Here is a 69,845-nt window from a genome sequence, read left to right on the forward strand (position 1 = left end):
ACAGAAGTGCACGCAATGTAAATAGTCCACAATATAAATGGCTCCTAGATACGCTGGTGCAACAAGGATTGATGTCAGCAAAGGAACAAGCACTTATTTGCCAGAAGTGCTACATGAAGTATCTTCGGAACAAAAATCAGCCTGAACCTGAACCCGAGCAGAACCAGGAAATAGAGGAAGAAGACGACTCCCCGTCCCATATCCTGCCGTTGCTGACCCTTCATGATCTTTTGAATGGATCATCTTCACACAAAAAATGCTGTCTCTGTCTTGTTACCTTTGCAAGAAATGGAACAAAATCATCAGTCTTACCAAAACGTGCAAGACATCACCTGATCTATTCACACAAACTGTGGTGTCCCACCTCATCCCGCGTCTGCTCCATTCACCTTATTGGTAACGACTTAGATCCGTCTACAGAGGTTGTCCTTGATGGTAGAGGTTCCTTGGAATCTCAGTTACCATCAAAATCGTCCGAAATCATTAATGACCTCCTAGAGGTGTCGCACGTCCTTTCACAGAACCAGTCTGCGTTTACAATAAGCTTTTCTTCTCTTGATGACTCGGCATGCATGGCCTGGACAGGTTGGTCCAAAGATCAGTTCCTCGAAATCCACTCGCACTGTTCCCCATATCTTTCATCTGGTATATATACCAAGACTACACACGATGCTCTATTACTGTTCTGGGTAAAACTGAAAACCGACATTTCCTGGAGTCAGTGTTCTTCTCTTTTTGGAATTTCCAAGTCAAGTGTGTCCAAAACTTTCCACTCCATAGTACAGGCATTAGACACATCGATAGTCCCACAATTTCTAGGTCCGGATCACTTGACAAGAGAACAGTTGCTCGGGCACAATACTGTCTTTTCAGAAGCATTTTTTGGAGATAAAGCCACTGCCATATTAGATGGCACCTATATTTATATCCAGAAAAGCTCCGACCACAAGCTCCAGAGAATGTCCTACTGTGGCCAGAAGAAGAGAAACTATCTCAAATTCATGAGCATCGCCTTACCAGATGGCTACATTCTGGACACAGTAGGACCATTCACTGGCAGCGAAAATGATGCTACAATTACAAAAAAAGTCATGGACAAGCTAGTTACTTGGCTACAACCAGACGACAACGTTGTCGTTGACCGAGGTTTTAGAGATGTCCTACCAGTTCTCGAAGCCTCTGGCCTCAATGCTAGCATGCCGTCATACCTGAAACCCGGTCAAAGTCAACATTCTGACGTCCAAGCAAATCTTGACAGAACTATCACCAAATCGAGGTGGATTGTGGAATCCTATCATGGTCGTCTGAAACACTGGACGTTCTTCCGAACGCAATTGGTGTCTAACAGCTTTATCAATGTCATCGAGGCTTTGCTTCGAACCGTCACAGCCTGTCTGAATGGTATTAGAGGACCGATCTACCAGAGATCTCCAGAGAGAGATGCCAAAGATAGGCTAATGGCTGAACGTATGAAGGACCGTTTGACAACACCGAATGGTTTAGCTCAGAGAGTCAAGACAGATCCGGATCTATCTAGACGGGCAAGGTCCGAGTTTGTCAAGATGGATGCATCTTCCGTACTGTTTCCCCGTCTCGATCTTGATTACTTGAGAACCATTACGTGTGGAACGTATCAGATATCTCTGGCTCCTGGTTACATCGCCGAACATTTAAGTGATGACGGAGACTATGAGGTGTGGCTTTACCAGCACTCCCCAGACCTTCTCCGATGTCAAATACATTCTCGACACAAAAGCCAAACGAAATATAACGTTTGGATACGGTTCACCGTTTCACCCGATGTTGAGGCCCCAATAAAGGACTACTACTGCCAGTGCCCAGTTGGAGAGAGAACGATGGGAATGTGTGCGCACATCTCCAGTATCTTGTACTACCTTGGGTATTACAGGACGCTGGAAAACCCTCGACCATTACAACCACAGGTAAAGAAATTCCGACAAAACTTGAAATAGTTTTCCATGCGGCAACGGAGTGCATATGTCGAAAGTATGTTTGGGGCTCGATATGAAAGATCCCCGTTACCATGTGACTAACCAAACTTATAAATATAGGTATTATACAATCGCCCGTAGCTATGAACACTCCCGTAAATGCGAAAACCAACCAAAATCATAAGGAACACGTTTTGTTTGTTGTTCTGTCTATTTGTCAGCCAATGTCTTCAACCACGGGGACTTGTGAAGTAGCCATCTTGGATTTTTTTTATGAAAAAGTGTTTCTCTCACTTTTTTTCATATCTGTGTACATATTCTCAACATACCGAGCAAATACTCTCGTTTTTTTGTTAATTATCTAAAGAAAGTCGAAAATCGGCAATTCAACCATAGGCTAATTCAACCCAACATTTGAAAATGTTCCACCACTTACATTTTGATGATTTTTCCTCTCATCAATAGCATATTACGTACTGTTTAATAGGATAAAAATTGGTTTGCATCCAACGCCCATAAAAGGGTGTATTCTCTAAAAAACACAGTTTTTGTGTCTAAAATGTTATCATCGAAAATGGCATTTTTGAGATTGTTTCTTCCATAAAACAGCCAAATGGCGCGATGGAAACATGATTTTTTGTCACAATCATGCCATGAATGTATTCTTTACGGTGACCATCATTTGATTAGATTTTCATTAATATTTTACATAACATGCACATTTTATCAACACTTAGACATTTTCTGAAAGGTACAACTTTGAGGAACCATAAAAAACAAACCAAGTGACCTAAATCTTTATACTTTATAGATTTTTTACCACAACGGCATGGGCAATGCACCACCTGTGAACAGGAAATTTGAATCAGAGAAGGGTCCGTTTTGGAAACCGGCCCTTTAAACGTGCGTGACTTACAATAAAAACAAACTTGAACTGACATATCTCAGGATAGCTGCCATCTTGTGCTGATGATCAGTTTCAAAATTAACATGTATAATAAAGGACCAAAAGTGACATACACACGAAATTTGAGAATGATCAATTATTTCTTGATAAATAAGAAACTTTAACTGTCCCAGTTAAAGATTGCCGTATGGCAGTTATTATGTTTCGATCATCTCAAAAATTAAACCTGCACAATCAAGACCCTAGAAGAAGTTACTGTAAAAGAGAAAAAATGAGAAATTCGATAAAATACCCTGTTAAGCCAGTCAATTTTACAGTTATGCTGCTGTGAGTTTCTTTTTGGTGTACATCAAAGGATCAAACTACATGGTATAAAAAGTAGACTGAAACATACAGAGCAATCGATTGTGTCATAACATATTCCAGGGGTGCAGAGAACGTAAGGGAGCAAACCCCTAGATTACCGAGGATGGTTTGGCTGCGACCTGTATAGATAGTGTGTACTTGACTATTGTGTGGAGGTCTTTATTTCCTTCGTGCCTTAAATTTTTCATGACATAATCTAGGGATGTAAAGAACCTAAGTGAGCCTAATTCCTGGAGTATCGAGGATGCAGTCAACTTGGCTGGAATGCTTTATTGGTCCTTTGGAACTGGGAAAAATTGGTTGCCATCATATACTAAATATAATCAAAGCCATACTAAACTTAGCTGATGCCATCATATATTAAATATACTCAAAGCCAGACTAAAGCTAGCTGATGACATCATATACTAAACATAATCAAAGCCAGACTAAAGCTAGCCGATGACATATATACTATACATAATCAAAGCCAGACTAAAGCTAGCCGATGACATATATACTATACATAATCAAAGCCATACTAAACTTTAGCTGATGCCATCATATACTTAATACAAGAGGCCCAATGGGCCTGCATCGCTCACCTGGTATAAAACTCACACTTGTAACCTTAAAAGTGATCTAAAATAAAGCTACAGGCAAAATATCAGTATTTATGATTAAAATTCGTTCAAAAGACCCTGTTATTTTTTTTTTAAACATTTCACCCCTGTGATTGAAAGTCGAACAAAGTCATTATGTTGAACACATTGTATAGGCTTTCATCTCAGGATGCAACTTGCAAAGTATCAACATCCTGGGACCCATGGTTATTCATAAGAGGTTGTTTAAAGATTTTAAACAAATTTGACCCCTGTGACCTTGAATATAAGTCAAAGTCATTCACTTTAACAAACATAGTAGTCCTTGATCCCAGCATATGCTACTAACTAAATATCAACATCCTGAGCCTTTTGGTTATTCAGAACAAGTTGTTGAAATATTTTAAACATATTTGCTCCTTGTGACCTTGAATATGATTCAAGGTCATACATTTAAACAAACTTGGTAGCCCTTGATCCTAGTATGCTACTGACTAAATATCATCACCCAGGGCATTTTGGTTATTCAGAAGAAGTTGTTTAAAGTTTTTAACATATTTGACCCCTGTGACCTTGAATATGGGTGAAGGTCATTTATTTGAACAAACTTTGTAGCCCTTTATCTCAGCATGCTACTGGCCAAATATCATTACCCTGGGCATTTTGGTTATTGAGAAGAAGTTGTTTAAAGTTTTTAACATATTTGACCCCTGTGACCTTGAATATGGGTGAAGGTCATTCATTTGAACAAACTTTGTAGCCCTTCATCTCAGCATGCTACTGGCCAAATATCATCACCCTGGGCATTTTGGTTATTCAGAAGAAGTTATTTAAAGTTTTTTTAAGACAATTGACCCCTGTGACCTTGAATATAATTGAAGGTCATTCATTTGAACAAACTTGGTAGCCCTTCACCCTAGCATGCTACTGACCAAATATCATCTTCCTGGGCAGTTTGGTTATTGAGAAGAAGTTGTTGGAAGTAAAATATTGACGCCGGACGCCGGACGGACGCCGGACGGACGGACGGACGCCGGACGCCGCACCACGGCATAAGCTCACTTGGCACTTCGTGCCAGGTGAGCTAATAACTAGAGACAAGTTAAACTAAAGATATATATAGATACAGTTCTAAATACAAACTATGGAAACTGCATAGTACTAAATACAGGGGTCGTATCTAATAATAGATCATGATGTATAGCTAGAAAATCTATTAATACCAGCAACTGACCAACTCATTAAATATGCAATCCTTCCCATTTACCCCAGTAATGACCTCATACCTATAAATACACTAGTCTCTTAAAATGACCACTAACCTATTTATATCTCAATCCCTCAGAATGACCACATGCCTAATAATATAGCCTTTCTAATGCCTGAAAGATGCCACACCAGGGAGACTCTTTGGCTTTACTACTTTCTACTCAGCATCAAACATCAAACTAACCCTCTGAAGTGACTTACCTTTAAATGTGACTACAAATAAGATACATCCTAGTTAATGAGATGTTACCACTAATAGTAATCACTTGTTCATAACTCCTCACACATAATGATTAGCCACACCATTACTTAATTAATTTACGTATTTCTTTTATTGAAATATTAAACCGTAAAGCTATTTATACAAAGGCTCGTCAGTATGCCCACTGGTAGAGTTATAAGTATCCATACCTAGTGTCGTACTACTGTGTCCAGGTTATGACATTTTATGGACCCCTGTCCCACTGTTAGAGTTACAAGTATCCATACCTAGTGTCGTACTACTGTGTCCAGATTATGACATTTTATGGACCCCTGTCCCACTGTTAGAGTTACAAGTATCCATACCTAGTGTCGTACTACTGTGTCCAGATTATGACATTTTATGGACCCCTGTCCCACTGTTAGAGTTACAAGTATCCATACCTAGTGTCGTACTACTGTGTCCAGATTATGACATTTTATGGACCCCTGTCCCACTGTTAGAGTTACAAGTATCCATACCTAGTGTCGTACTACTGTGTCCAGATTATGACATTTTATGGACCCCTGTCCCACTGTTAGAGTTACAAGTATCCATACCTAGTGTCGTACTACTGTGTCCAGATTATGACATTTTATGGACCCCTGTCCCACTGTTAGAGTTACAAGTATCCATACCTAGTGTCGTACTACTGTGTCCAGGTTATGATATTTCAATGAGACATTTTATGGACCCCTGTCCCACTGTTAGAGTTATAAGTATTCATACCTAGTGTCGTACTACTGTGTCCAGGTTATGACATTTTAATGAGACATTTTATGGACCCCTGTCCCATTGTTAGAGTTATAAGTATTCATACCTAGTGTCGTACTACTGTGTCCAGGTTATGACATTTCAATGAGACATTTCATGGACCCCTGTCCCACTGTTAGAGTTACAAGTATCCATACCTAGTGCCGTACTACTGTGTCCAGGTTATGACATTTCAATGAGACATTTTATGGACACCTGTCCCACTGCAGGCAAACTACTAGACAATTCCACCGTATTGTTTCATACACAGAGTGATTGCTCCTTAATTTTACTTTGTATACAAGTATAGAGCGGCAGGGTCCGATGATCAGTGGGTTAGAGCGACAGTGTTGTGATATGAAGTCCCGGGTTCAGTTCCTGTACAGGTCCTATTGCATTTCTTCACTTAAAACTTTTTGACCTTACCTTTATCATGTTTAATAAACGTTCCACATGGTCTTTGTTTTCTTTTCGTAAATGATTGATTAAATCTATAGCTATTCCCGCAAAACTGTGTCCAATGCACTGTTACAGTTTTTGGTAGCGGTTTCATCAACTGTGGCCTATGACCTTGGTTGTTGCATGGACTCAAAACTATAAACAATCAATCACGCATTCAAATATTTGTATCTGCTTTCCTTTGATACTTTCCAATACACCTGCATTTGACACAACACCCAGGTAACAATATGCTCCTATAACGACCGAGACTTGACTAATCTTAATATTCATGCGATATAAATCATAAAAACGACGTCCATGTTTACACTAAATAAGTTGATACAATAGTATTTTTTATTTTCTCTCTTTCACGAATGACGGTTATCTATGCTTTGAATGCATCAATATGGGGCCATATGAAACGTTATAAGATGGCACAAATAGTAGTGTCCTGAAATGGCACGTAAAAGTCGGAAGACACTTGCGTTTTCGAAATCGTCCATTTATTACCTGCTTCAGACATACATCAGTAGGTGTATTTGTTGAAGGTAACGTGATTATCTGACAAAACAATCTATTTCTTAACTTGTTAACCTATCACTGCTGTCTGTTTAGTCCTTAACCGGTCGGATATTCTTTATCGGCATTCTCGACATTTTTCTGGTCATTTTCATCCAAGATTGGGGTGTCAAGAAATTTGATGGTCGTTCCCGGAGCTTCTTGTTCAAATATCAATATCTACAAACAAGATAAATAAATGATGTTTGTCTATTGGGATGTCACTTTTGTGTCGCAAAACTGCATGTCTAAATGTCGACATAAATACAAATGTCGACATACACACAAATGTCGACATACATACAAATGTCGACATACACACAAATGTCGACATACACACAAATGTCGACATACATACAAATGTCTTCAAATGCAAATGCCTGGTTACGGCTATTGGTATGTATATAATTAGTTATAATCCATATCAAGTGTTACAGTGGGGCTACACAGTAAGTGGGTAAGGATAGACACAAGTCACAATTTATCATACCTTTACTGGAATGATATTTCTAACCTTTGACACCGTGGAATAAAATTAATTTTTGTCGTGATATATTTTTTACATTATTTAAATTGATTTTATGGAAGTATTGTATGACCTATTATTATCGAGTAAGAATTACATGATGTCAGTTAGTGATCTATCTGTTTTATTGAGAAAGGGTTTAATGATTTGATTTATCGACAAAGAAAAATATGATTTATTATAGAAGAGTTTTATGATTTATTATAGAAGAGTTTTATGACTTCTTAAGAAAGGATTATGTTTGATTGAGAATGGATTATATTACATAACTTATTGTTTGATGGCAATTAGTGGTTTTAAATTTGTGAGAAATAAATAATTACAATAAGTTGTTTAGGAAGGAATGATGACGATTGATGATTTATTAATGGATTAAAAGATGAAAGATTGTATGATAGATTCACAAAGGACTATATATTTAGTGAGTTAATATCGAGGGATACTAAGTAAAACACTGTACCTGATTGTTTCCTTGTTTTAACAGTGGTGCTGGCACGTAGAGTGTCTGCTGGGGTCCGACACACCAGAACCGGCCAAGGTTTAATCCATTTATGAATACAATGCCCTTTCCCCATCCCTGGATATGAAATAAAAAAAACAAATAAATCAAGATAGCATTAATGAAATTGAACTTTTGCACTTTAAGTTCAATGCATAAATAGAAAAAAATGATAGTTGTGTTTTATTTCAACCAATGATCGAATGCATATTACGTTTCATTTACAAGTATATTTAAAAGACGTAATAAAAGATGACAATAACGGAATTCAGGTTTACCTTTGTACAGAGGAAAGTGTCTTTCGGTACGTCAGCAATGGTTAGTGTGGCCTTGAACAAAGCTGGGAAATTACCGGACGACGGGGAAGTGGCTTCCCATTTGTCACACTGGGATACACTGGACGATACAAATACAATTGCAGGTAAAGATATTTTATTGGAAGCTTAATGGTAGCCATTTCTATTAATAGTAGTACCAAACATCACATACATCAAGATACTAACGACATTTATCTTCGTAAGAGAAAAACATTAAAAGACGTTCTACTCATTCAACAATATGTCATAATATCTTGATATTCATCGATGAAAAGTTTAAAACCTGTTAAGAAATTAAAGCGCTGGAACGGTGACAAAAATGATCAAGGGTCATATGATGACCTTGGCCATGACAAACTGAAACATTAACTCGTCAGTTGAGTTCTTGTATTTGACCTAGCTTTGTATAAAGCTTTGTAAAAAAATATGAAATGAAATCACTAGAGTGATGCAATTGAATTGGTTGACAGTTTACGTTAAATAGCATTCATGACCTTACACTTGACAGGTAGCCAGGGAAATATAATTACAAATAATAAACAACTCTTGTACATACAAGTTAAAAATTCCTTACCTGTTAACGAATTCTTTGTCGAATTCTAGAGGAACAATGTTCCACGATTCCAATTTCTTGCCGTCTATTAATACATCCCCAGACAATCCTACAACACAATAAAGGGTATATAACTACAGCTTATACAGGGCTATACATATAATCATATCACGGAACATCAGGTATAAATAACACCACAGCAATGGACATTTCCTCAGTTTATTCGAAATAATAATAGCACGAGAGAAAATTGAAACGCAGAACCGATACGAAAAGACAAAGACATGAAACACGAAATTACAAAACAAAAGGAAAGACACCATTAAGCAAGAGGGCAGGTGCTCTATAAGAGTAATAATCTCAGGCACCCGTTATGATGATACCTCGTGATAAATCCCGATATAGTAAATCCTGCATAAAGATCACATATCTATAACCGCTATCTAAAGAATATTTTTTCCCCTACATGGGCCAAGTCACTACAAGACCAAAAGTGCCCTCTCTAAACGCTGTAATTACATCTGTTAATGCACGATCAACCTGTCTTCACTTCATGATGACAGTGAAATGTTAACGTGAAGATAGAGGGTTTGCTGGTAGGCAACCCTCCTTACGTAATTGTTTAGTCAATAGGGCAAATTTAACGATAGTGAAATAAGGTTGTCACGTTAGTCACAAGTTGGCAGTAAGGCGATAATCGTTTCGGCAGCAAGACAGAAGTGATGGTAAGAAGCTGTTTAAGATAAGGACAGTAATGCAATTTACCAGACAAATTTGTTTAATACAATGTCGCAAACCTATCACTCGATTGCTAGACAACATGCTTGAATATTGTACATTTATTTACGGACACAATGTAAGTTTGATGATCACCTTTCCTTTCTTCATTAAGTAAATTGAGTCCGAATTCGACGTAATTGACACGCCCGTGGTTTTCTACAAGTATCTCCAGTGTGTTGGTGTTCTGTGAAGTAAAGATATCGACCACAAGTAAATATATACCGGGTTAGATACATATCGTTTAAACATCATACAATAACAATTTAGCTCACGTTACATTTGCAGGAAGTCAACTATGTTATCTTAAAGAGTAATTTAATAATCCGTTATAACTAGAACGTGTGCAAAACTAATCGAAGTATTTTAATTGCTCCACGTAGGGATATAGTTCATGTTGCATGAAACTCAAACATTTTAATTGTCTCGAAAATGTATATAAAAGTGTATGTACAGTTTAACGGAATCATTGTCAACAATAATGGCAGATATATGGAGCTTACTGGCTTTGCTGCTTGCCTGCAGTGATAGAAAAACAAAGAATGTCATTTGAGTGTGATATCACCGTTTTTTTTAAAATCCAACAAATACTGAATTATTTATTTTCTTAAATTTTGATATACACTTTATTGGCGCTGTTTGACATACATAAGTCTGTTTACATACCTGTGAGCACGCGATGTCTATTTCCAAACCAGGATTTCGCCAGTCAATCACATGCACGAAAACCCCGTTGACAAAAACCTTAAACAAATAACCATTGAAACAATAAAATATATCAAACACTCTTTTTAGTTTCTGTTCTTTGCCATGATAACATATGAGTTTAAATTACAGCGCCTTGCACAATTTTGTTTGGAAAATATAAAACAAAGTAACAAAATATAATATTATGATTAGGTAAGTATGCAAACCCTAATGCACAGTCAAACCGTCGTTATTTAAGCTGTAGAAGTAGACGGAACTGCAAATATTTCAAGATTTTTTTTTATCAGATATGTATACCACTGTTTTTGTTATATGTCTGCTACTTATCATAAAACATGCTATAGCGTCAAAGCATTTTAACAAATAATATGACATCTACCATTTCGCCTTCTGCCATAGCCTGGAAAGTATAGGAGTCATGAGCGATATAAGAATTAGACATAAGGAATATTGTCCTTAATTATGGCAGACACTGAAATATAATTATATATGGTGCCGTCCGTTCTTATTCTAGTCATATCTGTTGACCACTTGTAACAAGTGTCGGTGGGTATGTAAGTCTACACACCTGTGCTCTATCCTTTGGAGGTGAAGCAAACTGCAGGTGTTTTCCCGTCGGAAAAGTCGTACGATACAATGTGTAACCGTAGTTCTGACCGTAGCCGCCATGGATCTTGAGGAGCTCCATAGGGATTGGCGAGGAACACTTGATGTCGTTCTGGATATGGCAAACAGCAATGGCAAGACTTTTAAAACTTACTGTTGTGTTCCAGGATAATAGGACAAATAGGACTCATAATTCTGGTTAGTCCAGAGCATCGAAGATGATCTAAGGTATTAGTATTTTCAATAGACAGCAGACACTTTGAAATAAGTATTCTTTATTATCTGAGTAGATATAGGATATTAAGTTCATGTTATGTTTAAGATAATGATGTGTATGTGAACAAGTATCATATCGTCGCGAGGAAACTGAGCTAGACCAAAAAGTGTAAACAAACCTTTACAAATGTCAGCATGTGTTTGAAGCTCATAGTATGTGTACAGGGCACCTTCCCTAGAAAGAAAACAAAACAATTCTTCTTTATAAAATGGATATTTGTTAAAATGGTGTAAACATAAATGGAAAAGAAAACAATCTTGTTGTTTCAAATAACGAACTCAAGTAAACGTTAAATTGTTGATATTTTGATAATTATAGAAACTGAAAAAAACATAATTTCCAGGATTCGAAATACTCGCCGTCCGATGATATTCACAAAAATGATCATATGTTTACAGGGACATACTAGTAGTTTTTTCAGCTTATAAACTCTTTTATCGGTGAAGTTATTTTTATCTCAAATTCAGCTTTTAAATTTAGAGTGTTCTTTTTCTTACAAACATTTTCATGTCTTGTGGTTTAGATTATTAGCAAAGCGGAATATATAAAGGATTCGACATATACAAGTACTCTATGAATGTCTCTGTCATGTAGTTAGGCCACGCCATTTTCTCCGCTTGCAATTGCTCAGATGTTAATTAATAAGTTTCCATCAACTCACCATAACAAGTCTTTGGTGTGTTCGGCGGAAGGTCTGGCATCTTAGAAACACCTGTGTAGTACAAGAGTGCGTAGTCATAACAAATCAAAAATGATTTAAAAATATCCAAACTTAAAATAATGTTAGCAAAATGCTTTCCAGATTAATAGTTTATAAGTAAAAATAGTTTCTTATTAGACGGCGTTACTTTTGTCAATATTCCTATGCACATACACATGTATTATATATTTAGTTCAAGTTTATTGCAATTCATATTTACCTAATGGTTTCAGGACTTTTTCGAAGATAATTTCTCGTGCTCTCAGAAACTTTGGCGTGATGTCGCCAGCTTCACTCAGAGGGGCGTCATAATCTACAGAACGGTGAAGAGACATAAAGGGTTTTCATTCCGTCAAGCCAACCGTGCTAAGGATGACTGCATGGAGGATTTCAGGAGATAATATACTAACAATGTGATGTCTTTATGTGATTAATTAAGTTTAAGTGTATTTAAGTGTTCCTTTTACACATTTGATTTAACCAATCGAATCCCTATATAAAAGAAGTTTTACAACAGGTTCTCTTCCGAAGAAAGGTTTACGTCACAGTTAGGTTACAAAATAAACTGTAGCAAGTTTTATACTAGTTACATATAATGTCTAGTGGTCTTGTACACTGTTCCTCGAAATTTGAGTTCATACATGCGATACTTTTAAAACTTGTTCATTTCTTAATGTTTTATGCATTAACACTTGAGACAAAAACAGCAATGCGATATTTATTAAATCTAAACTTCGACAGTCTTCACGTTCAATTACATTGTTAATACATAGCCATAATATACAAAATGAAAAAGTATGAAATGATGCTAAAATATATTATACACTTATGGGTATGCATTATAAATATATGTATTCTAAATGCAATTGTTCGTATTCACTCAGGTTAACGAATTCAAAATAGCGCTGCTTACCATAGCTAGTGATGTCGGGTTTGTACGTAGAATTCGTGAAGAAGTTCGCTCCTGCCATAAATCCAAAGTTTGTGCCGCCATGAAACATGTACATGTTGAAAGAGCCACCAGCGTCTAGTATTCCTGTCAGACAGTTCTCGAACACTGCAGCAACGGAAATATATTGTAACATACGAACTCTTTAGAAATACCGTAGCAAAAGAAACACACAATATTCTATACCGTTCACAAACACTGTAGTGACACAATTATACTTTATGTTACATATCGTTTTGAATATTATAGCAACAAAAGATATTCTATACAGCTCTTAAAAACTGAAGCGACACTGTGAGATAAACTATATGCTACATACGGTATGGGCACACTGTAGCAATAGAAAAAAACATGTGGTTTACAGTTCTTGAACACTTTAGAAACATGAACAAGCACTGTAACGACAAGCAACCTAGAGTTCTCCAACACTGCAGAGGCAGACTTAAAATACGTCCATTCAACCTAGAGTTCTCCAACACTGCAGAGGCAGACTTAAAATACGTCCTACATAAGATTTTCCGTACATGGCAGCGATAGACAGCAGCATGCATTGTTCTAACTGTAATAACTTTCAACGAACTATAATAATTATGTTTATAAAGTGGTCAAACACTTCACCAGCAGAAACATAAAATATCCACCATAAAGTTCTAGAACATTGTAAAACCGAAAACTCCAAACTTTTCGTGGGATAACGGTAGACTAACGGTACTGTTGCAGTATGAGAATGTAGTGGTAAAACTGCGATAATGGAAACTGTCCTAGTTTTAGCGTTGGTTGCGATACTGTTGTTTCACCTACATGGTATTGCTGGAAACTGTCTTAGTTTTAGTGTTGGTTGCGATACTGTTGTTTCACTTACATGGTATTGCTTGAAACTGTCTTAGTTTTAGCGTTGGTCGGATACTGTTGTTTCACTTACATGGTATTGCTGGAAACTGTCTTAGTTTTAGTGTTGGTTGCGATACTGTTGTTTCACCAACATGGTATTGCTGGAAACTGTCTTAGTTTTAGTGTCGGTTGCGATACTGTTGTTTCACTTACATGGTATTGCTGGAAACTGTCTAAGTTTTAGTGTTGGTTGCGATACTGTTGTTTCACCAACATGGTATTGCTGGAAACTGTCTTAGTTTTAGCGTCGGTTGCGATACTGTTGTTTCACTTACATGGTATTGCTCGAAACTGTCTTAGTTTTAGCGTTGGTTGCGATAGTGTTGTTTCACTTACATGGTATTGCTCGAAACTGTCTTAGTTTTAGCGTTGGTTGCGATACTGTTGTTTCACTTACATGGTATTGCTTGAAACTGTCTTAGTTTTAGCGTTGGTTGCGATACTGTTGTTTCACCTACATGGTATTGCTGGAAACTGTCTTAGTTTTGGTGTTGGTTGCGATACTGTTGTTTCACTTACATGGTTTTGCTGGAAACTGTCTTAGTTTTAGCGTTGGTTGAGATACTGTTGTTTCACTTACATGGTATTGCTGGAACCTGTCTTAGTTTTAGTGTTGGTTGCGATACTGTTGTTTCACCTACATGGTATTGCTGGAAACTGTCTTAGTTTTGGTGTTGGTTGCGATACTGTTGTTTCACTTACATGGAATTGCTGGAAACTGTCTTAGTTTTAGCGTTGGTTGCGATACTGTTGTTTCACCTACATGGTATTGCTGGAAACTGTCTTAGTTTTAGCGTCGGTTGCGATACTGTTGTTTCACTTACATGGTATTGCTTGAAACTGTCTTAGTTTTAGCGTTGGTTGCGATACTGTTGTTTCACCTACATGGTATTGCTGGAAACTGTCTTGGTTTTAGTGTTGGTTGCGATACTGTTGTTTCACCTACATGGTATTGCTGGAAACTGTCTTGGTTTTAGTGTTGGTTGCGATACTGTTGTTTCACCAACATGGTATTGCTGGAAACTGTCTTAGTTTTAGCGTCGGTTGCGATACTGTTGTTTCACTTACATGGTATTGCTTGAAACTGTCTTAGTTTTAGCGTTGGTTGCGATACTGTTGTTTCGCTTACATGGTATTGCTGGAACCTGTCTTAGTTTTAGTGTTGGTTGCGATAGTGTTGTTTACTTACATGGTATTGCTGGAAACTGTCTTAGTTGTAGCGTTGGTTGCGATACTGTTGTTTCACTTACATTGTATTGCTGTAACCTGTCTTAGTTTTAGCATTGGTTGCGATACTGTTGTTTCACTTACATGGTATTGCTGGAAACTGTCTAAGTTTTAGTGTTGGTTGCGATACTGTTGTTTCACTTACATGGTATTGCCAGGCCTTTGTGTCCCTGTCCCCAATGGTCAAACCAACCCGGCCAGAACTCCATAACCATCAGCGGGAAATCTGGACTCCACTCTCGGATCATATCAAACAGTTTCTTACCGTCACCCATTTCCGGGAAATTCGCTGTCGGCAAAGCATCTAACGAAAATATAATTACATGTGTTAATATATTAAAACCGCTGAAGTCGGTTTCTACCCATTAATGCAAATATATATAAATTAATACAGATTCTTAACACTTGTCATATCAGTTTGTTTTATTCATATACATCTCGGTGTCAAACGGAAACACAGGCAATCCAGAAATCAATGTTTTGCTAGATGACGAACAGTACTGGTACAATATATTATTTAATGAAGTTCTTACGTTGATAGAAAGCCGCTCTCTTCAGCCCGAATATGTTTTCTGACGTGAGGAACAGTTCTTCCATTCCATACTTCATCAGCAACTTAAATAACAAATTATTGTTAATTTTCGTTTTAAAACATTGGCACAACATCTATGTTGTATCCAACTGATGATTAGTTAACGTTTCTTCATATTAACATCAGAGTTTAAGTCCCAAGTAGTTAAACCGATAACAAGAATTATAATTTCTGTTTTACTCCATGTTGAGGAATACTACATCATTTATGGAAGAAGATCCTACTACCTATTATATATTATTTGCTTCCGTGCCTTCTGCTTCAGAGACATAGTGGAGACCGACAAATGATGTGTTGTACTCATTATAATACATATATACGTATTTGTGATCTTCCAGTGCCTCTTTTGGCACGCGCGTTAGGTTGCACTTAGTTTCTTGTGCCTGGTTTGAAATTTCCTTATTGGCTTGATGAGCCATCAATTATTGAACAGATCGATTTCGCAAATAACTACTAATTTGAAAATAATATATAAAAAAGTTACAAACTTCTAATCACAGATAGACAATACATTAAATGTTAATTAAAAGTTGGTCAAATATAGGATTTCCATCAGTTGCTCTATCTCAAAGGGAGTGAACATATCCCTCCCCCGAGTAAGATTATTTTTATATATATTTCGCAGTTATAATACATATTCGCCATTTTAAAACAAAATATAAATCTGTTGCAATTCTTTTGATGTTTAAAGCTATAAATGACTGCAAAGTACGTTCATGTGACCTAGAGACTGAATTAAAACATAACGCTGAAAAGTAGATAACCTGCTAGTACGTGCGCCCATCTTGGGGTTATTCTTCACAAATTACCTCTTTCACGAAGACGAGATGCTCTACCTCGTCACTGTAAGAACCAAATTCGTTTTCTACCTGGACAGCTATTATAGGACCTCCTTTGGAATACTGTAATTAACAAACAATAATTAGTTCATTATCAAGTTATTAGTTTCATTAAGCATTTCCTTGTGGACTTTACAACTTCCATGTAAAAGATCGGTCGGTCAGTGGAGTAATTCATTATACGATATCTTACGATATTATACGAATGTTCTAAATTATCTACGTCCCTAATGTGTTACATTCCAACATAGGTATGCATGAGCTAATTGTGTTTTAGATTGAAGTTGCTCTAGTCCAATTAAACTGGCTTAAAATTTGTATAGGACATAAACAGGCTACCGATTTTTTTGAAGCATACGGTTATGATAAATTTTAACGGACGTCTGTATTTATCACCATGTAACACCCATACTTATTTGTCAATTTATCGATGAACATACTGAAGACACACATTAAAGGTAAAACCTCCTACGGCAAAAACCCACGGAGGTTTTACCTGAAATGAAAGTTTCGTTTAACCGTTAACATGCATACCTGCATATTTAATTAAAGGTTAACAAACATCCATTACACGTTCACTAACGTAAGATTCATGCAAACCACATCCACGCACCTCTCAATATACATCAACACCTACCTATAAAACACTTACTACAAGTATATGAATCTGTAAAACAACCATACTACCTGTAAAACATCCATACTACCTATAAAACACCCATACCCACTTACCAACCTGTAAAACACACATACCCACTTGTAGAACACCCATACCCACTTACCAACCTGTAAAACACACATACCCACTTGTAAAACACCCATACCCACTGTAGAACACCCATACCCGCATGTGGTATGTACATCCATACTGGACAAGCTAAACTATACGTAACATCTGTAAATCTGTAACTAGAGTTAAAACGCACATACCCACCTGTAGATCTGTGACTAAAGGTAAAATTGTCTAAAACGTACGAACTCACCTGTAGATCTGTGACTAAAGGTAAAATTGTCTAAAACGTACGAACTCACCTGTAGATCTGTGACTAAAGGTAAAATTGTCTAAAACGCACATACTCACTTGTAGATCTGTGACTAAAGGTAAAACCGTACATACTCACCTGTAGATCTGTGACTTAAGTTAAAACCGTACATACTCACCTGTAGATCTGCGACTAAAGGTAAAATTGTCTAAAACGCACATACTCACTTGTAGGTCTGTGACTTAAGTTTAAACCGTACATACTCACCTGTAGATCTGTGACTTAAGTTAAAACCGTACATACTCACCTGTAGATCTGCGACTTAAGTTAAAACCGTACATACTCACCTGTAGATCTGTGACTTAAGTTAAAACCGTACATATTCACCTGTAGATCTGCGACTAAAGTTAAAACCGTACATACTCACCTGTAGATCTGCGACTAAAAGTTAAAACCGTACATACTCACCTGTAGGTCTGTGACTTAAGTTTAAACTGTACATACTCACCTGTAGATCTGTGACTTAAGCTAAAACCGTACATACTCACCTGTAGATCTGCGACTTAAGTTAAAACCGTACATACTCACCTGTAGATCTGCGACTAAAGTTAAAACCGTACATACTCACCTGTAGATCTGTGACTAAAAGTTAAAACCGTACATACTCACCTGTAGATCTGCGACTAAAGGTAAAAGTTTCGCAAAGAATCGGTCAGCAGCCTCTTGATAAGGTTTGTAGTTACTACGGATCTTCATGTTCTCGTCGGCAAGCAGCCAGCTGAACGAGAGAAACAATCGAGGGAAAGCTAACGAAAAGTACGAAAGTGCTGATGATTGAAACAACAATTGTGAACTAAGTAGTATCAGATCTGATTTGTTTTCCAGGTTTTTGAGGTTGTGAATAAGAAATACAAATGTATCTACATGTTTACTTTATTTTATTCAGCGCTCATTCAGATAAACAAAGACAGCTATAGAAAAGCAAGAATAAGCGATCGACTTCTACTTTAAATAACAAGTTTGCCGTAGATGTGAATAGTTGAATGTTTCAAATTCGATTTCTCTTAGAATTCCTTATATTTTTTCAGTGACGATTCGGAGAGCTGTACATTAATTATAAGGTAAGAATTTAAAATCATGAACAAAAGAATTTGTTTCCATTCACAAACATTGAGACACAAAATAAACTGAAATGATTGAAGTAAACCTGTATCGCAGTCTCAGATTCCTCCAATTTCAACACTTAAGTGTTTTGTTGAAATCCCCACTTCCCAAATATGAATATCGAAAGAAATGACATCGTTATATATCAGTAACACGCGCCACGATCCACGGGTATATCAATGTTAAGTGACTACGCAAACACATAAAAGAATTACATGTGTACAAACTCCATGATGTCACAATAATATACAGATTAGACTAAGAGGTATCAACTAACTCAGATTTTAGAAAAAAATGTAACAAGATATCTATTTGTGTACTACACTACCATACTGTAACAAGATATAAACTTTACTTAATATAATATCAGATTGTGCAGAAGATAGTTAATCCAAAACACTACTCGGTACAAGAGAAGTGAGCAAACTGATACATGTAGGCCTATATGAATTTAATTTTATGGAACATCATATGTTGCAATTAAAGCGTACTATACATATTATATATAAAGGTGTTTTATACTTTGATATTGATGAAGGAATATTCGATTACCTTGGCAGTCCACCGAGGTCCCACTCAGCACAAATGTATGGCCCGGGACGGAATATCACGTATAATCCAACCTTTTGGGCCACTTGTACAAACTTCCTGGAAACATAAACACACTGGCGTCACTAATAATAATAATAACAATTTGAGGTTCTTATATACCGCTTTATCACAACTTAGTTTGTAGGTCGTCTCAAAGCGGTTCACTAATTATTATCCGTGGTTGCCTTTGCAACCAGCCAATATCTTTCTCAACTCAATAGGGAGCTGTATATACAGTCGGTTCTGCCATTTTGGAGCTCACAGCTAGTATTCAACAATTCGAGCACTGCCCAACCATGAACTCACTTACAGCTGAGTAGGCTGGAACAATCGGAGCAAGGTATCTTGTTCAAAGATACAACACAGTGCCCTGCCGTGCCGGCCTAGCAGTGACTCGAACCTGCAACCATTCGGTCACGAGCCCGGCGTTCTACCACGAGACTGCCGTACCTCCCTCATATTTCTCTGGTTTCTGTTCGCACGGTCTAGCTGTCATGGAAGGTTATAGACATAAAACACCTTGTGCTTTTCGATCTTGATTCAAATCGACAAAACTCGTATTGTTTAAAGATATTTGTGAATATTTACCTGATTTGGCAAAAAACATCCTGCCGTATGCCTCATTCAGATGATATATATATTAAATCTTTACCTTGTCCTGTCTCTTTGTGTTGCTGTATCCTTCTCCTGTATAGCCCTTTTGTGACAATGTTAAAGCTGCTTTCTGTCATATACATGTGTATGTACATTGTATATATACAATGGCCTTATATGTTTCTCTGTCACAAAAAGGATCAACCGTATTGCAAATAGTTAATAATGTTTTACTAAGGTTATAATGTTAAACTACGGTTGGTTCGAGAGTGTAAAAAATTGACAACTTTAGGTAAAGGTTGCACGTTTAGCTGTCTGAAATATCATGGCAGACGAATTTTAGAACTGATACATACCTACGAATTTAAGAGCGAACTGATACATACCTAATGACCTATCAACAGGTATCTGGCTGATACAAATGTGTTAAATGCAAATTTCCTCGCTATGCACGGAATACGTGGTTCTTTGCTGTTTCAATTAATTTAGATTTAGTGTGTTGTTACAGAGGTACCTGTGGCATATTCAAACATTTAAATGAACCCGACTTGTAAACGCTGTTGCATCGTAAACGTGCACACCTGTGACCTGATCCTCCGAGATGGCTATGCCACACTGTATCTTAATTAAAATGATGGTACATATAGGACAAAGAGGTTGGAATGTTGTTGATTTGAAAAATGTTATTTCTCTCAAAACAGTTTCGCATAATTAAGAGCTTATTTCTTTTTCGTAATTAGTGCTCAAAATTCGAAAATTTCGGAAAATGCGATCGGTAGCGTGAGCAGAGGATAAGTGTTCAAAAAAGAAAAGTTTGATTAACAAATCAGGTAAAACGAGTAACTACAGAAGAGAAGCTGTCGTTAACTTGATTTCATCGTAGCAATACGTACCTGATGTCCAGTATACCCTCAAAATCAAACTTGCCCGGATGTTCTTCGTGCTTATTCCATGCCACGTACCTGAAACATAGAAAGTAAGGGTATCCAGTAAGAAAGATTCGAGACCGACTCATATAGAAATGCTGCTATTTAACCCTGTATCATCCCAATAGTGTCATCACGGGGAAACATCTCGCAACTAATGATGACCATTTTTTTTAACAGACTAACTTTATTAACTAGTGTGGAGTTTCATAACCGACATTGTCTTCCCATAAAGCAGTCCTATATTGTCAACTGGAGAGCATGCTCCTAACCTATACCCACTTCAAACTTTCCAATTTTTCAACTGTGAGGAAAATATTTTACTTGTTTCAGAAAGTACGTCTTCACAACAACGTACGAGTGCCTTCACAGTAAATTCTGTCACCACGCAGGTCCCGAACAGACAATTAAATAGTTTAGCGCCCTGGGAGACTGCAAAAGAATTCAAAGAACAATGCACATGCAAAATTTCCGACAAGAATTGAACAAGTTTTTCATTGCTGAATGGTATGAAGTCGTGACTAGTGGCTACCTTTAAATGCTCAGATGAAGGTTGAGACCTAATATAAAATACACTCACTGTGTGCTTTTTACATAAACAGCCAAAAGAGGTACATGCACAAGAACTGTTTCCATGAGATGAGACCTGTGCCTATTACGTTGAATCCAATAGGTGTATTAATGTATTAATAACAAGCGGTTGTTGAGAAATCGAGAAAGGACAATGATTGCAAGACGTGGAGAGCCCCAATAAAGTTGTGTGTGCCATTTGTTTTTCAGTTCTAGTGGGCCTTTGGTTCAGATGCCATGGAAGGATGAGAAAACTAGCAATGCCAAGTTTTACAGAGTTGAAATACTGAAGCCTGTAAAAGGATTCTGTAGCCCGAGTTTCCTCTGGCCCTGACATCAGACTTAGACATTTTGACAGATAGATGTCTGGTGTGGGATGTCTAAGTCTGGTGTCAGGGCCAGAGGAAACTCGGGCTACAGAATCGGGCTAAAGATTCTGTAACATGAAAAAGCGTCCAAGTAAAGGGTTGAATGGCATCCAGCTAATTCGTGACAATGCTTCATCCCACAGAAGCAAGAGAATGTAGTACATGTTGACCACCCACCCTATTTACCAGGTTTAAGTCATCTCTGTGACCTCTTCCTGATGTCTTGGGAAACGGTATGCCTCTAGGAGTGCTCTTGGACATCATACTAATTAAATAGCATAACCCACAGCAGGGCGATACCCCATCCGTTGTCATTTTTCTTAATAGCTGGAAAACCAGATGTGTCTAAGGAAATACTGCCGATAAAATATATACAGTCGATAAGAGAAAAAAAGATGGAGCTTCAAAGTATCAACAATTTCCGCCTCTCATAACGCACGAGAGGAGGTCATGGAAAATGCTCATGCACAGAAATATTTCCCGAATGGCTGTGCGTGTTAATCAATCGGAGCATAATACAACTGTTTGCTACTGCCCATAACTTCTTCTCGTGTTCCATTATTGTTATCTAGTGAAAATGTTCAAAGCCCACGAACGTCTTCTCATTGTCTAATAGTGTTATCTAGTGTGAAATATCATCTCCGGCCAGACCAGGATTCTAACCAGGGACTCTCGAGCTCTGAACCAAAAGTGATAGCTTCATATCTTTACATTATGACAAACATAATTTATGATGTCTGCCACAGTGTGAACAATATATGATAAAAGACCCTTTCCATATCCTACTCCTAAAATCCCTCTACCCATATCAACCCTCGGGATGGTATGGAGGTATCTCGTTGATACGGGGGAGGATATGGAAATGGTCATGTGATAACTTATATATAGGTTGTGTTTACATACACCACACGCGCCATATCCGTTTTACTTCCGGCTGATAGTAAGATAACCTCTAATATCTCACTTGGAAATGTAATAAAACAAGTTAATTCCTCCACATGTCATTCATGTGTTTAAGGCCCAACAAAACTACAAAACGGCAGGCGCCAAATCGTTAAATGTTTGTACCAAGATAAGAAAAGTGTATAGTCTGCTTATATCTTAACAAAATATACCCACGTGCCACTCATTAAGCTGTAGTAGGTAAGGATACCCATTGATCTACTCGCATGTCCATTGAACTATAGCTATGATTCATTGTTATACTTTGTTCAGACTTTTATACACTTATATGTTGAGTGTTCATGCTATTTTCATGTGTGCATTACAGTGATAAACAAATGGCGTTTTTGTAAAAATGCATAGTCAAACACAAGTCTACAGACGAGATATAGGGAATAAGCGGCATGATCTTGAAGCTCGATCGTATTAAACACATACTGTGTATACAAACTTAAGAGATACAATGTATACATGATCATCGGCACATTTTGAGCTCATTCCTACTCACGTTTCCACAGTGTTGAGCCCGCATGCCTTCATTTTGAAGAGGCGATCCTCCCAGTACTCGGGCACCACTCGGAAGTAGTGCATGGTACCACTGAGAATGCGGAGAGGTTTCCGGTCAAGTATAAATTCTCCATCCCTAAACGTGAGACTGCCGCTGCTCGTGTACGGTTTTCTGTCGTCTGTTTCCGCCATGGCTCTGCGTTAGTTCCTGGACCTTACCGACCTCAGCTGGTACAGATAGTGTTTGGCTGTCCTCATCGGTACCTGTTACGCGTAAATCGGGCCAGTAGTTAGGGTAGCTGAAGGACCTATGCAAAAACAAACATACCCGAGGATCACAGGTGCTCGGTAAACAAAGCGCGTGTTATAGTGATAAGATGTACAATGATATATAAGCTATACCCTAGCGAGGAAGCATTGTCCTGCTATTTACATAATTTACATCAGCATTGATATATTTATTCAAAATCTTGCCCCGATAAACTTCCGTCTTTATGAAAAGTCATTGCTATCAAAATTTGCATCATAGTAAAAGCTTTAAAGAAGTAGATTAACGCGCAAAACAATGTTAATTGCCGATTGAACGGCCTTTCTAATTCCATGCATACATCCAGAACAACCTATTACATTGGCTTCATTAAATCAGAGACATATAAAGCCATACGTCTCTGATTAAATAGCATGATAGGTTATATAGTTTTTCAAATAAATTTTAAGGGATTTTTCGAGAAATTTTTACTAAAGGTTCTTACCATGAGCCAAAACTATAAGTCCGATACCATGTATACATATTATTAACGTTATTGTTCTGACACCATATAATCACTGTATTTCTCTCTCATCAGTAATATTTATGCAAGGTCAAATTTCAGACTTTTTCTTGTATCAATCATATTATCGTATTTTTTCTCACTGTCGCGATGTGTACCTGTACTTGAAACGAATGCTTGCCGCATGATCTTGCCAAAAGTCAACAGAAACTTAGGTGATAAGACATCTGGACTTATGTATAGATTGTTATCTATTGATCGTCATGAGATCAAATATTTTTCAGAAGAAAGTTTTTTTTCTTTCAGTATAGTTACATGTACATACGTGTATAGGTGAAGGGAGGTAAGTCGTATTCAATTAAAAAATGACACTAACCTGTTTAATTCAAATATTGGACTATTACCCGTAAGTTTTTACTAGTATTTGTCACTTATTCCATCCATCAGGATATAGATTTTAAATGGTTTGCAATCATTAAACAAGCGCAATTATCAATTATGCAGACACAATTTTCAAATATTTAAAAAAAAGCCCGTAGACTTGAACGAATCTATTTTTCTCCACCGAGTACCCCAATTGTGCCCCTAACGGTAACTTATCCGTCTTTTAATTTTTTTACAACAGCTGACTCAGTTCACGTTTAAGTCGGTGTTGAAAATCGAACTTTATCAACAGGGCGACTTTCAAATGCATCGACAACTAAGTTTAAATTTGCTTTTGAACTTGAAGAACACATGCTTGAGAGTTGCAGACCGGCGTCCCTTCGTCGAGCTGGTGCAAGTTGCTCGCCTGTCATCACCCTACCTGTAGGTCCGTCACGCTCCTAGATAATGAGATAATCAAATCTCATTAATATTCATAAGCCATTCGCATCGTCCAATCAAACCGTGCGACCTTTATGAAGCAGCCAATGAAATTCTACTACAGGTCAATCTATCTGGCCCCAGAAGAGATGGCGTCGATTGGAGTAAGTACAACTTAAACAAGTTTACTACGTCGATTTTCAGATGTTTTTGATTTGAAATTTGTACTTTTTAATGACACGGTATGTTATAAGTATGCTACAGATGACGGAAACGTGGTCATTATTTACTGTTAGGCAATCACAGTGTGTAAATTTATCAGAAACATCACGGACTTGACACTGACACCCCCTCCTCTGGTTCGGGGTCACCGTAACGTTGTTTATTTTCTTCAACTTCGATAAACAGGTGATTTTTAAATGTAACACCAGCAAAAAGTTCTCCTCACTACGAATTGCGTTGGCTTACCAGTGCACCCTTACTTTTAATGACAGATGGACGACCACACGGTTAACATATAAATATGAAACGGCTATGCCGACAGTCAAACCGAACGTAATTGGCACGTTTCTCTTTGCACTGTCGCGCGCGTCCTGCTGAGGTGAAATCGTCCCAGAGGCCCTTACAGGGGAAACTTGTCTACCAATGATCTTGTTGTGCCTCCTTGTTGCAGTATAAGACGATTTTTGTAATTCAAAACAGTTAACAGAAAATGTTCCCAAAAAATTACGAAAGCTACAATTAAACTATTAGTTTTAATTAATAGTATCAGATAATTTTATCAGCAGTCATTATTTAGTTGGCTAGATCTGTCTGAAGGTGTAACTTTGGTTTGGTAGACTGTCCAAGGAAATGTGTCCATACTTGGAAGTAAGGTATTTCCTAGTTGGAGGGGGGCTGAATACCTTCATGAGGTTAAATTGGTGTACATTCAGTTACATACAGATACCCGAGTCTTGGTGCAGTCTTTTTTTCAAGAGGTGTGATATCAATAATAGTGTCAATTTTTCAACACTGAAAGGGGGGATAATGGGGGAGGGGGGCTTGGGCAGTGTAATTAATAACAACTAAAATTGCCAATCCAGAAATAAAAATATATAATTCCGATAAGCTTGTTACGATCAGAATAATCTAAATCATGAAATATTAATGTGCATATATTAATGTAAGGGTGCGACCACACCAAAAGGAGCTGGCGGGACTGGGGTGTCACACCACAAATTTAAATGCTATCTAAGTCTGTGGTCACATGATAGATGCAGTCTATATATAACATTAATTATGTTTAGTCATTGGCAGGGGGCCCGGGTGTCACATACTCTTGTGACAGCCCCCAATTGGATATGCCTCTATTAATAGCCAAGATTTTGTGTTGTATTCGTCAAACTACTAAGCACTTGTTTGTTCAAACTCAAACTTCAAACCTACGAAATTTTAAGTACATGTATATCCTCAGCAATTTTTAAAAATATTCATGTTATCTTATTTTAGCATAAAATTGCAGCACTACCATCACTGTTAAGTATTTGCTGTTTGAACTTATCACAAGACCTGGATGAATAATTACTTCAGTGAAAAGAAAGTTGGTCTGAACAGATAATTAAAGTTTGGGCCTGCTTTTATGACCTCAAATTTATAATTGACTAGATTTTGTTACATATATATTCATATACAAATTGTCAATGAAGCTTTTGTTTTATGAGTGTGGTTTTGTAGCAAACAATTACATAAAAACAATGAGTGTTGATTAATTTCTAGGCCAAGGGGCCATCACACTCTAAAAGGACCCCGATAGTGACACAACGGATGCAGCAGTTTAAACAGCGTTCCCATGGTGACATGACAACACAGAAGCAGCACCGTTGTGAGACCAAGGGCTGTGACAAAGCCTTCACAAGTCTGCCAGGACTCAAGTACCATAGAAACACCAGCCATAGTCGCAGGAACCAAAAGTTCCATTGTCACCTGTGTCATAACTCATTCAAAAGGTAAGTAACATCACCATAGTTACGTACCAACAGTTCTATTGTCACCTGTGTCACAACTCATTCAAAAGGTAAGTTACACCGCTGTAGTCACACACAAACATTTCTATTGTCACTGGTGTCACAACTTGTCCAAAAGGTAAGCAACACCGCTGTAGTCACACACCAACATTTCCATTGTCACCTGTGTCACATCTCGTCCAAAAGGTAAGTATTACACCACTGTAGTCACACACCAACAGTTCTATTGTCACTGATGTCACAACTCATTCAAAAGGTTAGTTACATCACCATAGTCACACACCAACAGTTCTAATGTCACTGGTGTCACAACTCATTCAAAAGGTTAGTTACATCACCATAGTTGTCACCTGTGTCACATCTCGTCCAAAAGGTAAGTATTACACCACTGTAGTCACACCCCAACAGTTCTATTGTCACTGATGTCACAACTCATTCAAAAGGTAAATAGCATCACCATAGTCACACACCAACAGTTCTAATGTCACTGGTGTCACAACTCATTCAAAAGGTTAGTTACATCACCATAGTTGTCACCTGTGTCACATCTCGTCCAAAAGGTAAGTATTACACCACTGTAGTCACACACCAACAGTTCTATTGTCACTGATGTCACTACTCATTCAAAAGGTAAGTAGCATCACCAAAGTTACGTACCAACAGTTCTATTGTCACTGGTGACACAACTTATTCAAAAGGTAAGTAACACCACTGTAGTCACACACAAACAGTTCTATTGTCACTGGTGACACAACTCATTCAAAAGGTAAGTAGCATCACCAAAGTTACGTACCAACAGTTCTATTGTCACTGGTGTCACAACTCATTCAAAAGGTAAGTAACATCACCATAGTCACACACCAACAGTTCAATTGTCACTGGTGTCACAACTCATTCAAAAGGTAAGTAGAATCACCAAAGTTACGTACCAACAGTTCTATTGTCACTGGTGTCAAAACTCATTCAAAAGGTTAGTTACATCACCATAGTCACACACCAACAGTTCTATTGTCACTGATGTCACAACTCATTCAAAAGGTAAGTAACACCGCTGTAGTCATTCACCAACAGTTCTATTTTCACCTGTGTCAGAACTCATTTAAAAGGTAAGTAACACCTCTATATTCACATACCAACAGTTAAATTGTAACCTGTGTCACAACTCTATCAAAAGGTTAGGAACACAGCTATAGAGATACACCTACAGTTCCATTGTCACTGGTGTCACAACTCATTCAAAAGGTTAGTTACATCACCATAGTCACACACCAACAGTTCTATTGTCACTGATGTCACAACTCATTCAAAAGGTAAGCAACATCACCATAGTCACACACCAACAGTTCTATTGTCACTGGTGTCACAACTCAGTCAAAAGGTTAGTTACATCACCATAGTCACACACAACAGTTCTATTGTCACTGGTGTCACAACTCAGTCAAAAGGTTAGTTACATCACCATAGTCACACACAACAGTTCTATTGTCACTGGTGTCACAACTCAGTCAAAAGGTTAGTTACATCACCATAGTCACACACCTACAGTTCCATTGTCACTGGTGTCACAACTCCTTCAAAAGGTTAGTTACATCACCATAGTCACACACAACAGTTCTATTGTCACTGGTGTCACAACTCAGTCAAAAGGTTAGTTACATCACCATAGTCACACCCCAACAGTTCTATTGTCACTGATGTCACAACTCATTCAAAAGGTAAGCAACATCACCATAGTCACACACCAACAGTTCTATTGTCCCTGATGTCACAACTCATTCAAAAGGTTAGTTACATCACCATAGCCACACACCAACAGTTCCATTGTCACTGGTGTCACAACTCATTCAAACCCCCACCCACATTCTTTGTTGGCAACTATATATGATCTGGGCCTCTTGGGTTCTCTAAATCTGTCACAGTGCACTTGTGAACAAGACTCTTTATATGGCCTCTGTGATAAAATGTTAAATAGTGTTCTTTCTTAATTATGTCTACATTGTAGTGTATAAACTCTACGTAATTTATCTAGATACTTGTCATTACAATATTTAACTCATGTATATATTGGATGTGTATGTTTGCCTGCAGTGCTAATGGTCTGAAGTACCACACGGAGAATAAGAAGGCAAAATGTCACGAGGAAGGCGGGGCACAAAGGCCATGTTCCTGTTGTCCAGAGGTTGAGGCTGACACCACCACTGGTCATCAGTCTGGGGTTTCGGATAGCGAGGGCGACGGCCAGACTGACAGGGCTTACCAAATCAATACAGAAAACAGTATCCAGGATCGGGATATTTTGTGTTTCACAGGACTCATAGATACACTAAGGAGTGAAACTGGCCTCACAGAGACAGATACTGAAGGTAAGAGAAGTGACCAATGTGGTCAGGTGTGATACTCACCACACCAGGCTGTACCGGTAACTAAAGGTAAGGGAATGAAGTGACCAATATGGTCAGGGTTGAGACTGACCTCTAAAGGCTTAACTGGTAACTAAAGGTAAGATAATTAAAAGTGACCAATATGATCAGGGTTGAGACTGACCTTTAAAGGCTTAACTGGTAACTAAAGGTAAGATAATTAAAAGTGACCAATATGGTCAGGGTTGAGACTGACCTCTAAAGGCTGTAATTGGTAACTAAAGGTAAGATACTTAAAAGTGACCAATATGGTCAGGGTATGGACTGACCTCTGAAGGTTGTAACTGGAAACTAAAGGTAAGATACTTAAAAGTGACCAATATGGTCAGGGTATGGACTGACCTCTGAAGGCTGTAACTGGAAGCAAGGGAATAGAGTTTAAGTGACTAATATTTAGTCCGGTTCGGGACTAATCTCTACAAGCAGTAACTCCCTAGAGGATAGAGGATGAAGCTAACATTTCTCGCACCCCAGACAGAATATCCAACGTCATACCCCATGCTAGATTTTTCTATCTCGTCCGATCTGTCGTGTACCTTTACGTGACATTTTGCGGAATTTTTAAACTGCGATGTATTCATCCGCGTGTTACCTGTTTGAAATTGACAATTTTCATTATAAATGTTCTGTTTTGTCATTATATGTATAGTTTTTATGTTGTTAGATATTTGATGTTGTAGATAAAATATAATCTACACCGTGAATTACATTGTAATCTATGTAAGGACAGACAACATTTTTACGCGGAAGCATTCAAATGTAGCGAAAGTAGTGAAGAGGTCATTATCATTTGCGGCCGAAGGCGGGATACTTGTAGTTTTTAGCAAAATAGAAAAAAAAATCGAACTAAAAGGTGCGAGAAAAAAACCCAATTACCTACTGTAGCTGATTAAGATCGGGTTATCTCAGTCTCGGGCTAAGAATCTGTAACATCCCAACCTCAGCTTACGCCTCAATTGGGACTTTGTTACAGAATCTTAAACCTCGACTGAGATAACCCGATCTCATTCAGTTACAGGTAATAGATTTTATTATTCTCTGGTATGGTAATGCGGATATATAGGACAGAGTGACCGATATGATGAGGGTTGGAAATGACAGAGTGACCGATATGATGAGGGTTGGAAATGACCATCAACAGGCAGTACCTTCTACGAGATAGAAGGATGCAGTCACTTTAACTAAACTATATGCTTACTTTACTAAATCCTGCTTATAAAGTGAGGTTTGCACTCCTTATGAAATTTTAACATGTCACGTTCGTATGTAGATTAACACAGATAAGACCTAGACATAAGCTTACTACATCATATAAAATAGCGAATTGGGTATGTATTTTCTGCTGCACTGTGCAGTTGTGGTCGCATAAACACGACGCCTGTTAACTTACATAACATGTTCAAGTATTTCCTGCAAAAGATTGCATCATTTCTATTTTAAGAGGTCACCATTAGTCACCATTATTAATGTTCTATCCGGAGTGGTATCGCTCGATATACAACACTGCATGGTTTGACGTGGCCAGATACTAAAGGATGAAGGTGTAGTGTTTAGTTGATGGGAAGAGTACAGTATAGCAGAACATCGAGAATGAACATAACCTGTACATATTATTAAGGATTTACACTTTGCCAGAAATGGTAATGACCTTGTTCTGAAAAACAGTTATTAGAGATTAAAGGATGGAGTGGCAAATATAGTGAGGGATTCAGACTGACTTCTACAGGAGATACCTTTTAAGAGGTAAACTGATGGAGTGATCAATGCTGTGCTGGAACTGACCAGAAACAGGCAGTAACTATAGGTAAGGGGATGTAGTGCCCATTATTATGGTCAGGTGTGAGTCTGACCACAACGGGCAGTAAATATAGATAAGGGGATGGAGTGACGATTATGGTCAGGTGTGAGACTGACCACAACAGGCAGTAACTATAGGAAAGGGGATGGAATGACGATTATGGTAATTAAGGTGTGAGACTGACCACAACAGGCAGTAACTATAGGTAAGAGGATGGAGTGACCATTATGGTCAAGTGTGAGACTGACCTCAGTAGACAGTAACTATAGGTAAGGGGATGGAAAGACGATTATGGTCAGGTGTGAGACTGGCCACAATGGGCAGTAACTATAGGTAAGGGATGGATTGACAATTATTGTCAGGTGTAAGACTGACCACAACAGACAGTAACTATAGGTAAGGGGATGGAAAGACGATTATGGTCAGGTGTGAGACTAACCACATTAGGCGGTAACTTTAGGTAAGGGGATGAATTGACAATTATTGTCAGGTGTGAGACTGGCCACAACCGGCAGTAACTATAGGTTAGACAGGTTTCATCAAGAAATAAGAATAAGGAGTGACCAATATCTGACTGTGTTTTGATCTACATTAATTACTGGACATTGATTTTCATTTTGATTTAACATGATAAACATGTACGTTATTTTGCTTTACCAATGAGTGTGTAGAGACTGTCTGCATGTCACATCAACATACCCTGTCTCTTGCATACACACGTAAGCACGCATACACTACACACATGGAGGCATGTCTTTGAATGACCTTAGCTGTTAATAGGACATTAAACAAAATTAAACCCAAAGTCTTCATGTGACCAGAGGAGTGCTGTCTAGACATTAAACCCAATAAAGCATAAATAGTTGAAATAAAGAAAAACATTTACTTTATAAATTTCTTTATACATTTCAGAATCTGGAAAGAAAGTGCCCCCTCCTCTTCAACTTTTGGAGGATACAAGAATGAAGGATACTGGCAAGGAGCAGCAATTAGGACGTGGGGTGGCATGTAAACTACAATCGGGGTTCAGGACAAACACTCAGGCATCAATGGACATAACTCCCACAGAGATGGGAGCTGGTGCTGACATGCTGAAAGAGTTTGCAATCATTGCCACAAGCCCCCAGAGCCCTTTGATGCAGACTGCACAGCCCTTCTGCTGGGACAAGTACATACAAGCTGAGAAATCAAAGTAGGCATTGCTTATAAATATTTGAACAGCTTATTTACTGTCATAATTATAATTTCTCCAGGTAAATTTGACCTGAAAACAATCCCTTTTCTGTTTAACTTCAAAATAAAATTCCAATATTTATAGAAGAGGTGGCTATGTAATTTCATATCATACAACATATCATACAACATATATCAGCAAAAGCTAAGGTCCATTTAACTTGTTCACCCCTGAAATTTCAAAATGAACTATTCTAACATTTGAATTGGAAGAGTTCAAATGAGTCTTCAGTGGTGAATGATGTAATGACTTTAACCTATATGTTGATAACCCTATATAAGTTTGTTTGTGTCACATGGAAAAGATAGTGTAAGATGTATGTTGCTGTATAGATCTGTTGTGACCGAGGACAAGAAGATGGGAGAAGGCAGGTTTACAGGTTACCATGGGAACAACGCAGGTTACACAGACAGAAACCTTGTCAAATATGATGATCCAGTCCCAGAACAGGAGGTGGGCAGTTATCACAGGTACATATTTAATAACTATAACCCCTGAAACAATGTGTAGAGGTGCATGAAGTAAGGAATTTGCACTTAAAATATTTGTATAAGCCCGTCAAATTTGACGGGAGTATTCTGGTATGGCGTCCGTCCGTCCAGCATAAACTTTTGTTTGTCCGGCAATCTCCTCCTACATTTTTCAACCGATCTCTTTGAAACTTGGTATACATTATAATCATGATATGAAGTTGTGTCTCCCTTAAAAGAATTTTGATTCGACAATTTTTTCAAAATTAATTGCCCTTTGTATATTTCAGTATTTGATTTTTATCTGGCAATCCCCTCCTACATTTTTCAACGGATCTCTTTGAAACTTGGTATACATTATAATCATGATATGAAGTTGTGTCTCAATAAAAAGAATTTTGATTCGACGATTTTTGCAAAAGTTATTGCCCTTTGTTCATTTTAGTATTTGATTTTTTGTCAGGAGATTTTCTCCTACACTTTTTATAGCATGTCAGCTAACCACTCTTAGAATGATGCAGATCTTATTTCAATGTAAGAAAGTATATAACACTATATGGCAGTCGACGGGCGTATATTGTTCTGCCCCGCGATACTCTTGTTCCTGTAGTTATGGCCTTTGAAACTTTAACTTTAATTTCTGCTCCAAAAACCTTTAAGTGTAGGCTCAAAGGCCATAAAGGATTGTGGTGTTATCTCTTTGTGAGCTAGCTCACAGTTTCTCTAGTTCATATTTTAATGTTTGTAAAACATGGAGACTGTTCTTGTTTCATTTAACCATTAAACTGGGTTGCTATGACATTAAAGACTAGGTGAATGACACTGCTCATTATGGTTTGTTTTCCTGCATAGCCGTTACATTTAAAGTGAATGTCATCTGGCTTTGGTAGGGTTAATTATACATAGTTGTAGCTCCTTATTCCGTCTTTGCGTATTGCAGAGTTATCTTCTCCTGTGAGCAGGTATTGATTGTTACGTCAATGGTTTGTGTGAGAAAATTACGTCGTTTTCTCAAAAAATGATGACGTTACTCTAACAAACATATGACGTAACAATCAATACCTGCTCACAAGAGAAGATAATACGAAAAGATAATACGAAAAGACGGAATAGTGGTTAACATATATATACATGTATTTCAGTATTTTTATTGTCAGTGATTTTTCAGTGACAGTTGCATGTATACAGCTTGCACCTGAAGGTTCGTAGGGGATATTTTATATGTCAGCACTAGCTTTGTCAGTCACGTTATAAAGTCGATGTAGACCTTTTGATCCTGTAATGACCTTCAATGAACTGGTCTTGTTGTAGTGATCAGAGTGGGGACGGCAGTGACCCTCGAGTGACTTCGTCTTCACCCTTCCCAGGATCCAACTCTGTTGACGGGGACTGGTCCCACAAATGGCCAACAGCTGTCTGGCAGTGTTTTGTCAAAGGTGAGTTATCCGTGAAAATTCAAGCAAAGATGTCATATTTTTACTGCAGTGCATCAGTTCAGTAAACCATTATGAAACCTTCAAACCTTTGTTGCAATTCTATGTTCAGACTTATAATGTGACCCTGTATTTAGGCATTATAAGAAGGGTTGTTTGGAATTTGTTTACCGCAATATGTATTTGCTGTAGTGGTTAATATTCTTAACTCAGATATTTATAGTTTTTTGGTGATACGTTAATGTCCCCACCATTTTATTGGGGGAGGTAAAATAGTGTTACCGGTGATACCTATGTCCATTCTGTCTGGTCCCATCGTGTTGCGATTTATAAATGTAATTCAAACTCTGCTGACTTCATTCTTAACAAATGACATCAAAGTTTATGCAAAGGTCGAGTATGAGAATACCTAGAAAGAGTTTGTATTTCAGGGTCCCAAATGATTGTCGATGTCCGATGTTTTTATATAACTGTTGTGTTGTAGATTTAAATCCAAATGATTATATCTGTGACCAAATTTTCAGGGTTTGATACCCACAAAAATTATGCTAGGTTTACATTATGTTCCAAGCTGCCACGGCAGTCCTGTTTGCCCGAAATGTAGTGTGTTGTGGGATTTTGGCAATATTTTCTCTGTATTCAAGTTTTATTAGGTCTTGCTAAGTTTTCTCAAAGTCTATCACGGTGTATGTAACGGGCCATGAGGTGAAAGGTGCTGCTGAGTCCAGGAGGCCCAAGGCACACTACAGTTCTGCCCGCGTTCTACCCCAGAATTAAGCCAGTGCATTCCTTCCCGACCTGTCACGTTCTGATGGGGTCCATCACGTTTCTCACATTCTGATCAAGGTGTGACACGTTTTTCATGGTCTGTCAAGGCTTTCTACATATGAAACGTGTATGTGGAGCAGCTTTGGAGCATTTTTAAAACAAGGCCTCCCAAGCAATAGCAATAATTGTATCTTGAGACTCGTATGAAGCTCCCCTGCCAGGCCAGGCTTTTAAATACTCCCTCCCAGACCGGGCCTGCCATGTCGGACCGTAACTTTGATCGCAACCCGCTGTAGCGCGAGAGGCCCGTAAACAATCACAGGCCAGGATGCCCTGTGATTGAACGGGACGAAACAGCTACCATACACTCTAGCTTGCACTGAGAACTTTTGACAAAACGTGGCAAATAAGGACAAAACGTGAATGAAGCAACCCTGACAAAATGCGCACTTAACGCGGTAGAACATGACAAAATTAGAAAAGAATGTTAGATACCAGGGAAACACATGCTTCCCTTCCCACTACGGACCGCCTCATAGTTTAATTATGGCCTATTATGTACTGTCATGTTTTGTTGCATTTACCCAGTTTTACTTCGGCCTACTAGGTTTCTCATCTGCACCGTGACTGCTGTGGCAAATCTTTTGACAGTTTAAAAAATCTTACCCGCAATCACGGCCTGTCACATTTGCACATCATGTCCCCCTACGTTGTCTCACGTTCATCCCGTTTTGTCAACAGAATGTAAACCTAGCATTATGGTTGATGGTTCAATCACAGTTTCAATTGGGGTTTTTGAACATCTTACAAACCAAGTAAGGTATATTTGATTATTGATGAAGTCAATGATTGTCCATTGAATTGGTTTCAAAATCATTTTCCCTCTTTTTGACCTATGGCTATCGAATAGGATATGTAAGTATGCACTTTAGGTGTTGTGGTGTGTGACACATTCAACTGTTTGATCACCATTTTTTATTCACAAGTTTATTTGATTCAGATAAACTTAATTGTTGTGATAAAGTGTTTATCTTGTTAGATAAATAGATCATTATTCAGGTACCATGAGTCCTGATTAACTGCCTTTACTGCCTACTGTCTGATACAGAGGCAAGTGAAATTTGTAATCATGGCAGGCAATTTGAGCCTATATATAGTGTACATGTTAAATATAAACCCTAGTACTTAAAAAGACTTTCACAATGACATCCCTGTAAAAAAAAAATCATACTCAACCACTTTAATACCTGACCAATAAATAGAGAATATGTGATTTTTTCTCAGAAGTGCTCTGAAACAAAACATTTCATTTAGTGGGAGTTATTTCCCTTACATTCAGTAGGATTCATCTCCCTTGGAAGAATTTATTCCCAATTCATACCATTGTATTTGCTTATACTGTTTGGAAATATGAAATATATTGTACTCAGGTATGTCTACATCTATACATACATAGATACATAGATTACATTACTAGATTTCCACACAGACGAAACAACTTGATTTCTAGACATTGTAAAATTATGACAGATAGTTCATACCTTTACCTTCTGACCAACATAACCAGCGCATCTGATACATGTATGTATTCCAGTAACATAGAACCACAAATTATATATATACAAGTGAAGAATTTATTTTCCTCATGCCCTGCGGTAATAATACAATGTATGAATGTTAGCAATGTCTCATAAGTAATAATGGCATGAGTATGGTCTAATAACATACATTGTTGTATGCTTGCATATTACTTACATAAACAGGGAAATGTAATAACAACAGTGCAGACAATGAAACTGACACCTGCTTTTTGTTATTACATGTACTTCTGGGTAAAACATGATTGAAGTTAATGTGTGAATAATTAAACGTGTCCACATGTCAATAACTGTAACAGTCACCTTCTACTACTTAGCATAGGGACCACCTGTCTATAAAACCTTGTACTTATTGGTTGTCATGTGATGGTTTGGAAACAAAACTGGTTTGATTAAAAAGCTCATGTGCTTCAATCTAGGAAGGGTAGATTATATATTGGTCCCATTATTAGCTTACCGGGTCCAAAGGTCCAAGGTGAGCTTATGCCATACCGTGGCGTCCGTCGTCCGTCGTCCGTCCGTTGTCTGTCGTCCGTCCGTTGTCTGTCGTCCGTCCGTCGTCCATCCGTCAACAATTTCTTTAAACGACTTCTTCTTCTTAACCACTTATTGGAATTTAACTAAATTTGACGGGAAGCATCCTTAGGTGGTGGGGATTCAAAATTGTACAAATGGTGGGGCTGACCCCCAAGGGGCTGAGGGCTGGGCCAAAAGGGGACAATTTGGCTATACTGCTATAAACGACTTCTTCCGTAAAACTATACCATGGATATTGATCATATTTGGTCGGAAGCATTCATGGGAGGCAGGGATTTAAAATTGTACAAATGGTGGGGCTGACCCCCTGAGCTAAGGGGTGGGGCCATTTTTTTTTTTTACTTGGAAATGGTTGAGGTCCCCACCATATAACCATATATATACAATTGCTGAGTATAACCAGAGGAATGCACATTTGCTTCCAGGATGGCTCCAGGGTCTGGCCCCACCCTTGGAGACTTAACCCTGAGTCATTACTTTGAAACGGTTAAGATCCCCACCCCAAAACTATATATACAAATGCTGGGCAAAAAGAGACAAATGCAGTCATGATATTAGAATTTATCCTGGGGTCTGGCCACAACCCTAGGGACCTAGTTTCTGAGTCACAGCTTGGAAACAGTTGAGATCCCCACCCTATAACCATACATAAAATTGCTGGGCATAAAAAATCAAATACAGATATGCTACAAGGATTGGCCTTGAGGTCTGGCATATTCCCTTGGATCTCGTTTGGAGAATATTTTGCCATGATTGCTTAGATATCCAGGTGAGCGATACAGGCCCTCTGGGCCTCTTGTATGTATGAATTTTGGAGTTTTTATATTTAATGTAAGATGCTTATGTTTGGTGTTTTTATTTTATTTCATTTTTTAAAATTAGATTGCTATGACTTTCGCTGTGTTGTGTTGCATGTATAGATGTTGGCTTTTGTCACCTGTAAAATGATGTCCTTTCATGAATATAATCATATTTCATCATGACTTTACTTGTTTTTTTACAAGTGTCTGTAATTCATTATACTGTATTGGAATAAAAGTTCTTAATATTTGTGCATTTTGTACAGATGTATTTTTTTTTACATTTGTGCTATAGAACTTTAAATGTGCATATTGATATTAATAGCCTGTGATAGAAGTGAAATGTTTACAAAGTACAGTTGTTGACTGTGCTCGAGGGTGACACATATTTTGTTGGTCCAGAAGGCCAGACTGCCTGTCAAAGTAAAGCCTAGAGCAACAATAATTTCATAAATCTTATAGGTTTATCAATACAACGTTTGGCTGTGGTAAAGATACCGTTATATATATGTAACTATTTCATAGGAACAATGGTTCACTTTGTTGATGATAATGGAGTCTGGACAAGTGTGGAGGAACTTGCCCGGCATGAGGAGCTGTCACAGCAGGCCTGCAGACAGGGAACAACTCCAAGGTAAGGTGGCAGGGTGAATTGTCCCAAAGTTATAGACAGCAAACAGGTCCCATGTAAGATGACATGATAAATTGCAACACCTCTAATACTCCAACATCTGCACCTGTTTTAATTTACTTCCTTGACTGACAAAATTCTGCATCTGTAATTGTGTCCATGGTGGTATTTTACTGAGGCTGTCTTACAACTCTTGGCTGCTATGCTTTACTTTTATGTTATATTTGACAGCTACGCCCCTAACATTAACTGTCTGCTTGTTACACTTTAGATCTATGCCTGTAACAGTTTGTTATATTTGACAGCTACGCCCCTAACGGCCTGCTGCTGAAGGACATACAGTGCAGACAGCCAGAGACCACCAATCTCCTTTTCTCAGCTAAGGTCAAGGGTCAGTCAGATGTGCTGGTCCAGTGTAAGACTGACCACCCCTTCTTTGTGAAAGACAAGGGTAAGATGACCGTAAGAGTATGTTATACCCCCTACTAAGTGAAGGAGGGTATATTCATGTAGATGTATTGTTGAACTATTTGTCAAAGTTTTGTTTAATGTTCGTCTCTCCTTATATATGATGCAACTAAAACTTTAAGAATAATATTAGTTATAATATATTTGAAAAAAGATAAGTTTTATTATTTATTGACGTTATACCACTGAAACTAAGTATTACAGTAATGTTCGCAAATGTCATTCTGTTGGACGCAAATCATAACTAGATGCTGTAGCCATTCTTTTTGATCTTTTTGATATGTGTACCTTTTGCAGTGTATTTTTGATTCAATTGTTCATATGAAGATCCCTTTGAAATGCATTTTCTAATTTTCCAGTCATGTAAATTTAGAGTGCTGCCAGGGCTTATCAGATTTATAATCTAATATTGATAGATATGGTATAATTGATTTTGCTAATTGTACAGTACCTAGATAACCTTTCCATGTTTACCTCAATCAGAATAAATCCAAAAAGTGACTTTTATCATAAATGTTTGTAACTATCATAACATGATTGTGATTCCTCTTCAGGATGGGCATCCCTGAATGACACAATGACAGCGGAGCACTATGGTATCCCTTGTAACCAACTGGAGATAGGTGACCTGTGTCTACCCCCATCCCATCCAGATGCTGCATTTAGCACATTCCAGAGGTAAAATGATGTCATGATAACCCAGCCATCACTGGTATGGTAATACATACAGCCTTTAAATTTGTTTAAAGGCAAGATTTGCCCAAATCCAGTCACTTCACTCTGCATTTACTCAATGCTAAACAGAACCGAAGGTTGATTTGTGATGATAGACCATGTTGGGTGTAATCATAGGTGCTGTTTAACTCATTCACCCCTGAGGACAGATTTGAACTCTTCCAATTCAAAGGTTGGAATAGTTCATTATAAAATTTCAGGGGTGAATGAGTAAAGCTCTGTTCTGCGTCTGTAATGATGAGTAATATAAAATTGCCCGATAGCAACTATGCAACTTCTGCAAACAAAATTCCCCTTCTATGTTGTCTTCTTTGAACATATTTTTGTGAGAGAATAAGTTTCACGTTTAAATTCAAATCTTTTGAGAATATTCATGTCTTTCAAAAGATTAAATTACTGTCAATATATTGAAATAGAATTCTCTCAATCAAGAGATCACAAAGAAAACTTTAGGCATAGTTCACAAAATAAAGAACATATGAAATAAAGTAATTTACAACTTAATTAAGTTTAACCTGTAACAGATAGTGAAATAAATGTCACCAGGCCACACTTGCACAAAACTTCTTAACTCCGTTCTCATTGCTTAAATCTGAGTATATGCTTAACTTTAAGCATATGCTCAACTTTTGGCTATCTTCAAAATTCTTAATACTCAATTCTTGGATTTTAAGCTGAGAATGGGCCAATATTTGAGGACGGTCCTTAGCATGCTTAAGTCTCAAGTCTCATTCTTAATTAGTCTCATTCTTAAATATGGCGGACATAAATCGAGCACTGCATCGTCCGCTTCAGAGAACTGTGTCAAGTCGAGTGAATTTTATTCAGAAGCAAAGCGGGTATCTTTAACATACTTTCATGGTAAGCCTAATCATTGATGCATATAGACCACTCAAAGACATACAGAAGCAGGTCCTTTCTGTTTTCACATCTGACAGCTGTGTGCGATAAGACAAAGGTTTTCGCCGCACATCATGCATTGGAGACACACTCCGGTCGCTACTGAGCTCGGCATTCCAACTCGACATCGAATGTCGATGTGTGCTGTTACCGCCAACTTTAAATATTTAAATATTTGCAACAGGACAAACACTTACTAAATAACGAGTTATAAATTCTATGTACTCGCAGTTCTGTCACCACAAACTTTCATAACGTAAACGACTGTCAGGGCCCCCTATCGGCGACCTCAATTGTTCAAAAGGTGATTAGCTTAATCACTGTGTAACGATAATTTTCAACCTTTAATAATTGTGTCAATAAACAAGATACAATCTCACAATTTTGCATGTAAATTCACTCTACTAAATATTTGATATCTGGAAAGTTGCACCTAATTCATTAGTTTTGTTTTGAAGTTACATAAAGATTAAAATTTGCGCCAATCACTAATTAAGCTAATCACCTTTTGAACAACTGGGCCCAGATTCAAGTCTTGTATTTCCTGCTTATGGTTTGATTTTTCATCCACAGTGAATCTATTAGTCCGAGCTACACATCCGCAGTATTTACCCTCAGCAGCATGGCACAGGTAAGCAAAACTGGCATATGTACTACTAGGTATAACAGCTAGGCTTCTGTATTAGCTCTTTTACAATTGGTAATTTCTTGGTGTTACACAGTTGTGACTCATGGTACATGTATAAGCTGTGCTGTAGCTATAAACTACTAGGTGTGACACAGGTAAGCTAAGGTGTCCAGTCTAGTAGACTAGAAACAACTAGGTGTGACACAGGTAAGATATGGTGTCCAGTCTAGTAGACTAGAAACAACTAGGTGTGACACAGGTAAGCTAAGGTGTCCGGTCTAGTGAAACTAGAAACTACTAGGTGTGACACAGGTAAGCTATGGTGTCAGGTCTAGTAAAACTAGAAACTACTAGGTGTGACACAGGTAAGGTATAATGTCAGGTCTAGTAAAACTAGAAACTACTAGGTGTGACACGGGTAAGCTATGGTGTCAGGTCTAGTAAAACTAGAAACTACTGGATGTGACACAGGTAAGCTATGGTGTCAGGTCTAGTGAAACTAGAAACTACTAGGTGTGACACAGGTAAGCTAAGGTGTCAGGTCTAGTAAAACTATAAACAACTAGGTGTGACACAGGTAAGCTATGGTGTCAGGTCTAGTAAAACTAGAAACTACCAGGTGTGACACAGGTAAGCTAAGGTGACAGGTCTAGTAAAACTAGAAACTACTAGGTGTGACACAGGTAAGCTATTGTGTCAGGTCTAGTAGACTTGAAACTGCTAGGTGTGACACAGGTAAGCTATGGTGTCAGGTCTAGTGAAACTAGAAACTACTAGGTGTGACACAGGTAAGTTATAGTGTCAGGTCTAGTGAAACTAGAAACTACTAGGTGTGACACAGGCACATGCAACTATCACTCTCCAGGTATTTCTGTTGATCTTTTGTCGGAATAATGTGACAAGATGTGGCATACATGTAGTCAAGCTCCCACTTCCACACTGTACAGCACATCAGCTTATTTACCACAAGCTTGTCATAGTTTGGAGGCACGGTAGTCTAGTGGTAGGAAGCCGGGCTCGTGACCGAAGGGTTGCGAGTTTCACTCAGGTCACAGCACTGTGTTGTTTCTTTGAGCAAGATACTTTACTCCGCTTGTTCCAGTCTACTTAGCTGTAAATGAGTATGTGGTTGGGTAGTGCTAGAATTGTAGAATGCTTGCTGTGAGGGCCGAAATGGCAGCACTGCCTGTATACTCCCCAGGGAGTTGAGAACGATATTGGCTGGTTGCAAAAGACACTATAACCACAGATAATAATTTGTGAACCGCTTTGAGACGACCTTCAAACTAGGATGTGATAAAGCGGTATATAAGGACCTCAAAGTATTAATATTATTAATTATAGTTTGGGTAACAACTGATGGCAGGATGTGTTTGTAAGCTTGAGCAAGACACTTTGTTTACCTCCATCTACCTAGATAAAAGTCCACTATCTTCAGTGTTGGGTACTAAAATATTCACACTAATAAATCACTTCTGATATGCAATAATGATGCTATCACCTTTGATATTGGGGGGGGGGGGTTGCTCTCCGTACACATATCTTCTCTGCACCCAAGGAATATGTCAGATGCAGATGATGCAAGTAGATGTCTTTATTGATGGTCAAAAGAATCATGCGATAGGTTATGAAGTTTTGGTGTAGGTCCTCGGTAATCTTTAAAGGGCAGGTATCAGATAAGCTTTATGTCACCCAAGTGTGGCCCTTGAATTTGGAAGATGTAAATCAACGAGCTTTCATGATTTAAAAGCCTGTCTCCAATTCCACATTGAAGTTCCTCAGAGGCACGGTATTTAACCAGAACTAATTTGAGGTAGGAATTTCAAATGTATGAAACACTTGCTGATTGGGTGATTTAGTTGTGTGAGCTCTATATTACAGTGTGCTGTTGTATTCTAATGGTATGGGACTACAAATGAACCATTGGAAATATATACCCTTTCTGAGCTGAGCATGTGTACATATAAACACACTCAAATATGTGGATTTTTGTACATAAGGAGATCATATGGTTGGTGCTAGAATAGGTCTGTTCTGATACTGGTTGTTTTGATTATATTTGTTTGTCACTCCTGGACTGTTGAGGTCCTTGAGATTAGACAAGACTCTCTACAAATGTTGTATGGTTATCAAATAATTAGGTGGACATCATCATTTGCATGCAGGCTTTTGCAAATTTGTAACCCCCACCAAGAAAATTGATTTAATGGTAGTATGGATTAATTGGTTAGTCTTAAAAAACTGTTTTAACCTTTTGTCATGGTTTTCCTGTTGCCTTTTATGCAGCAAAGGAATCAGAGGGAGCTGGAGGTAAGCCCTAAACTGACCACTGGGCAAGCAGCAAGGAAGCGGCCAGTCAAAGCTGAATCGTTGAAGGCCAAAAGACCCATGAATGGATTCATGTTATTTGCCAAGGAGTGTCGTCTGGAGTATACCCACATGTATCCAGGAAAGGACAACAGGTAAGGTCTACATTACTACCGTCTGGAGTATACCCACATGTATCCAGGAAAGGACAACAGGTAAGGTCTACATTACTACCGTCTGGAGTATACCCACATGTATCCAGGAAAGGACAACAGGTAAGGTCTACATTACTACCGTCTGGAGTATACCCACATGTATCCAGGAAAGGACAACAGGTAAGGTCTACATTACTACCGTCTGGAGTATACCCACATGTATCCAGGAAAGGACAACAGGTAAGGTCTACATTACTACCGTCTGGAGTATACCCACATGTATCCAGGAAAGGACAACAGGTAAGGTCTACATTACTACCGTCTGGAGTATACCCACATGTATCCAGGAAAGGACAACAGGTAAGGTCTACATTACTACCGTCTGGAGTATACCCACATGTATCCAGGAAAGGACAACAGGTAAGGTCTACATTACTACCGTCTGGAGTATACCCACATGTATCCAGGAAAGGACAACAGGTAAGGTCTACATTACTACCGTCTGGAGTATACCCACATGTATCCAGGAAAGGACAACAGGTAAGGTCTACATTACTACCGTCTGGAGTATACCCACATGTATCCAGGAAAGGACAACAGGTAAGGTCTACATTACTACCGTCTGGAGTATACCCACATGTATCCAGGAAAGGACAACAGGTAAGGTCTACATTACTACCGTCTGGAGTATACCCACATGTATCCAGGAAAGGACAACAGGTAAGGTCTACATTACTACCGTCTGGAGTATACCCACATGTATCCAGGAAAGGACAACAGGTAAGGTCTACATTACTACCGTCTGGAGTATACCCACATGTATCCAGGAAAGGACAACAGGTAAGGTCTACATTACTACCGTCTGGAGTATACCCACATGTATCCAGGAAAGGACAACAGGTAAGGTCTACATTACTACCGTCTGGAGTATACCCACATGTATCCAGGAAAGGACAACAGGTAAGGTCTACATTACTACCGTCTGGAGTATACCCACATGTATCCAGGAAAGGACAACAGGTAAGGTCTACATTACTACCGTCTGGAGTATACCCACATGTATCCAGGAAAGGACAACAGGTAAGGTCTACATTACTACCGTCTGGAGTATACCCACATGTATCCAGGAAAGGACAACAGGTAAGGTCTACATTACTACCGTCTGGAGTATACCCACATGTATCCAGGAAAGGACAACAGGTAAGGTCTACATTACTACCGTCTGGAGTATACCCACATGTATCCAGGAAAGGACAACAGGTAAGGTCTACATTACTACCGTCTGGAGTATACCCACATGTATCCAGGAAAGGACAACAGGTAAGGTCTACATTACTACCGTCTGGAGTATACCCACATGTATCCAGGAAAGGACAACAGGTAAGGTCTACATTACTACCGTCTGGAGTATACCCACATGTATCCAGGAAAGGACAACAGGTAAGGTCTACATTACTACCGTCTGGAGTATACCCACATGTATCCAGGAAAGGACAACAGGTAAGGTCTACATTACTACCGTCTGGAGTATACCCACATGTATCCAGGAAAGGACAACAGGTAAGGTCTACATTACTACCGTCTGGAGTATACCCACATGTATCCAGGAAAGGACAACAGGTAAGGTCTACATTACTACCGTCTGGAGTATACCCACATGTATCCAGGAAAGGACAACAGGTAAGGTCTACATTACTACCGTCTGGAGTATACCCACATGTATCCAGGAAAGGACAACAGGTAAGGTCTACATTACTACCGTCTGGAGTATACCCACATGTATCCAGGAAAGGACAACAGGTAAGGTCTACATTACTACCGTCTGGAGTATACCCACATGTATCCAGGAAAGGACAACAGGTAAGGTCTACATTACTACCGTCTGGAGTATACCCACATGTATCCAGGAAAGGACAACAGGTAAGGTCTACATTACTACCGTCTGGAGTATACCCACATGTATCCAGGAAAGGACAACAGGTAAGGTCTACATTACTACCGTCTGGAGTATACCCACATGTATCCAGGAAAGGACAACAGGTAAGGTCTACATTACTACCGTCTGGAGTATACCCACATGTATCCAGGAAAGGACAACAGGTAAGGTCTACATTACTACCGTCTGGAGTATACCCACATGTATCCAGGAAAGGACAACAGGTAAGGTCTACATTACTACCGTCTGGAGTATACCCACATGTATCCAGGAAAGGACAACAGGTAAGGTCTACATTACTACCGTCTGGAGTATACCCACATGTATCCAGGAAAGGACAACAGGTAAGGTCTACATTACTACCGTCTGGAGTATACCCACATGTATCCAGGAAAGGACAACAGGTAAGGTCTACATTACTACCGTCTGGAGTATACCCACATGTATCCAGGAAAGGACAACAGGTAAGGTCTACATTACTACCGTCTGGAGTATACCCACATGTATCCAGGAAAGGACAACAGGTAAGGTCTACATTACTACCGTCTGGAGTATACCCACATGTATCCAGGAAAGGACAACAGGTAAGGTCTACATTACTACCGTCTGGAGTATACCCACATGTATCCAGGAAAGGACAACAGGTAAGGTCTACATTACTACCGTCTGGAGTATACCCACATGTATCCAGGAAAGGACAACAGGTAAGGTCTACATTACTACCGTCTGGAGTATACCCACATGTATCCAGGAAAGGACAACAGGTAAGGTCTACATTACTACCGTCTGGAGTATACCCACATGTATCCAGGAAAGGACAACAGGTAAGGTCTACATTACTACCGTCTGGAGTATACCCACATGTATCCAGGAAAGGACAACAGGTAAGGTCTACATTACTACCGTCTGGAGTATACCCACATGTATCCAGGAAAGGACAACAGGTAAGGTCTACATTACTACCGTCTGGAGTATACCCACATGTATCCAGGAAAGGACAACAGGTAAGGTCTACATTACTACCGTCTGGAGTATACCCACATGTATCCAGGAAAGGACAACAGGTAAGGTCTACATTACTACCGTCTGGAGTATACCCACATGTATCCAGGAAAGGACAACAGGTAAGGTCTACATTACTACCGTCTGGAGTATACCCACATGTATCCAGGAAAGGACAACAGGTAAGGTCTACATTACTACCGTCTGGAGTATACCCACATGTATCCAGGAAAGGACAACAGGTAAGGTCTACATTACTACCGTCTGGAGTATACCCACATGTATCCAGGAAAGGACAACAGGTAAGGTCTACATTACTACCGTCTGGAGTATACCCACATGTATCCAGGAAAGGACAACAGGTAAGGTCTACATTACTACCGTCTGGAGTATACCCACATGTATCCAGGAAAGGACAACAGGTAAGGTCTACATTACTACCGTCTGGAGTATACCCACATGTATCCAGGAAAGGACAACAGGTAAGGTCTACATTACTACCGTCTGGAGTATACCCACATGTATCCAGGAAAGGACAACAGGTAAGGTCTACATTACTACCGTCTGGAGTATACCCACATGTATCCAGGAAAGGACAACAGGTAAGGTCTACATTACTACCGTCTGGAGTATACCCACATGTATCCAGGAAAGGACAACAGGTAAGGTCTACATTACTACCGTCTGGAGTATACCCACATGTATCCAGGAAAGGACAACAGGTAAGGTCTACATTACTACCGTCTGGAGTATACCCACATGTATCCAGGAAAGGACAACAGGTAAGGTCTACATTACTACCGTCTGGAGTATACCCACATGTATCCAGGAAAGGACAACAGGTAAGGTCTACATTACTACCGTCTGGAGTATACCCACATGTATCCAGGAAAGGACAACAGGTAAGGTCTACATTACTACCGTCTGGAGTATACCCACATGTATCCAGGAAAGGACAACAGGTAAGGTCTACATTACTACCGTCTGGAGTATACCCACATGTATCCAGGAAAGGACAACAGGTAAGGTCTACATTACTACCGTCATGAGCATACCCACATGTATCCAGGAAAAGACAACAGGTATGGTCTACAGTACTACGTACCTCACAGCTCTCCTGAATGTCAATTCACAGCACTTCAACAAGCCGTAACTGTTAGAAATATATATGATGCATTGAACGCAAAATCGACTTTCTTTAAAAAATATAAAATGATTTTATTTATACTGTATACTCAGAATCTTTCTCCTTTAAAGGTAAAATTCCTACGACCCAGTGTAAGTTTCCCCCTTCACACATCCAACTACTATATACAGTATGCTGGGTAATAATGTTTGCTGTCATGATAAATTGGCACTCATTGCTGAGGGTGAATAAGGCGAAAAATAAAACTGCAAAGAACATGTCCTGGTATAAAGCAATTACCTCTCCGTGTCAATTATATATATATATATGTCTTGCAGAAGTACTTTGACCGTGGTTTTAGATACACATTGACTTTATCATCATAGAAAGACATTTTCATATCAATGAATGCCTTAAAATGTTTTGACATTTTTACAGGTCAATCAGCATCCTCCTGGGTGATAGGTGGAAAGAAATGAACACAGTTGAGAAAAATGCATATTCGGAGAAAGCTAAGGTGTTGGCAGAACAACAGAAAAAGATGCACCCTGACTGCTGGAAGCGCAAGAAATGACAATTTCTGTCTTCAAAAGGTATGTATAAGGTGGACATGTTTGCATTATTTGTACAACTTTCTCCTCTTGGGGACTTTGTCACATGCTATCACTTTTTACCTTATAACCATATAGCTTCTTGTTAAACATGGAGATTAAACATTCATTCTTCTGTACAGCCCCTGGGTGTTCCTCCCTCCACTCATAAGTGCTTAATCCAAGGGAAATAATGACACTTAAATACAGATCACAACCAAATTTGCTTTGAAGCACCCTTGGTCCTTGCCATCTTGGAATCAATTGATGTGTAAATGAAGAGTGTAGCTACCCTGGGGACTGAGGGGAAAACGTCAAAAGGTTGTGATTTTGACATTAATGACTTTCAACCTTATTCCACTTGACCAGCTTATCAGAGGACTAGGGAATTCAATGTGAATCTCAAAGGAGTTGTCTCCTTTGATGCTTAGAGACTGAGATGTAAATAAGGAAATATTTGCAGTATATGTAACTTTTAATGAGAATATTTTTCAGTGATAGAATTGATTGCTGAAATATTGAGGTGAGCGATACAGGCTTATGAAATTTGTGTCCCTAAGGCCAGTTGGTATAGAGTTGACCTATGTTGGTTGCCTGCCAGTTAGTGTCTTTAGTAATGTTTAGTAGCCTTTTACTAGACAAAGTTGTCCCTAATAATCCAGCCGTCACTCTAAGCCGTCATTTTTGTTGGGTTATTGAAATTTCATTGTACACTTCATTTCAAAGCAATTAGCAAGATATGTGTTCAATGCTGTCGTCAAACCTGTAATATGTTTGGAATAAAAGGCTCTTTAATTGACCATTTAAACTTCTGTTTTGTTACAGACATGAAGACAAGTTGACCTCTGATCTCATTTACATGCAACACTGCCAACTTCTTAGGTTTCAGCCTCTGTAACATACGTTAAGGCACCCACAAAGGAGTTTATTGTTTTTTTAATGGTGAAATAATTTTAATTATCAAGCATTTATTTTGTACCACCAAGTACAGGTTACTGTAATCCATCATTTTCACCGGAAATCTGATCATGCAGGCATTATTGTAAGTTATGATGAATTCCAGGAATGTTAGCAATCACTAGATGTCTTAAGATATTGCAGTTGGAGGTTTATTAGTTAACCCTTTCACCACTGAAGACCATAATGGACCCCTCCATATCAGTGCATGGTAGAGTCTGCTAAAGTTACATAGGGGTGAAAGGGTTAAATACAGAACATACAGAGTTTGAATTAGTAGAGCAAGTACAGTAGATACTTTCAAAAAGTATTTTGTTTTTAAGAAGAAAATATTGTATTAGGGTTATCTCCCTCTTACAGATTTGTTACTTTTGTTTTGATTTGTTCATATGCAACAGATACATAAAGGTATCGTTTTTATGTCGGCAATATTGGTTACATATACATATGACTGAAGATTTCAGTTTATGAGAACTAATTTGATAGATGACATATTTTTTGTATATTTTAATCTTTTAGCCGATTTAGTCACGGAAATGACTAATACAAATTTGAAAATATCAAATAATAATGAAGTTAAAACAAATAGAAATAAATATAATATTAAAAAAAATCGATGACAGCTAAATAACATTTTATGTGAAATTAATATTTCCCTCGAGATTAAGATGTTTGGCGGAATAAAAAAAAAATCAGACAGTTTGTTTTCAAAGCTTTTCATTCCTCCCATTATGATACATCATAGAACTGGTTTTAATCAGATTGAAACTGTAATATACTGTTGTATTTGTAGCCAATATGAGGAGTGGAAGGGAGAGTAGGGAGTTTTATTATTTTATGTTTTTGGAGTTAGTGCTAATACTACATGAATGTGCACGTAAGCTGCTCAGTATTTGATAACTGTCACATTCCCAATGTTTTACTTGGGAGTGAATATTACAAACTTACTTTTGTTTTACGTGGGGGTGTATATAATATTCCCAATGATTTACATGGGGTGTATACACTCTTCCCATCGTATTACATGGGGGTGTCTACACTAGTTTTGAAGCATTTATGAACTTTATGAAATATTTATATGTATTATTTATATGAGTTATAGACTTTATATTATTTTGTGCAAGAAGTGTGAAAATCCTGTTGTTCGTGGTTTTATTTTATATAAAAGTCATATGTGAAGATGATCTTATGACTCTAACTTTATATCTTTGCTTCGTTTGTAAATAGAAAATGTTAAAATATATTTGTGTATTCTATGATGGTTGTCCATTTAAAAGTTTTGATTGCAAATCTTTTTAAGTTTCAGATTTTCTAGTCGTAGATGGAGTCATATTAAATCACTTGGTGCCATTTGTTATTAACGTCAGTTCTGGTTCTTGTCGACAATTTATTGTTCTGTTAAAACATTGAGATATGTTTATGTAAGTAATTATATGAAATGGTTACAGTCGTATCACATGAGAACTAGTGCTTGTTTGAGACACGCAGTGCTTATTTATATTCTTAGATAGGCTTGAATTTCAGGCTCTGGCAATTCAGGTATGTTATTTATGAGAAATCATAATTATGCATGTCCGCTTAAGAAGAAGAAAGAAAAAAGTTAAAACTATTCCAAAAAAAAAAAACTGAAAAAGAAAACGTTTATGACAGATCTACCAACGTATTGTCATTTACTCCAACTATATGTTAAGGAATGGATAATTTTGGTCTGACTAGAATTTTTCACTGCTATATGAAATTTTATACAATGTCATTTATATTGCTTCTTTTACTCTTTACTTATCTTAAAAGCTTCTGTATTTGAAAGAAATAGAGAAAGTGAACGTCTTAATTTAAAATGTTACAATGATATAATGTTATTAAACATACAATTAAAAGCAAAGCATGCTCAGCAAAAACACTTACTGTAGATAGGCACGTCCTCCTAACTTCAATAAAATACTTTGATATTATTAAGTATGCAATGAATGAACACTATCATTACAAACACCAAAAATAAAAACCTTTGCCCTAATTGGTAACCCCAGACGTGATTTACGTCACGAAATGAAATGATGATGCATGCACTGTAAATGCAGTTAAATTCTCATACACATTTGGAATTTGCCAACAAATGAAACAGTCCCTAAGTGAATGTGAGTGTCTATGTTTCGTCGCACTTGTGTAGCTTTTTGGAATAATAAATATGCATTTCAGTAGACATAACGGAAAACAATAAAGCAAGCAAATTTACTTACTAGTAAAACGACATTCAGTAAAAAAAGATTTTTCAAACCTCCATGCATTTGGTAATTTTTTACTTATATATAATGTATATTTCTCCACTCACATCACTTACAAACGAGGACAATTACCACAAATATCACATCACTTACAAACGAGAACAATTACCAAAAATACCCCATCACTTACAAACGAGGACAATTACCACAAATATCACATCACTTACAAACGAGGACTGCTACCAAAAATATCTTATCACTTACAAACGAGGACAATTACCACAAATATCACATTACTTACAATCTAACTGTTACCACAAATTAACACATCAGTTTCTTACGAGGACTGTTACCTCAAATAAACACACCACTTGCAAACGAAGATCGTAAACATAGATTAAGACATCACTTACAAACGAGGACTTTTCCCTTACGAACAGGGTCTATATCCAGTTATATCACGTCATCTATGGACGGCAATCAGTTGAATTATGTGTTAGCTAGATAATTGCTTTCTCCGCCTTTCTTTTCCAAAATTAAGAAATATATTTGTTTTCTGTCTGAACGATTCGTTTAGTTTCAGAAAGAAATTCATATATATATAAAGTATTCTAGATACAAGTGTTTTGGTTATCTACTGTGGTTTTGAATAACGTCACGTAATTACCGATTCCGAGAAAAATGAATGTATCTTTTTGTTTTGTTTTAAAACGATTGTTGTTTTTTGTTTATGCATTATTGAATTCATTTCAGAGAAAGAAATTTACACCAATATTCTACTTCTTAATTTTAACGTTATGTTATTTTGTAGGATATCGAATGAACTATTCTTCTCAATCCAAGAGTTCTGTTATCGATACACCTTAACGTTTCTACTCCCTTGCCTAGGAATACGAAGTCGAATGCACAGTTATTTGATTGGTTTCAGGTATCAGAAACCGATCGGTCGCTAGGGTTATACCTGTCATTTGAAGATTACAAAGAAAAGACAATAAAATGTTTACCCTTTCAATTTTATCGTTATGCTACCGCGCCGATAAAGTGCACTTGTATCATATGCAAGGTAATCATGAGCCTTCAGTTTGGTATTGACATATCCCAAGGGTTTAATGAAGAAACGTGTATTGAGAGCTGAACTCTTGGATTTCGAGAGTGAAATGTTTTTTGAAATTTGAGTAAAAACTAAAATATGACAAAAAAAATGAGTTTTTTCGCCATATATTAAATAGAAATTAATAAAATTGTTGAAGCACATGCAAGATTATGTCAGAAATATCTTTAGATTAATTTGAGGACTTAGTATTTTGTAATAAATGTACTGTTCCAATGCGTTACCATGTGCGAGAGACTGATGTCTGGTCATCTCCTCATTGTTGTTAGATTGTGTTGTGACAAAAGGTTGATATATTTATGTAGTAAAGTGTTAACAGTTCATGTACAAATCATTCCACCCGAAACAGTAAACAATACAATGCTTTCCTCTGAGTGTAACATTGTGGATTTGAGAATTATATTGATAGATCTCTATATATCTGGTTTAATAATTATTTTAACCTTTATGAAGTTGTATGTTTTTGTATCACGCTATGATCTCAGATATCAAGATGAATATATTTATTAACCAATGTTGTATTTACGAGAGAGAAAGATTGATTTGATGAGTTATACCGTATTGGTAGGTCACCATTTCTTTGATATTATATTTATATTTGAATTGAATCATTACATCCACACTAAGTATTGTTTCATTTCTTAATTAACAAGATGTCAGAATAAATTTGCCTGCATGCGAATGGATACAAGTTTACAGTTTTTAGAATACGCTAGTACATCACCTTTTGTAAGTACCTGTGTATTTTTAATGGAACATCTCTTGTAACTGAATTCCTATGTTAGTGGTTTAGTACTACATCACTGGTAGAAAGGTGTGTTTTTTGTTTTTTTGTTTGTTGTTGATAATGTGATGACTACACCAGAGTTAGAGATTCGATGACTTCAACAGTGGTGGATACAGGTTATTCATCTGTTGTTTATGGTCGCATAACTACAACAACGGTAGACCAGTGTAGGTCAGTACTTGTTTATGGCGTAATAACTACAACATCAGTGCTATAACTACAGCAGCCGTGAGACATGTAGCTCACGACTTGTTGATGATAACATAACTACAACATCGATAGAAAGATATATAGTTCAACACTTGTTAATGGTAAAGCTATTAAAATAGCTTCAAACATTAACTTCACAATTGGTAACGGTGTAATACCTACAAATATCATATACCAAGTCATTATCCAACTTGTTAATTATGAAACACATTTGATTTGACCCAGGTAACTAAATTTGCTTATCCCCCTACATGCTGATACAATGAATGCAACAATAGGGTTTATATGGAATTATCCCTTTACTGTTACAGCATCAGCTATACGATCACTTATAGTAAAATGTACGTATTTTCTTATTATTGGTATTGTAACTACATCATCACAATAAACATGTCTTATAATTATATGTGCACGACAAATATATATACTTCTGTGCTTTTTTCCTCCATCGGAAGGGGTATGGTGGAATGTTGTATATTATACTAAGTTATGTCCCTTTTTACGTCATGAATCACTTTATCCAGAGAATATCTCATATACCCTGTCATGTACATTTTGCAAATTTTGTATGCGAGTACCGCTAGGGACACTTGGGTGTCGCAAACTGAAATAGGTATATTTGGCCCACTATATACATATAAAGAATATTTTTTAAAGATATGAACCTGAAAATTGTGTAAAAAATCCAGATTTAACTTTAATACTGTTTTACTAAGAACATTTTTTTTTGTCCGGAAGTGGGAAACGTTTGGGAGTGCGTGCAATACTTAGCATTGTTCATAATGGAATACCTACAGATATAAGATAAATGTTTATTTCCCCCTGATTTTGTTATAACAACAGAAGGAAAACGTTTCCGCCTCCGCCTGCTTATGGAATAATAGCTTAAATTCTTCACAGATCAGTGTAATCACATGTTATAAGTTGCCACAGACAGCTTATGGTAGATGTAGCACGGTCGGTTGTGGAATTTGTGGCTGTTTGAAACATGTCGTATGTGTAGCACGGTAATCATGCTGGCGAAGTTGTCTTGTGTATTAAGTGTCACAGCTTGATTGTAAAGATTTAAACATTTTTAAACATTTTTAAACATTTCTTTTATTAAGAAATGGAATATTTTCGCCGAATCATATAAACAATGTTGAAAATATATCGTCATTAATGGTTATCCTTTCATAGAAAAAATCAAAATATTTCAAATAATGTTTGATTTTATTATCATTACTTTTTTTTTATCGAATCATCTATATTTTAACATCACCAAAAGGCAGCGATTCCACCCACGTGCAGCTAGCATTGACATTTTACGTCTTGGTATCTATATTCAAATCATTCTTTCTCTCACTTGTGTTACATTGTAAAGTATTTTTTTTATATATTACTCGGTTTGTAAGACACTGTTAGCTTATAATGCTGTACCGGGCGGTGTTGATTTTGGTATGTTGCAACGGGTACATGTGTGTGTCTGTGAGTAAGTGCTGCTCTATTCAATAGTATTGTTGCCGATTTCAGAAATGTGAACATGTGTTCTTCATTGCCGATTTTTCCTTGAATGTTTCTGAGTTAACACTGTCACTTCCACTAGTCTGGTGGATGATTTTGTTTTGATAGTTACTCTGCGAATGTTCATCAACTTATTGCATAAGTTATGCTTCGTGTTATTACTCTTGTCTTGAGCAAAAGCAGATACGATAAAAATGGAGTTTGGGCGACTTTTTGACGTAAAATCTGGTCACTGGCTTGGATGTCTGTCAATGGATATCGAGATCTACTGCAGTCCGATTTTACTGCTCGTTTAAAGTACTTCAAGCTTACCGATATGTTCGAGTTAATAATACTAGGTAGAAATTAGGCAAAAGAGGTTTGACATGACCCAGCCTCGACCAATGGCAAGTAGCCAATCAACTCGAGAAGCACTCCGGGAATTTTTTTCTATCGAGTTATATTATTAATATTCTTAGAGATTACGTGAGACGGCGTAAGAGCCAAATTGCATTTATATTTTGCTCAAAGTGACCTTGATTTATAAGGAAACAGTGCAATTTGACTATCGATAAGTATAACAGTGTCTTTAACATCATACATGATGGTTTTAATACTTATGAACAGAGAAAACATTTCATAAGCTATCACAATTCCGTGTCAACCTTGGACGAATCGAAGATGCAGGGTGTAACTTGTGACATACGGTTGAACAGACGTCTGGAGTAATCATCAAAGATCATGCAACCGTATAGTAATTAGCACGAACATTGGATAAGTACCAAAGTACAAGAATGTTACATAAAAGTAAAACGTCGGCTCTCAAATTGATTCAATGTTGAACATTGACATAGTAGTTTATGTCCTCTTTTTATCGCTTTATAAAGGATGTGATTTGATATACGCACAATGTTATGAAAATAAGAGAAATAAGGAATTAAAATGAGTTATTTCAGAAACGTGTTGTGTGTTCTATTTTACTTCAGAAAATATCTGTAGATTAGTAACTTTCTATATGTTGACAGCGTCACTGGTGATGGCTCAACCAGCTTTGAAGCCCGGTGATTTAGTATGCGTGTTCTCGACGATTTTAATACAAACATCCTCGATACCTCAGGGGTTGCGCTCATCTACGCTCTCTTCTCCACGGAATATGTCACGACAAAATCGAAGGACTAGTGTGATCCTTTGATGTACATCAAACGATTCCCGCGTAAGCGTAACGGTAAAATTGAGTGGCTTTGAAGTCGGGTGTCGCTTCTCTGTAATCTTTAAAGGGAAGGTATCATCCTAGCAATTTGTCATTTTTTTTTTACCTTAGACCAATCAACTAGCGTACCGTGTGCCTTCAATTTCGTTACGATATATACCAAGGGAGCAGTGTCGGTGAGTACATCCCCAGGAGTATCGAGGATGACTGACGAAATGGGCGACTATCAGAAAAAATAAGTCTGAAAATGTATCCGATGTGCTTAATTTTTTATATAAAGTTTTCGTGAATTAAAATTAAAATACCTATGTACATAAACACCATCTTTGAATACAACGATATGATGGTATTCAAGTGTGAATTACAAGGTCAATAGGATCAAGTGGCATTGGCATGGGTCAAAGGATCAAGTGACCTATTTCGATCTGTTTTCGTCCGTTGCCGTCTTCTGCGTTAACATATAAAGATTTCAACTGAAATGCTACTGCAGTGAATTTATTCTTTTCATTTTTTTTTGTGCCAAAAAAACGTTGTTAGAATATTGACCTGTATATGGAAAAAAACCCACCAAATTATCAAAAAAAACCCACCCAACATAATTCGAACTCAAAATCGATGAAACTAAGAAAAATGTATTCGAGTACCTCTAGGGACACTTGGGTGTCGCAAACTGAAATAGGTGTATTTGGCCCACTATATACATATAAAGATTTCAACTGAAATGATACTGGAGTGAATTTATTGATTTTCTTTTCATTTTTTTTGTGCCAAAAAAACGTTGTTAGACTATTGACCTGCATATGGAAAAAACACACCAAATTATCAAAAAAACACCAACATAATTCAAACTCAAAATCGATGAAACTGAGAAAAATGTATGCGAGGACCTATAAGGACAATTGGGTGTCGCAAACTGAAATAGGTGTATTTGGCCCACTATATACATACAAAGAATAATAATAAAAAAAACCAACATAATTCGAACTCAAAATCGATGAAACAAAGAAAAATATGATCTGAAGAAGGCCCAGGTGTCCCGGAATGATAGGCTCTGCTTCATCGACGATATCCGCAATGGATTTTCGAAGTTTGAAATCAATATTTCGTCAATATGGCGAGAACTTGGGTTTATCAAACAACAAGAAACACCAATAAGTATAATAAAAAAAATAAACATCGACCTTCATATCACGTAAAGAAGTAGCATATGTCCGTAGAGATTGTGATGGCGACCATGAACATGTCCATATTATTCATCAACCTTTATCTCTGGAAACCTCTTGTTGTAGGTTTGTCCGTCAGAAGTCGTAGGTTTGAGGATATATGGATGCTTCTACCAAGAAAGAGAAAGATCACAATCGAAAAATTGAAATAATCCCACTTATCGTAGAGCTTGGCTATTAGCCGTCCCTATTTGTCATGTTGTAAGTTGAGGTCGAAGAAAGCGGCTGAAGTAGCAGCGTCTGTAGATTCTTGATTACAAGTCCAGGAGGGTATAAACGATCGACGTAATCAAAATAATTTTGATATTTAAATACAGCACATCGTCGATGTGCCTGAATGTGAAATTGAAGGACATGGCTAGGTTTTGTTACCAGTCTTGATGAGCTCGCCTCGTATGGAACACCCCAAGTCAGCCAGAATAGAGGCACAGCTTGTTCCCATGGGAATGCCTAAGGTCTACTGGAAATTCTTGCCACCGAAGTCAACACAGATATTGTTAAGCATGTAAATTTTCATTTTATTTCATTTCGGCCTTAATCGTGTGTTCTTTTATATACAGAAACATCTAAAATACTCAAAAGTCATGTGCATATATTGCCGTTAACCTTTCTTGGACAAGAACGCTCTTATAAGATAGGACAATGGCGTTCCTTCAGTTTCGTATGAGGAATGGTAGTGTAAAGAGTCGAAAAGGCAAAACTTTTGATTGAAGAAACATTTTTTTGAATGAAGAAACATCAAAATCTGTATTCTTTTAATTTCATTTGTCGGTCATACAGTGTCCCAATACGACTGTGGCCCTGGTTCATTGGTACTTAGTATGGTGTTGAGGGGATTGGATAGTGGCTGGAATGGACGCTTTTCTCGGAACTTTTAGAATCCATTACCAGCGAGGCAGGTTGGATATCCTTGATCGATGAAGTAGATTTTGTTATGTTATTAAGCAAACCTATTCCATTTTTACAAAGCAGACAATGCTATATTGTCTGCAGACACAGATTAAGTTATTAGATTCTTTGTCTTGGGACACAACTACATACATATCAAGTATATCGCTGAGTGTAGCTTTGACATCGGATTCAAGAAATACAGCCTTGTTTTGTTTTCATTTTTCATTCGGGAAACAGCATATTCTTTCTTGAATGATTGATCTGAAGATATATTCAGTTTAGCATGCTCTCGTGTAGTTAATTGTCTGGCGAAATATTCCACAGAATCAATCTATTCTGAAATTCAAATTCAAATTGATAACAAATATGATACGATGCTATATACAACCCCTAGCATACCCATTCTCCTCGTGCTTGCACTCGGATTTCTCTCTTAGAAACACACCACATCCAGAATCCTTTCAACCTCCCTGCGCCCCTAAATACATCATGTAAATCACAGTTAAAAATAAATGCCTAAACACATAAAATTGTGAACATTGCGTTTTCTGTACCATATGAATCATTTATCGGACAGGAAGTGTGTGCACATTAAGTTTTCTAAGTAAGCATGGTGACAGCGGGCAGCTACATAAATCTATTCCAACAGTGATTGATTTTGTAGAAACAACTCTAAGCGGCTTTGGGGATGACCCGTAACATGCTGAAGTGTAAGGCGATGTAATAATCGTTCAGTACGAATAGGTCCAATATTAACTAAATCCTCATTTTCCCAATCACAGGTTCCAATAGAACACTAATTACGTGATAAGTTCATTCCCCATCAACAAGTCAAACACGTTATCGCCAACCTAACCGCAGACGCGATTCGAGAGGATAAAATTGTTATTTATTATTACAGACTGCTTGTACAGAAACAACATACACAACTGTGATACAGTTATTATATTTGATTAATGATGGCATAGCTGGCCGCGACAATGGGGGATTTCTGTCCAAGAAATTTATATCCGATTGGCAACACACAAGTTACTGTAGCCAATTACGTACAGTTCAGCAATTTGGTCGCCGCACGTGAATGTGCTACACAGCAGCAGACCACACAAATCTCCACTGGAACTTATGTGTTATCAATTCACGCGTCCGTGGTAACGGTGAACGAGTGCAACACGTTCCCAGTAGAGTGAAAAAACAAATGGTGGATCGTGTGTCGACCATAGTCCGCCAAATGGACAGGTGAAGAAGAACCAATCCGACACCTGCTCACCGCAACAAGGCGGTTCGACTGGATAAAAATCTTACTCATTAACGCGATTATAACCAACGCGATCCAAACTGGCTCATTGTCGCGACCTACTAGCTTGTGCGCCTACTGTACCCATTCACAGGTACGCTTAATAAGTAAAATTGTCACCCTTCTTATTTGTAACACTCCTTTTGATTGGATATCTTGCCGGTATAGACCCGTCCCTGCCGAATGATGATTCAACGAAACAGGCAATGAAGGGGCCGCTAGGGTGCTAATTACAAAGATGGTTGTGTATTGTCCGAAATATTGCCGATTGTTGTTTCTACACCGGGTGGAAATTTATCAGAACATCGTGCAGGCATCAAATTCCTCGGATGATCAAGTACAAAACAAAATATTCTAAATCTAATATTTCCTTTCTTAAACCCTGAATAAAAAACACCGAATTATGTTCATAATTGAAAAAAAACCCACAGCATCCACTGATTTCTTTTCGAGTTTAGTTAGTGAAATTTGTTGACCACGGAATAGCACAAGTTAGAAAATTGTTAAATGTTCAAATATCACGATCCAACATCTTTCAGAGAGATTATCTTGACAACATGCAATATTTCACTGTAAGCAGATTTTCGACTGATTCTTCCGCCGCAGTCACTTATAATGTGCATATTACAAAATTCCTTTGCTTTTTTGCTAATATTGAAACTTGCATCGCTCCCATCTGTTTCTCAAATCGGTGTATAAAAGGGATCTCCGGGACAGGAGTTATCATTCGTGATTTTCCAGCCAGAGAAAGCTATGTTTGTAAGCATAAAAACGTTGTTTATCATATACATTTTCATATAAATTAGATGTGTATATCATTTCACGAGTTCTGATATTAACAATGATGTGTATGGTGTTGTACCCAGTAGAATGGTATATTTTTGATATGCTGGTGGTTATATGGGTCAGTCCTTATATTGTCCACATACGTACAGTATACACTGACTGACCGGATACACAATATAGATAGGACACTGCATTAAAGATTCGGGTAACCTATTAGCAGAGCGTCCACCCGTCAGTCTTTCAATCCGTCCGTCAACATTTTCGTTTCCGAAGATAATTTTAGAATTTTCCATGGTTACACACTGTTATATGTCAAATGAGTTTTAAGGGCACGGAACTGTTACTGCCTGCTGCTAAAATAGAATTGGGAATTTATTTTTGACATTATATGGTGGATACAATGTTTGACACTATCTGACTTGTCAGTGTTCATTATAATTGTTAATTGTACTTCGTGGTTATCATACATGACATGTAATAACACAAGATTTCCTGAATCCCGAAATCCAAGATGACACCCGTCAAATGCTGCACAGAATACTCGAGAGAGGGCGCTGCAGTATACAAAGATAAAATATTCTGATTAGCTGAGACATACACACACTCATTATATGCTGTTTGTAACAATTTTGTTCATAATGGTTGTAGAAGGTACGTAGTTGATAGTCTACACATCATTCATATTCTTACAAAGTGAGCATTACTAGATATTGATTTAATTAATAATAAGGCTGAATTTATCCTGGAGGGAACAGTCATATTGGTTAGCCAAGTAGACATTCATATTGGTTATAGCCAAGAGGACAGTCATATTGGTTAGCCGAGGGGACAGTCATATTGTTTAGCCAAAAGAACAGTCTTATTGATTAGTCAAGGGGACATTCATATTGGTTATAGCCAAGAGGACAGTCATATTGGTTAGCCGAGGGGACAGTCATATTGTTTTGCCAAGGGGATAGTCATATTGTTATAGCCAAGGGGACAGTCACATTGGTTAGACGAGTGGACATTCATATTGGTTTTAGCCATGGGGACGGTCATATACGTTGTACCCGACGCTCTTTTTACCCCCCCCCCCCCCCTTTCTGTTTTGTCGGTCGACGTAGTTGAGAGTTTGGGCCCTGTCCAACATCAGTGCTATAACTACAGCAGCTGTTAGACATGTAGTTCACGACTTGTTGATGATAACATAACTACAACATCGATAGAAAGATATAGTTCAACACTTGTTAATGGTAATGCTATTAAAATAGCTTCAAACATTAACTTCACAATTGGTAACGGTGTAATACCTACAAATATCATATACCAAGTCATTATCCAACTTGTTAATTATGAAACACATTTGATTTGACCAAGGTAACTAAATTTGCTTATCCCCCTGCATGCCGATACAATGAATGCAACAATAGGGTTTATATGGATTTATCCCTTTACTGCTACAGCATCAGCTATACGAGCACTTATAGTAAAATGTACGTATTTTCTTATTATTGGTATTGTAACTACATCATCACAATAAACATGTCTTATAGTTATATGTGCACGACAAATATATATACTTCTGTGCTTTTTTCCTCCATCGGAAAGGGTATGGTGGAATGTTGTATATTATACTAAGTTATGTCCCTTTTTACGTCATGAATCACTTTATCCAGAGAATATCTCATATACCCTGTCATGTACATTTTGCAAATTTTGTATGCGAGTACCGCTAGGGACACTTGGGTGTCGCAAACTGAAATAGGTGTATTTGGCCCACTATATACATATAAAGAATAATTTTTAAAGATATGAACCTGAAAATTGTGGTAAAAATCCAGATTTAACTTTAATACTGTTTTACTAAGAATTTTTTTTTTGTCCGGAAGTGGGAAACGTTTGGGAGTGCGTGCAATACTTAGCATTGTTCATAATGGAATACCTACAGATATAAGATAAATGTTTATTTCCCCCTGATTTTGTTATAACAACAGAAGGAAAACGTTTCCGCCTCCGCCTGCTTATGGAATAATAGCTTAAGTTCTTCACAGATCAGTGTAATCACATGTTATAAGTTGCCACAGACAGCTTATGGTAGATGTAGCACGGTCGGTTGTGGAATTTGTGGCTGTTTGAAACATGTCGTATCTGTAGCACGGTAATCGTGCTGGCGAAGTTGTCTTGTGTATTAAGTGTCACAGCTTGATTGTAAAGATTTAAACATTTTTAAACATTTTTAAACATTTCTTTTATTAAGAAATGGAACATTTTCGCCGAATCATATAAACAATGTTGAAAATATATCGTCATTAATGGTTATCCTTTCATAGAAAAAATCAAAATATTTCAAATAATGTTTGATTTTATTATCATTACTTTTTTTTATCGAATCATCTATATGTTAACATCACCAAAAGGCAGCGATTCCACCCACGTGCAGCTAGCATTGACATTTTAAGTCTTGGTATCTATATTCAAATCATTCTTTCTCTCACTTGTGTTACCTTGTAAAGTATTTTTTTTATATATTACTCGGTTTGTAAGACACTGTTAGCTTATAATGCTGTCCCGGGCGGTGTTGATTTTGGTATGTTGCAACGGGTACATGTGTGTGTCTGTGAGTGAGTGCTGCTCTATTCAATAGTATTGTTGCCGATTTCAGAAATGTGAACATGTGTTCTTCATTGCCGATTTCTCCTTGAATGTTTCTGGGTTAACACTGTCACTTCCACTAGTCTGGTGGATGATTTTGTTTTGATAGTTACTCTGCGAATGTTCATCAACTTATTGCATAAGTTATGCTTCGTGTTATTACTCTTGTCTTGAGCAAAAGCAGATACGATAAAATGGAGTTTGGGCGACTTTTTGACGTAAAATCTGGTCACTGGCTTGGATGTCTGTCAATGGATATCGAGATCTACTGCAGTCCGATTTTACTGCTCGTTTAAAGTACTTCAAGCTTACCGACATGTTCGAGTTAATAATACTAGGTAGAAATTAGGCAAAAGAGGTTTGACATGACCCAGCCTCGACCAATGGCAAGTAGCCAATCAACTCGAGAAGCACTCCGGGAATTTTTTCTATCGAGTTATATTATTAATATTCTTAGAGATTACGTGAGACGGCGTAAGAGCCAAATTGCATTTATATTTTGCTCAAAGTGACCTTGATTTATAAGGAAACAGTGCAATTTGACTATCGATAAGTATAACAGTGTCTTTAACATCATACATGATGGTTTTAATACTTATGAACAGAGAAAACATTTCATAAGCTATCACAATTCCGTGTCAACCTTGGACGAATCGAAGATGCAGGGTGTAACTTGTGACATACGGTTGAACAGACGTCTGGAGTAATCATCAAAGATCATGCAACCGTATAGTAATTAGCACGAACATTGGATAAGTACCAAAGTACAAGAATGTTACATAAAAGTAAAACGTCGGCTCTCAAATTGATTCAATGTTGAACATTGACATAGTAGTTTATGTCCTCTTTTTATCGCTTTATAAAGGATGTGATTTGATATACGCACAATGTTATGAAAATAAGAGAAATAAGGAATTAAAATGAGTTATTTCAGAAACGTGTTGTGTGTTCTATTTTACTTCAGAAAATATCTGTAGATTAGTAAATTTCTATATGTTGACAGCGTCACTGGTGTTGGCTCAACCAGCTTTGAAGCCCGGTGATTTAGTATGCGTGTTCTCGACGATTTTAATACAAACATCCTCGATACCTCAGGGGTTGCGCTCATCTACGCTCTCTTCTCCACGGAATATGTCACGACAAAATCGAAGGACTAGTGTGATCCTTTGATGTACATCAAACGATTCCCGCGTAAGCGTAACGGTAAAATTGAGTGGCTTTGAAGTCGGGTGTCGCTTCTCTGTAATCTTTAAAGGGAAGGTATCATCCTAGCAATTTGTCATTTTTTTTTTTTACCTTAGACCAATCAACTAGCGTACCGTGTGCCTTCAATTTCGTTACGATATATACCAAGGGGGCAGTGTCAGTGAGTACATCCCCAGGACTATCGAGGATGACTGACGAAATGGGCGACTATCAGAAAAAATAAGTCTGAAAAATGTATCCGATGTGCTTAATTTTTTATATAAAGTTTTCGTGAATTAAAATTAAAATACCTATGTACTTAAATACCATCTTTGAATACAACGATATGATGGTATTCAAGTGTGAATTACAAGGTCAATAGGATCAAGTGGCATTGGCATGGGTCAAAGGATCAAGTGACCTATTTCGATCTGTTTTCGTCCGTTGCCGTCTTCTGCGTTAACATATAAAGATTTCAACTGAAATGCTACTGCAGTGAATTTATTCTTTTCATTTTTTTTTGTGCCAAAAAAACGTTGTTAGAATATTGACCTGTATATGGAAAAAAACCCACCAAATTATCAAAAAAAACCCACCCAACATAATTCGAACTCAAAATCGATGAAACTAAGAAAAATGTATTCGAGTACCTCTAGGGACACTTGAGTGTCGCAAACTGAAATAGGTGTATTTGGCCCACTATATACATATAAAGATTTCAACTGAAATGATACTGCAGTGAATTTATTGATTTTCTTTTCATTTTTTTTTGTGCCAAAAAAACGTTGTTAGAATATTGACCTGTATATGGAAAAAAAACCACCAAATTATCAAAAAAAACCACCCAACATAATTCGAACTCAAAATCGATGAAACTAAGAAAAATGTATTCGAGTACCTCTAGGGACACTTGGGTGTCGCAAACTGAAATAGGTGTATTTGGCCCACTATATACATATAAAGATTTCAACTGAAATGATACTGGAGTGAATTTATTGATTTTCTTTTCATTTTTTTTGTGCCAAAAAAACGTTGTTAGACTATTGACCTGCATATGGAAAAAACACACCAAATTATCAAAAAAAACACCAACATAATTCAAACTCAAAATCGATGAAACTGAGAAAAATGTATGCGAGGACCTATAAGGACAATTGGGTGTCGCAAACTGAAATAGGTGTATTTGGCCCACTATATACATACAAAGAATAATAATAAAAAAAACCCAACATAATTCGAACTCAAAATCGATGAAACGAAGAAAAATATGATCTGAAGAAGGCCCAGGTGTCCCGGAATGATGGGCTCTGCTTCATCGACGATATCCGCAATGGATTTTCGAAGTTTGAAATCAATATTTCGTCAACATGGCGAGAACTTGGGTTTATCAAACAACAAGAAACACCAATAAGTATAATAAATAAATAAACATCGACCTTCATATCACGTAAAGAAGTAGCATATGTCCGTAGAGATTGTGATGGCGACCATGAACATATCCATATTATTCATCAACCTTTATCTCTGGAAACCTTTTGTTGTAGGTTTGTCCGTCAGAAGTCGTAGGTTTGAGGATTTATGGATGCTTCAACCAAGAAAGAGAAAGATCACAATCGAAAAATTGAAATAATCCCACTTATCGTAGAGCTTGGCTATTAGCCGTCCCTATTTGTCATGTTGTAAGTTGAGGTCGAAGAAAGCGGCTGAAGTAGCAGCGTCTGTAGATCCTTGATTACAAGTCCAGGAGGGTATGAACGATCGACGTAATCAAAATAATTTTGATATTTAAATACAGCACATCGTCTATGTACCTGAATATGGTTAGGCCGACTGTGAAATTGAAGGACATGGCTAGGCTTTGTTACCAGTCTTGATGAGCTCGCCTCGTATGGAACACCCCAAGTCAGCCTGAATAGAGGCACAGCTTGTTCCCATGGGAATGCCTACAGTCTACTGGAAATTCTTGCCACCGAAGTCAACAAAGATATTGTTAAGCATGTAAATTTTCATTTTATTTCATTTCGGCCTTAGTCGTGTGTTCTTTTATATACAGAAACATCTAAAATACTCAAAAGTCATGTGCATATATTGCCGTTAACCTTTCTTGGACAAAAACGCTCTTATAAGATAGGACAATGGCGTTCCTTCAGTTTCGTATGAGGAATGGTAGTGTAAAGAGTCGAAAAGGCAAAACTTTTGATTGAAGAAACATTTTTTTGATTGAAGAAACATCAAAATCTGTATTCTTTTAATTTCATTTGTCGGTCATACAGTGTCCCAATACGACTGTGGCCCTGGTTCATTGGTACTTAGTATGGTGTTGAGGGGATTGGATAGTGGCTGGAATGGACGCTTTTCTCGGAACTTTTAGAATCCATTACCAGCGAGGCAGGTTGGATATCCTTGATCGATAAAGTAGATTTTGTTTTGTTATTAAGCAAACCTATTCCATTTTTACAAAGCAGACAATGCTATATTGTCTGCAGACACAGATTAAGTTATTAGATTCTTTGTCTTGGGACACAACTACATACATATCAAGTATATCGCTGAGTGTAGCTTTGACATCGGATTCAAGAAATACAGCCTTGTTTTGTTTTCATTTTTCATTCGGGAAACAGCATATTCTTTCTTGAATGATTGATCTGAAGATACATTCAGTTTAGCATGCTCTCGTGTAGTTAATTGTCTGGCGAAATATTCCACAGAATCAATCTATTCTGAAATTCAAATTCAAATTGATAATAAATATGATACGATGCTATATACAACCCCTAGCATACCCATTCTCCTCGTGCTTGCACTCGGATTTCTCTCTTAGAAACACACCACATCCAGAATCCTTTCAACCTCCCTGCGCCCCTAAATACATCATGTAAATCACAGTTAAAAATAAATGCCTAAACACATAAAATTGTGAACATTGCGTTTTCTGTACCATATGAATCATTTATCGGACAGGAAGTGTGTGCACATTAAGTTATTTAAGTAAGCATGGTGACAGCGGGCAGCTACATAAATCTATTCCAACAGTGATTGATTTTGTAGAAACAACTCTAAGCGGCTTTGGGGATGACCCGTAACATGCTGAAGTGTAAGGCGATGTAATAATTGTTCAGTACGAATAGGTCCAATATTAACTAAATCCTCATTTTCCCAATCACAGGTTCCAATGGAACACTAATTACGTGATAAGTTCATTCCCCATCAACAAGTCAAACACGTTATCGCCAACCTAACCGCAGACGCGATTCGAGAGGATAAAATTGTTATTTATTATTACAGACTGCTTGTACAGAAACAACATACACAACTGTGATACAGTTATTATATTTGATTAATGATGGCATAGCTGGCCGCGACAATGGGGGATTTCTGTCCAAGAAATTCATATCCGATTGGCAACACACAAGTTACTGTAGCCAATTGCGTACAGTTCAGCAATTTGGTCGCCGCACGTGAATGTGCTACACAGCAGCAGACCACAGAAATCTCCACTGGAACTTATGTGTTATCAATTCACGCGTCCCTGGTAACGGTGAACGAGTGCAACACGTTCCCAGTAGAGTGAAAAAACAAATGGTGGATCGTGTGTCGACCATAGTCCGCCAAATGGACAGGTGAAGAAGAACCAATCCGACACCTGCTCACCGCAACAAGGCGGTTCGACTGGATAAAAATCTTACTCATTAACGCGATTATAACCAACGCGATCCAAACTGGCTCATTGTCGCGACCTACTAGCTTGTGCGCCTACTGTACCCATTCACAGGTACGCTTAATAAGTAAAATTGTCACCCTTCTTATTTGTAACACTCCTTTTGATTGGATATCTTGCCGGTATAGACCCGTCCCTGCCGAATGATGATTCAACGAAACAGGCAATGAAGGGGCCGCTAGGGTGCTAATTACAAAGATGGTTGTGTATTGTCCGAAATATTGCCGATTGTTGTTTCTACACCGGGTGGAAATTTATCAGAACATCGTGCAGGCATCAAATTCCTCGGATGATCAAGTACAAAACAAAATATTCTAAATCTAATATTTCCTTTCTTAAACCCTGAATAAAAAACACCGAATTATGTTCATAATTGAAAAAAAACCCACAGCATCCACTGATTTCTTTTCGAGTTTAGTTAGTGAAATTTGTTGACCACGGAATAGCACAAGTTAGAAAATTGTTAAATGTTCAAATATCACGATCCAACATCTTTCAGAGAGATTATCTTGACAACATGCAATATTTCACTGTAAGCAGATTTTCGACTGATTCTTCCGCCGCAGTCACTTATAATGTGCATATTACAAAATTCCTTTGCTTTTTTGCTAATATTGAAACTTGCATCGCTCCCATCTGTTTCTCAAATCGGTGTATAAAAGGGATCTCCGGGACAGGAGTTATCATTCGTGATTTTCCAGCCAGAGAAAGCTATGTTTGTAAGCATAAAAACGTTGTTTATCATATACATTTTCATATAAATTAGATGTGTATATCATTTCACGAGTTCTGATATTAACAATGATGTGTATGCTGTTGTACCCAGTAGAAGGGTATATTTTTGACATGCTGGTGGTTATATGGGTCAGTCCTTATATTGTCCAGATACGTACAGTATACACTGACCGACCGGATACACAATATAGATAGGACACTGCATTAAAGATTCGGGTAACCTATTAGCAGAGCGTCCACCCGTCAGTCTTTCAATCCGTCCGTCAACATTTTCGTTTCCGGAGATAATTTCAGAATTTTCCATGGTTACACACTGTTATATGTAAAATGAGTTTTAAGGGCACGGTGCTGTAACTGCCTGCTGCTAAAATAGAATTGGGAATTTATTTTTGACATTATATGGTGGATACAATGTTTGACCCTATCTGACTTGTCAGTGCAAGATGGCACCCGTCAAATGCTGCACAGAATACTCGAGAGAGGGCGCTGCAGTATACAAAGATAAAATATTCTGATTAGCTGAGACATACACACACTCATTATATGCTGTTTGTAACGATTTTGTTCATAATGGTTGTAGAAGGTACGTAGTGGATAGTCTACATGCTGACAACACATCATTCATATTCTTACAAAGTGAGCATTACCAAATATTGATTTAATTAATAAATTGCTAAATTTATCCTGGAGGTTTCAATACGCCTCAGCTCTCAGAATAGTACGAGTTTCCTCTGGCCCTGACACCAGACGTAGACACATAAATGCCTGCTGTGGGGTATTTTGACTTGGGGATAGCCATATTGGTAAGCCGAGGGGACAGCCCTATTGGTTAGCCAAAGGGGACAGTCATATTGGTTGGCCAAGGGGAAATTCATATTGGTCAGCCAATGAGACATTCATATTTGTTATCCAAGGGACAGTCATATTAGTTGGCCAAAGGGAACAGACATATTTGTTAGCCAAAGGGAACAGTTATATTAGTTGGCCAAATGGTACAGTCATATTGGTTAGCCAAGGGGACATTACTATTGGTTACCAAAGGGGACAGACATATTGGTTAACAAAGGGGACAGACATATTGGTTAACAAAGGGGACAGACATATTGGTTA

At 37.7% G+C, this 69,845-nt stretch overlaps 2 protein-coding genes across 4 annotated transcripts; one reads left to right on the top strand and one right to left on the bottom strand.

Moving 5' to 3' along the window:
• Nucleotides 1-6,991: 6,991 nt before the first annotated feature.
• On the bottom strand, nucleotides 6,992-24,825 carry LOC110457848 (beta-galactosidase-1-like protein 2). Of its 3 annotated transcripts, none has more exons than XM_021509293.1 (19): nucleotides 24,750-24,825; nucleotides 23,176-23,482; nucleotides 20,755-20,823; nucleotides 19,229-19,324; nucleotides 18,182-18,290; nucleotides 16,500-16,592; nucleotides 15,632-15,713; nucleotides 15,244-15,402; nucleotides 12,945-13,088; nucleotides 12,252-12,344; nucleotides 11,993-12,043; nucleotides 11,450-11,505; nucleotides 11,017-11,166; nucleotides 10,407-10,484; nucleotides 9,837-9,927; nucleotides 8,985-9,072; nucleotides 8,372-8,489; nucleotides 8,055-8,171; nucleotides 6,992-7,248 (listed from the first exon to the last, which is right to left on the bottom strand). In XM_021509293.1, the coding sequence occupies exons 2-19, from the start codon at nucleotides 23,364-23,366 to the stop codon at nucleotides 7,129-7,131; spliced, it is 1,905 nt and encodes a 634-aa protein (XP_021364968.1). In that variant the 5' UTR covers nucleotides 23,367-23,482; nucleotides 24,750-24,825; the 3' UTR covers nucleotides 6,992-7,128. The 3 variants fall into 3 exon arrangements, with proteins under 3 accessions (XP_021364968.1, XP_021364975.1, XP_021364982.1); XM_021509300.1 differs by lacking the exon at nucleotides 24,750-24,825 and adding an exon at nucleotides 24,699-24,740; XM_021509307.1 differs by lacking the exon at nucleotides 24,750-24,825 and adding an exon at nucleotides 24,103-24,144.
• A 19-nt stretch (nucleotides 24,826-24,844) lies between these two features.
• On the top strand, nucleotides 24,845-53,641 carry LOC110457867 (HMG box-containing protein 1-like). The gene is made up of 13 exons (XM_021509319.1): nucleotides 24,845-24,912; nucleotides 26,507-26,736; nucleotides 28,843-29,117; nucleotides 31,885-32,164; nucleotides 32,539-32,676; nucleotides 33,988-34,112; nucleotides 38,338-38,446; nucleotides 38,749-38,894; nucleotides 39,466-39,589; nucleotides 41,120-41,177; nucleotides 43,461-43,636; nucleotides 48,139-48,293; nucleotides 49,116-53,641. The coding sequence occupies exons 1-12, from the start codon at nucleotides 24,856-24,858 to the stop codon at nucleotides 48,272-48,274; spliced, it is 1,854 nt and encodes a 617-aa protein (XP_021364994.1). The 5' UTR covers nucleotides 24,845-24,855; the 3' UTR covers nucleotides 48,275-48,293; nucleotides 49,116-53,641.
• Nucleotides 53,642-69,845: the final 16,204 nt, after the last annotated feature.

Source organism: Mizuhopecten yessoensis, unplaced genomic scaffold (genome assembly GCF_002113885.1).
Source record: "Mizuhopecten yessoensis strain PY_sf001 unplaced genomic scaffold, ASM211388v2 scaffold1171, whole genome shotgun sequence".
In the NCBI taxonomy this organism is placed as follows: Eukaryota; Metazoa; Mollusca; class Bivalvia; order Pectinida; family Pectinidae; genus Mizuhopecten; species Mizuhopecten yessoensis.

Bases quoted from the DNA above. Each gene is read 5' to 3' on its own strand.
- LOC110457848 (XM_021509293.1), bottom strand. From the start codon at position 23,366: ATGGCGGAAACAGACGACAGAAAACCGTACACGAGCAGCGGCAGTCTC. The intron at 19,325-20,754 runs GTACGTATTGCT...TTATGTTTCCAG, and splicing joins GAGGGTATACTGGACATCAG to GAAGTTTGTACAAGTGGCCC. The intron at 11,506-11,992 runs GTGAGTTGATGG...TTTTCTTTCTAG, and splicing joins CACACCAAAGACTTGTTATG to GGAAGGTGCCCTGTACACAT.
- LOC110457867 (XM_021509319.1), top strand. From the start codon at position 24,856: ATGAAATTCTACTACAGGTCAATCTATCTGGCCCCAGAAGAGATGGCG. The intron at 26,737-28,842 runs GTAAGTAACATC...GTTTGCCTGCAG, and splicing joins TGTCATAACTCATTCAAAAG to TGCTAATGGTCTGAAGTACC. The intron at 39,590-41,119 runs GTAAAATGATGT...TTTCATCCACAG, and splicing joins GCATTTAGCACATTCCAGAG to TGAATCTATTAGTCCGAGCT.